Consider the following 72,089-nt stretch of genomic DNA (forward strand, 5'->3'; position numbering starts at 1 on the left):
ATACCAAAGAAAATCTAGAAACGGCTCTCATATCTTTGAACAACGTAAATGACAGAATAAAGTTCACATGGGACATTCAAACAGACTCCATTACCTTTCTGGATGTGAAGATCACTCTTAAAGACAATCAAATAATCACTGACATCTTCAGAAAACCCACCGATCGCAATAACACTTTACACTATTCCAGCTTTCATCAACCTTCTCTCAAACATCATTTACCCAGATCCCAATTACTCAGAGTGAAACGCATAACTTCAGATCCCATTACTACCCAAACTCGCATCAATGAAATGACAGAAAGGTTTCGTATGAGAGGATACCCCAATCAGATTTTGGAATCAGCTCAAGAATTCATTCAACCATTGAATCGACAAGAGATCCTCAACAAACCCAGACAAAAACCCAAAAGCGACCACATGGTCGTAGTTTCCAAGTTTTCTAACGTAAGCACCAGCTATAAAAACATTGTATTGAAACATTGGCCACTTTTACAGCTGGAGCCAGACTTCAAAGACATATTCAAGTCTTTACCACTGTTCGCCTACACCAGGGGAAAGAATATAGGCGAAATCCTCAAACAACCTAAAAAACCGGATCTTCAACATCGTGGAACGAAACCTTGCAATAACTGCAACAATTGCAACAACATAATACCTGGCACTGACATAACACATCCCATGAAAGGTTACAAAATCCATTTACAAGTAACGGCAACATGTGACACCAACAACTGCATTTATCTTCTCAAATGCCCGTGTGGCAAAACGTATGTCGGGAAGACTGAGAGAAAGATAAAAATCTGTTTAAATGAACACAAGTCGAACATTCGCACTGTCAATCAAAAGTCCACCATTGCTACTCATTTTCATGAAATGAAACACACAATTTCCCAGCTGAAATACATGATCCTGGAAGTTGTCAACAAAACAGAAGGAAGAGACAATAACAAACAATTACTTCAAAGGGAAAATCACTGGATATACAGACTTCAGTCCATGAGACCGTTTGGTCTTAACGAACGCATTGAATTTTCATGTTATCTGTAAAAACATTTATTGTTATCCCCTTTGGGGACCTATAGTTCTGGACACCCTCCTTGTTGTTTCACCTCAGTAACCTGTGCGATCAACACATTTGCGTTTACTTTTCTACATTTGTGTAGATATCCTTACTTTTTTTCTGTTATTTCACATTTTCGCATTTATTTTCCTATTTATTTATTCATTCTCTTCTTTATTGGTGTTAAGTCACTGCCTCATCCATTCCTTAATCAATTTTGTTTTCACCGTGGTGCTTTCCTCTACCCTTAGCTCAAACACCTTCCCCGTTAGTCTTTTCTCGCAGTCTATACCACGTGACTAACCTGAGCTTTCCTTCTAACCACTTCCGCGTTTCCCGCGGTAACCGCTTCATGGAGTTTACTAACCTGGCGTGTATCCACTTGCATTCTACCCGGTAAGCCTTTACGAGCATGAGTTTATTCCAACTAATCTCCGTAATGTACGTGCTTTCCAGCATGCCGATTTAGCATTTTTTAAACTGACTTCTTACTTAACAGGATGCACACTCGTCAGCCTTTCACTCGACTTTGGTTTTACTCTGCACTTAGTCACCAACATCACACGCGGTAATTCTTATTAATCTGGTCACCACATGACCTGTGTCACTTATTTTCTCTCAGCACAGACAACTAAGGTTTGATTATGTCGTTTTTTATAGATGCTCCCCGACGAAGGACTAAGGTCCGAAATGCATTGGAGCTACAAGTGTTTATGTGGATTACACTTACTGGATTTAAAATGTGATGTAACATTCATTTGAATTTGAATTTCATACTATGGATTAAAAACCTTTTTCGAACCTTTTTTCGGATTTGAACATTTCACCTTGGTTCTCTAAATAGCGAAGGCAAGAATCGCCTATTCAGTGTGCCCTAAGGGATGTTATCAGTTTCTGGATAACACTTTATACTTTATGGATTTACTCGTCCACGGGGCAGAGGACGACACCTGGGAGCACCTACCTCAACATACAAACTTAGTTTTTCTTAAAATATTCAACCAAAGCTGTGCACTGGTCTCTAAATCTTGACTATTGTAATGGTGCCATACGATAGCGATCTGTACCCCGACATTGCATGTGCGTGTGCTCCTCGTTTCACTATTGTAATGGTGCCATAAGCCAGCGACCCGTACCCCGACATTGCGCGCATGTGTGCACCTCGTTTCACTCTTGTAATGGTGCCATACGAGAGCGATCCGTACCCCGACATTGCGTGCACGTGTGCTCCTCGTTTCACTATTGTAATGGTGCCATAAGCGAGCAACCCGTACCCCAACATTGCGTGCGTGTGTGCACCTCGTTTCACTATTGTAATGGTGCCATACTCTGTAGTGTAGTTCCTACTTTCCCAATAGGCTCTGCGCATTGGAATAACATAAACAGCAGTGTAGACATAGTACTGAGGTCATCTAGGTCTCTACTGACTATGTTAAACTTAATTTAGGTTTGCGCCAGCTAGCTCAGAGGTTACTGGAAACTTTCTTGAATGAAATAGGAAGGGACAAGCTCCCCTTGCTCAGACAAGAAGGGATTCAGTTTCCGACAACCGCATAAACATGACAACTTTGCTCCCTCAGAATAAGAGTATATCTCTAGAGTCGTGTGAAAACAATAGACAGATATTTCACTCAGTCAGCAGTGCATACTTACTTTCACCAGAATGTAGAGAAATAGAGAGACGGGCGTTTTCAATAAAAGGTGATATTTATTGAGCAGTCTTCCTTCTCATGCAAGAGAAATGAATTGCCACAATTGCAATACTTAAAGTAAATTAAAGTGTGTACAGTAAAAGTAGTATTATGAAATAATACTGTAAATACAATTGATACGATTTCTTAGCCATATGATACTTTAAAATGGATAAAATATATACATACAGAAATATATTGACTAAAAGGCTCAACTGGTGCTTCTAACTACGCCTACCCCGGAGTACCTGACCTAAGCCTATTATGTGGGAAGGGACAAGTAAGTAGCGATGTTAAGTTAAGTTGGTTTAGATAATTTTGCCAAGAATCTGCATCAAGAATTCTCATAAGGCTTTAGTCAGCTCCGTACCTTGGTAATAGAATGTGGGAGGTCTGGTATCTCTTTCCTCAGGACTCGATATCCGAGCAACCTGCAAGGGTAGGCTGGAAACACCAGAGCTGGATTTTCTCGGCTGGAGAAAAAGACAGCGTCTCTCTCAGTGCGTCAAACAGTAGGGGCGGCTTCCGCGGGCACTCGCATCAGCTGGGCTCTCGGGAAAGTAGATGGCCGCTCTGCTCCAAACCACTGTGTGTTTGCTTAAGGCAACTGTTGGTATTTTATACCTGAAAGGTGCCGGGTTTGAGGTAAGGTTGGACATAAGACGTCACCAAGAACTAACAGTTCTTACAGGACTTCAGGAGTTCTTGTTCAAATCAAAACAAAAGCAGGGGGGGGGGGGTTCCGGGCTGCTGGAGGCTTGGTTTGCTTAAAGAACACGTTGTGCTTTCTAGGAGTCGATGGGAGTAGCCGTGCTGTGCTTTGGATTGCATGGGCTATTTCTGAATATAAATCTAATTCTTATGCCTTTGTCAGGACATTATTGATTATAACCTCACAAGAGCATAAATCGGAAATATCGAATTAGGGTCCTAGATAAGAACACGACAACGCGAGCCAACCGTGCCCCGACATTGCGTGCGTGTGTGCACCTCATTTCACTATTGTAATGGTGCCATACGCTAGCGAACCGTACCCCGACATTGCGTGCATGTGTGCATTTCGTTTCACTTTTGTAATGGTGCCATATGCAAAGTACCCGTACCCCGACATTGCGTGCGTGTGTGCGCCTCGTTTCACTATTGTAATGATGCCTGTTAGATTTGGGGGTCTCTGGTTGGCACAGGTAAGTACTTGTGACAAGCAGGGACCCTCTCCTCTAGTCAGGGCAAGGGACTTACTCTTTAAAATAACCCCTGCTCACCCTCTAGTTTGCGTGGTGCAAGCCGACAAGGCTAATCTCAGAGTGTCTATTGGTTAAGCATTTATGACCACATACAGTAATTCAAGAATACACCACAAATGGACACTAGTCTGGTTTTATATCAAAAATAGGTTGTTTTATATATATCTCAAGCAGGCTTAATACAAGACCCAGATAACGCTTCAAATCAGGCCACAATACTTTGTAGGAATTAAGAGTTCTTTGTGAAAATGCTTAATCTTGAGTTCTGTGCGATTCGCACACCTTCGGGCGATGAAAGGCACACAGAGTCCAACATTTGAAGCGAACGCTCGGGTCTGAGGCGTGCATCTTGTGGTGCGATTCGTACACAGTGCCTTAGGATCGTAGAGGTCGACACGAACTGGTGCGGGTGCATGTGAAGGCGAACCAGGGATGTTTTTTCGCCGGCTTTCTAATGGGAGTCCGGCTCGTGGTAGGAGTCAAGGTACAAGGCGCAGGAGCGTACTTTGGGGGGTGATGCTGACAATCCGGGTCTTCAGGCGTTCGCTGTACGAGGCGCTGTACGTGGCGTACCTTCACAGGATGATGTGGCGTTCGAGGAGCACTTTCCCAGTACGCAGCGGTGTTTGAGCCGTACCTTGGCAAGCGAGGATGCTGGTTCGTACAGGCGGTGCAGGGAGGCTGAGACGTGGTGGTTTACAGGGCGTACTCCACTTTGCTGTGCGAGTCGATCTGGAGCGGCAGGAGGCAGCGAGCAGTGTGGCCAAAAAGGGGGTGAAGCAAGGTGCGGTGCGGCCCGGTTTCAGGTACGGGGCGTGCTGCGGCTCGTAGAAGAGCGGAGACTCACGGTGTTGGCGGCAACAGAACGGGCTTCAAGTGGACAGGGCTCAATGAGGCGCACTTTGCTCACGGCTTTAGCGGCACCAGAAAATGGGCAATCCCAACAGCTTTCTGTGAAGGCAGGGTGGAGTCCAATAGTCCTGGGACTCTGCTCAGGGGGCAAGCTCAGTTCCAAGCCCTTGGAGATTGTTTGAAGCACAAGTTCTTCAAAGTCTCGTTCAGTCTTTTCCTCTCCTTTCTCAGCAAGGCACCCACTGCAGGCCAATCCCCCAGGTCAGGGGCAGTACTCCTCCTTCAGCTTCTCCAGGTCCTTCTAGTCGGGCAGAGGTTCTTCGTGGTTCAAGCAGGAACTGATTTTTTAGGAGCAGGGCTCCAATACTTATACTGAAAATCTTTTGTTCTTGCAGGCCAGGGGGCCTGAGTCTAGTTTCACCCAGTTTTGGAGCACTTTGTTTTGGAGACTTTGGCTTGTCTTTTCAGTATGCAGGGCAGAGACATCAGACGCTCTGCAGGAGGTGAAGCCAGCATTGTGGGGGCAGAGCACAGCCCTATTCAGCGTCAAGGGGCACTCCTTCCACCCTTCCTGGTGTAATCTCTCTATTCACCACCTGGCAGCCCCAGCTTGTGGCCTGGAATTCCCCAGCCCTGTCACACACAGAAACCAGACAGCAGATACACATCGTAGCAGAGGCAGGCTGAAATGGTTAGGCAAGCAAATACCAGCTTTCTAAAAGTGGTAGTTGCAAACACATGATATTAAAATAAACTTTACTAAAAGATGTATTTTATTATTCTGAGTTCAGGCATACTAAACTTAACTTTCTATCATGTTCCCTGAGTCTGTTAGGAATGTATGATGTAGCCTTACAATAGTGAAAAACGAAAATAGCTGTAATTCACTATTAGGATATTAGGATATGCCACACACAACAGAACTTGTCTTACCTTATGCTTACAATGCACCCTGCCCTTGGGCCTACCATAAGGGAAGGTTTAGGGCTGGCAAGTGTTTGCACTTGCCCAGCCAGCATGACAGTACCAGACTGCACGCAGGTTCTGCAATGGCAGACCTTAGACACATTTTACCAGGCTGCTTCTGTGGGTGGCACAACCAGTGCTGCAAGCCCACCAGCAGTATTTGTATTTACAAGCCCTGGCACTCCTGATGCACTTTACTGGGGTCTGACAGTAAACCAAATAAGCCAAGCCTGGAAACCAATCAGCATGTATACTTTTATATTGGGGGCACTTGCACTGTGGCACTGATTGGCAGTGGCAGCACTTGCACTGTGGCACTGATTGGCAGTGGCACCGTGCTCTGAGCAGCTAACACCAGCAAAACACATGAGGCAACAGCAACAAAAATGGAAAGGAGACCCACGCTAATGGTGCCAGGTCTAACACGTGTCCCCTCCAGCTGAAATGTGGGGAGAACTACCCTACCCCAGGGAGTTCTCATCACTAAGGCAAACAAACTGGACAGACCATCAGCATTGGCGTGGTCTGAACCAGGGCGATGTTCCACCATGAAATCCATACCCTGTAGGGAAATGGACCACCTCAACAGCTTTGGATTTTCACCCCTCATTTGCATCAACCAACTGAGGGGCCTGTGGTCTGTCTGAACCCAGCAGTGAGTCCCAAACAGGTAGGGCCTTTGCTTCTTCAGTGCCCAGACCACAGCAAAGGCCTCACGCTCAATTGCACTCCACCTCTGTTCACGTGGAAGTAACCTCCTACTGATGAAGACTACAGGTTGGTCCCAGCCCTCCTCAGTAATCTGTGAGAGAACAGCCACTACACCATGCTCTGAAGCATGTGTCTGCACAAGGAACTCTTTGGAGAAGTTGGGTGCCAGGAGCACGGGCGCCGTGCACATGGCAGTTTTCAGGGTGTCAAAAGTTTTCTGATGGGTGTCAGTCCAAATCACTTTCTTGGGCTGCTTCTTGGAAGTCAGCTCTGTAAAGGGTGCAACAATGTTGCCATACCCCTTGACAAACCTCCTGTAGTACCCAGTGAGTCCTCTGAAGGCCCTCACCTCTGTCTGGTTTTTGGGGGGTTCCCAAGCCAGGATGGTTTCAATCTCAGGTTGTAGGGGTGCCACCTGGCCACTCCCAACTTGGTGTCCCAAGTACACCACAGAACCCCGCCCGATCTGGCACTTACTCGCTTTGATCGTGAGGCCTGCCTTGCGCAGTGCCAACAACACTTCCTATAGGTGGAGTAGATGTTCTTCCCATGTGACACTGAACACTGCTATGTCATCCAGGTAGGCGGCACTGAATTCCTCCAGCCCAAACAACACCTGGTTGATCAACCTCTGGAAGGTGGCAGGGGCATTCTTCATCCCAAATGGCATAACCCAGAACTGGAAATGCCCATCTGGTGTGGAGAATGCTGACCTCTCTTTGGCCCCATCAGTCAAGGCAATCTGCCAGTACCCAGACGTTAAATCAAACATGCTGAGGTACCGTGCAGCCCCTAACCGATCAATGAGCTCTTCAGCTCTGGGGATGGGGTGCACGTCAGTCTTGGGGACTGAATTGACTCCTCTGTAGGCCACACAGAACCCGAGTTCGGGTGTGGCACCCGGTGCTGCAGCCTTCGGGACCAAGACCACTGGGCTGGCCCAAGGACTGCTGGAGGACTCAATCACCCGAAGAGCAAGCATCTTTGAGACCTCCTCTTTGATGCAGGCCCTGACCCTGTCAGTCACCCTGTAAGCCTTGTGCTTCACAGGTAAACTATCTCCTGTATCCACATCATAGACTCACCAATCAGTGATACTCGGAACCAGGGAAAACAGGTGAGAGAACTGTCCCAGCAACTGGCGGCAGTCATTCTGTTGTTCAGGGGTCAGGGTGGGTGAGAGGTTAACTCCATCCACTGACCCATCTCGCTCTGTGGCTACCAGGAGGTCAGGAAGAGACTCAGTCTCCTCCTCCATCCCATCATCTGTTGCCAAGAGCATGCCCACTTCGGACATCTCCAAGTGGGGCTTAAGGAGGTTGACATGCAGGACCCTCAAGGGGTTCCTGGGAGACTGCAAGTCCACCAAATAAGTGACAGGACTCTTGCGCTCCACAACCTCAAAGGGGCCTGTCCACTTATCCTGGAGCGCACAAGGCTCCACGGGGGCCAAGACCCACACCTTCTGTCCAGGCTGAAGCTCTACCAGAGGGGCCTTATGGTCATACCACCGCTTCATCTCCACCTGGCTGGCTCCCAGATTTGCCTCAGCAAGTTTCCGGAAATGCCTAGTCTGGTTCCTGAAGGTCAGCATGTAGCTATATACATTCTGGGGAGGTTTCCTGGGAGATTGCTTCCAACCTTCTTTAACCAGACTTAGATGTCTTCTCACTGGGTGGCCATACAGGAGCTCAAAGGGGCTGAACCCTTGAGACTTCTGTGGCACCTCAAGGTAAGCACAGAGCAGGCATGGCAAGAGAACGTCCCACTTACACCTCATGGGTTCTTCCAGACTCATAATCATGCCCTTCAGAGTTCGGTTGAATCTCTTAAACAACCCATTTCCTTGGGGTGGTAAGGTGTGGTGAACTTGTAGGTTACACCACACTCTTGCCAAAGGGATTTCATATACTTGGATATGAAATTGGTACCCTGGTCAGACACCACCTCTAGAGGGAATCCCACTCTGGAGAAAATTCCCATCAGTGCATGTCCCACTATGGGGGCCATCCCTGTCCTCAGAGGGATGGCTTCCGGGTACCTGGTGGCATGGTCCACCAGAACCAGGATAAACCTGTTACCCATGGCTGTCCTGGGGTCCAGTGGCCCCACAAAGTCAATTCCCACTCGCTGGAATGGTGTACTGACTACAGGGAATGGCTGGAGAGGAGCCTTCAGCTTCCTCCCACTCTTTCCATTTGCCTGGCAAGTCTGGCAGGTCCTACAGTAAGTATCTGAGTTCCTGTGCATTTGAGGCCAATAAAAGTGGGTGACAAGCCTTTCATAGGTCTTGTCCAGCCCCAAATACCCTGTCAATGGCACATCGTGAGCCAGCCCCAGTAGGAAGGCTCTGAATCTCTGGGGTACCCCCAGCGCACGGGCTGACCCAGGCTCAGCAACCTTAGGCTCTGAATACAGGAGGACATTTTCCCAATAAATGAAATGTGTTCCAGACTGATCACCGTTGGCCTGGTCTGTAGCCTGCTGCCATAGACCTGAGAGAAGTGCACTCTTACTGTGCCCTGCAGAATTCCTCCCTGGAGGGGCCTCCTTCTTGCTGCCAATGGGTCAGCTCAGGCGGGTCCCCCAGTTCAGCTATCTGTTCCCCTGTAGGCTCCAGGGCATCCCCCTCAAGGTCTGCTTCCTACTGGGCCGTGGGAACTTCAGGGGCCAGTTTCCCACGCCTCCTGTGCCTTCTCTCTAAGGCCAGTTCCTGGGCCTCTCCCTCAGGCTCCAGGACCTCTTGAGCACCCCTACTGAATTCCATTGACCGGGTGGTCATGCACACCCAGTCAGGCAGACCCACCATCCTTAGGTGAGTACTTTTCTCCACCTTCTCCCAAGGTGAACTCTCCAAGTCGTTCCCCAACAAACAGTCTACAGGCATGGTAGTTCTCACATCTACTTGAAGAGTACCAGAGACCGCCCCCACTCAAAGGGAACCTGAGCCATTGGACACTGACTCTCAGTGTTGTTGGCATTCACAACTCGGCTGAATGCATGTGGGATCACCTGCTCTTGAGACACCAGGTGATGCATGACAGCTGTCAAACTGACTCCTGTATCTCTTAGAGCTCCCACCTTCTTACCATTGATGGTCACCCACTGCCCATATTTCTTAGTGTTATTGGGCAGCTGGTTTTCAGCGACCAACTTACAGTCTCCTAAAGAGACAAGGGACATTTCTTCTGCACCCAACCCACTTTGGGCTTCCACCTCCCCCCCAAAGGCTACACTAGTCATTTTGCTACCCTTCAACTAACCATCCAGTGTCTGCAGAAAAAGGTCACATACTCAACATAGGTACTCCCAGGAATCTTTGTTCAACCTCTGAACCTCTGTTTGTACAATTCAGGAGTTAACCATACCTGGTCATCAAAGCCTCCTTCATGTGTGGGTAGGAATTATGAACTTCAGAGGGCAAATCTAGCAGTGTGTCCCGCCCCTCACTGAGGAACCGCCACCACAACCCCGCTCCCCAATCTCTCTCAGGGACCCGGTGGGAAGACATGGCTACCTCATATGCCTTGAACCACTGTCCTAGTTCATCATTTTTAAAGAATTCCTTGGCGACCTCCTTTGGGATGTACACCCTTGACTCTACCTGCACTGGCGGCGATGCGCTGCCACCAGAGGGAGTATTTTCCATACTTTTAGCTTTAAGCTCCATCTCCCTCAATTTCACTTCATGCTCCATTTGAATTCTTCTTACTTCCAGAGCCATCTTTTTGCTTTATAGCTCCAATTGTCTATTGATTTTAAGTTTTGCCAACTCTATCTCATATGCTCAGGTTTCTTTCCTGTCCGCTAGCTCCTCTGGTGACAGGAGTAGCTCTCTAATCTCTCCTCTTCCCATTCAACTCTTTCAATGTCAGAGACTTCAGATGCTGCCCTTTCTACAGAGTTTGGACCAGGAATGACTTCTGTAAAAATAGAGATTTCTCAGCAAATACAAATAGCAACAGTATGTGACTGCGTTATTGGTCTGAACTCACTACGTGGTGTTCAATAATCACTGTACATATATCATAAATGCAAATTCGAAATCCTAACCGCTGCCTCCAAAGTTAGATTTGGGGGTCTCTAGTTGGCACAGGTAAGTACTTGTGACAAGCAGGGACACTCTCTTCTAGTCAGCACAAGGGACTTAGGGCCAGATGTATCAAGATTCCGTTTTGCGAATTCTAAATAGCGATTTTTTGCGAATCGCTATTTAGAATTCGCAAAATGGAATGTATGTACAAAATCGCTATTTTTTAGCGATTCCTTATTATTCTTTATTTGCGAATTCGCATTTTGCGAATTTGCAAATAAAGAATAATTTCCAATGCATTCCTATGGGCCAGGAAGCCCATAGGAATGATAGTGCAATAATTCTCAAATTGCGAATTCTCAATTTGCTAATCGCAATTTGAGAATTATTTCAAGGGTGCAGGGGTGTCTCAAATACACCCTGCTGCACCCCTGAAATTTACATGTGGTCACATGCCACCCTCACAAATGCCAAATAGGGCATTTTGAAAAGAAATCGCAAATTACCACCAACAAGTTGGTGGTAATTTGCGATTTCTTAACACAAATTCGCAATCACAAAATGTTACATACATATCATTTACGAAATCGCAAAAATTGCGATTCCTTAAATGCTATGGCAAAATAAGGAATCGCAATTTTTTGCGATTCCTTAAATTGCGATTATTTCATACATACAACAAAATGCTAATAGGCCGTTTGCGAGTCGCAAAAGCCTTGAGGCATCTGGCCCTTACTCTTTAAAATAACCCCTGCTCACCCTCTAGGTTGTGTGGCACGAGCAGACAAGGCTAATCTCAGAGCGTCTATTGGATAAGCATTTATGACCACATACAGTAATTCAAGAATACACCACAAATGGACACCAGTCTGGTTTTATATCAAAAATAGGTTGTTTTATATATATATCTCAAGCAGGCTTAATACAAGACTCAGATAATGTTTCAAATCAGGCCACAATACTTTGTAGGAATTAAGAGTTCTTTGTGAAAATGCTTAATCTTGAGTTCTGTGCGATCCGCACCCCTTGGGGCGACTCTGGACGATGAAAGGCGAACAAACAGAGTCTAACAATTGAAGCGTCCGAGGCGTGCACCTTGTGGTGCGATTCGTACACAGTACCTTAGGATTGGAGAGGTCGACACGAACTGATGTGGGTGCAGGCAAAGGCAAACCAGGGATGTTTGTCGGCGGCTTTCTAATAGGAGTCCGGCTCATAGTAGCCGTCGAGGTACGAGGCGTAGGAGCGGGACTCCGGGGAGCTATGCGGACAATCTGGGGCTTCACGCATTCGCTGTACAAAGCGCTGTTCGTGGCGTACCTTCACAGGATGATGCCGCGTTCGAGGCGTACTTTAACAGTACGCAGCGGTGTTTGAGCCGTACCTTGGCAAGCGGGGTTGCCGCTTCGTACAGGGCGGTGCAGGGAGGCGGGTACGAAGCGGCGTATGGGCCGTACTCCACTTTGCCATGGAAGTCGATCTGGAGCGGCAGGAGGCAGCGAGCAGTGCGGCCAAAGAGGGGGGTGAAGCGAGGATGCGGTGCGGCCCAGTTCAGGTAGGGGCGTGCTGCGACGCGTAGAAGAATGGAGGCGCACGGTGCGGGCGGCAACAGCATGGGCTTCAAGCGGACAGGGCTCAATGAGGCACACTCTGCTCATGGCTTTACCAGCACCAGAAAACGGGTAATTCCAACAGCTTTCTGTGAAGGCAGGGTGGAGTCCAATAGTCCTGGTACTTCGCTTAGGGGGCAAGCTCAGCTCCAAGCCCTTGGACATTGTTTGAAGCACAAGTTCTGCAAAGTCTCTTTCAGTCTTTTCCTCTTCTTTCTCAGTAAGGCACCCACTGCAGGCCAATCCCCCACGTCAGGGACAGTACTCCTCCTTCAGCTTATCCAGGTTCTTCTAGTCAGGCAGAGGTTCTTTGTAGTTCAAGCATGATCTGATTTCTTAGGAGCAGGGCTCCTATACTTATACTGCAAATCTTTTGTTCTTGCGGGCCAGGGGGCCTGAGCCTGTTAGGAATGATTGATGTAACAATTCCAACAGCCCATTCTGGCCTATGAGAACAGGTAGCCTTACAAAAGTGAAAAACAAAATGGCTGTAATTCACTATTAGGACATGCCACACACATCAGGGTTAGTCCTATCTTATTCTTACAATGCACCCTGCCCTTGGACCTACCATAGGGGTGACTAATATGAAATTAAGGGAAGGTTTAGGGGCTGGCAAGTGTGTGCACTTGCACAGCCAGCATGACAGTACCAGACTGCACGCAGGTTCTGCAATGGCAGACCTTAGACACATTTTACCAGGCTGCTTCTGTGGGTGGGACAACCAGTGCTGCAAGCCCACCAGCAGTATTGGTATTTACAAGCCCTAGCACTCCTGGTGTACTTTACTGGGGTCTGACAGTAAACCAAATAAGCCAATCATGGAAACCAATCAACATGTATACTTTGAAATAGGGAGCACTTGCACTGTGGTGCTGATTGTCAGTGGCACCGTGCTCTGAGCAGCTAACACCAGCAAAACACATGAGGCAAAAGCAACAAAAATGGAAGGGAGACCTACGCCAATCGTGCCAGGTCTAACACTGCCTTACGCGAGCGACCCTTACCCCGACATTGCGTATGTGTGTACACCTCGTTTCACTATTGTAATGGTGCCATACGCGAGCAACCCGTAACCCGACATTGCTTGCGTGTGTGCGCCTCATTTCACTATTGTAATGGTGCCATACGTGAGCGAACCATACCCCAACATTGCGTGCGTGTGTGCGCATTGTATCACCAATATTATGGTGCCATATGCAAGCGAACCGTACCCTGACATTGCGTGCGTGTGTGCGCCTCGTTTCGCAAGTAAATAGGTGGCATACGCAACGTGAAATGCGCAGTACATGTGAGTGGAACCCAAAAAATACATAGGGGACAGCTAGGGGACGAGTGATAGGCCCAGAATGCAGGCTGGTTGTCATTTACACTGAGATTTGAGTGTGTGCTACAGGTGTTGAAGTTCTGTGATTCTGAACCCGTTCAATAAAGGTCGTCGTATCAAGACGCTGTTGGTATCAGCAGACCGCAAATGACGAGTGCGGTATGTACGAGTGTTTTCGTCATAATCGATTGATGGATACACTGTGTATTCGGGGATTTCGTTTGAACCTTCGGGTTCCATTTTGTGTATGGCAGCCATTTTGTGGCTGCCCTCACATAGGCCAATGACTACGGCCGAGCGAGTCTTTGGGACACGTACACCTTTAGCTGACTTCTGTGTGACCTGAACGAACTGACTCCATTGCCTGAAGCTGACCTTGTTGAGCCAGTTCCTTGTTCGGCACCTGGTCAGATAGAGATCAAAGAGCAGGACATTGCTGAGTTTATGGTACACGCACACACCCTTCTATCTTGCTTCTCATCTGTTTCTGTTCCTTCTTTTATGGCCTATTTATGGTTTGGGTTGAGGTCCTTTTATTATGGGTTTGTCCGGCCTGTCCGAGCAAGTATGTTGGATTTTGCCTTGTTATTTCTGGTGGGCTGGACAACTGAAAGTGGGCTTGTCGTTATGCGATACCTTTTGAAATGTCACTGCGTGATTGTACAGTTCGTAAGTAATTGATGCTAGCCAGGAATATGATTTTTAGCATAAAAGAATACGAAAATTGTACAGTCTCTGACGAACCACCCATGTTGTGCTTCGTAGACCTCTGTTCCTGGTTGCAGCCAATAAATTTGGTCTTTGACGTCACCGAGAACTATCCCGTGTCTCTGTTTGCCAAGACAGGAGAACTTGAAGACTTCGGGCGTTTCCCCTGGCGCCTCTCGGTTCTAAAACCTGGTTCTTCATTTGGCGCCCAACGTGCGGCGACTTCAGTGGTACCGGTCCAAGTCTGAAGATCGTGAGGAGCTTTGTGTGAAAATTCTGGAGGAAGGCCTGCCACTTCATCGACCCCTGTATGTCGTCGTGGTCCGAAAGTCTTTGCTGCGAGGTTCCTCGCTTTCCGACAGCTACGAAGGACTGCTGCCTTGACTGTCACCCTGTCTTGGAGCCGTTTAATGATTTGTAGAGCGAGACAATAGACGGGTCTTCTGGCGATGTCATCGATATTTCAGTTAAGTATGAGTGGAGCGTCTCCCAGTCCTTAGTTTTGTTTTGGGTATCCCCTTGGGATCTTTGATTTGGGACTTGCAAGCTCCAAAGCCGAGGGACTTGTGTATTCACAAGGTTATCGTATTCAATATTCCCTTGAAGTTTGAAGCTAGACTAGTGAGCGAAGATGCCTGGTCTTAGCAGACTTGGAAAGATATTTTGTTGTGGTTGTAATAGGGTATCCCGATTGGAGGACTAGTGTCCGGTGCCTCCGATTGGAACTCCGACCTATGAGCTCTAATTAAAACATGGCGTGGGCCCTCTCACCTATAATGAAGTATGGATTAGATATACTAGGAAGGATGGTGTCCTAAAGTGGTTCAATATGGTAGTTATGACACAGAGATTTTAGATAATTTAGAAGTTAAACTTTTCAAGAAGAAAGCCCGGCCGGCGATGTTTGACTCTTTCCGCCTCTGGAGAAAGGAAGCCAAACAGAAAGAAATTAAGTTAGCGAAGAGAAATAAAAGAGAGGAAGGTATCTCGATAACGCAATCTGCTATATTAGACCAGAGAGTAGACAGTGGATATAAGCACCAAGATATAGCACCAATCTCGTATCGACCAAAAGTAATAGTTATTTTACAAGTAAGTTCAGTGTGCCAAAAAACTAATGCCCTCTGTCCAAGGGCACCACACGTGAAACACAAGTCCAAAGTAATTATCACCAAGCTTTTGGTCACCACTCAAATGTAATACAGTCAATTCTGGTTTCTCAGAGTCCTGTTCCAAGTAAGAAGTCTTGATATTTACTCAATTCGTATTTATTTTCCTATATCAATTTGTCAAGAGAATCATCAGCCAACGCGTTTCATTCTGAACACCAGAACTTCTTCAGGGCTGGAATAATCAAACATATATAAAGACACATTTTTCACTTCTTGCGAAGCCTTTGATAGCCCTTACTGTTAAGGATACTCCGAATCCTATTCCTTGGACTGACGAATGTCAGAAGAGTTTTTCAGAATTGCGTGATGCATTGTGTTTGGCTCCTGTGTTGGGTACTCCCGACTACAGTAAGCCTTTTACACTCTATGTTCACAAGAGAGAGGGATGTGCATTGTCAGTTTTGACACAGCAGTTCGGTGACAAGCAACATCCCTGTGTGTATTTTTCATCGACTTTGGATCCTGTAGCTAGAGCTTTGCCGAGTTGTTTGAGAGCGACAGCAGCAGCGACTGTCTCTATTCAACAGTCTGCTGGATTGGTGATGGATAATATGTTGATTGTGATGGTTCCACAGGCAGTGGATACCTTGTTGAATAGGACAAAGACACAGCACTTAACTAGTGCTCGGTTGTCAGGTTACGAGTTGACACTCTTAGCGAGTCATGTGCATATAAAGAGATGCAACACGTTGAATCCAGCTACGTTGTTGCCGATTTCAGTTGAGACAGATGTTTCTGAACAGCATGATTGCTTTCTTAGGACAGAGGAAGAAACAAAAGGGAGAATAGACCTTAGGGACACTCCTCTTCCAGAGTGTGATGGTACCTTATGGGTTGAGGGTTCGTGCTTCAAGCTTCCAAATGGAGATACGACTGCGGCATATGCTGTTATGACTTTGCATACGATTGTTGAAGCTGCACGTATCCCACATAATTCAGCGCAAGCAGCAGAGTTGATTTCATTGACAAGAGCGTGTGTGTTGTCAAAAGTGAAACGAGTGACTGTGTATACTGATAGCCAGTATGCCTTTGGTGTGGCTCATAGTTTTGGATGTTTGTGGAAAGAGCGTGGGTTCCTGACTTCGCATGGAACTAAGATTCAGCATGGTCAGTTGGTGAATGAACTTCTTGAGTCACTTACTTTGCCGTTGCAAGTTGTGATTGTGAAATGCAGTGTGCATAAGAAGGTTACTTATGATGTTGGTTGTGGTAATGTGTTTGCAGATGAAGTTGCGAAAGAAACAGCGAGAGATATGATGAGTCGAATGTATGTTGTGGGTCTGGCGAGATGGGTTCCGGATAGAAGTATGTGTGAAGATACGATAGAGAGCGTGAAGTCCATTCAAGATGAAGCTACAGAGAAAGAGTTGAATGAATGGAGAGAACGCAAGGGTAAATTGGATCCAAAAGGTTGTTGGGTTGAGTTGTCAGAGCATCAGCGATGGTTGTTACCCGATGCGTATGTGCTTCCAGTGGTTACGATGGCGCATGGAATGTCTCATATCAGTGTGAAAGGGATTTGTAAGTTGTTAGCTCCAGTATGGCAAAATGCAGGAATTCCTAAGTGTGCAGAGAACTTGGTTAAGAATTGTATGGTTTGTCTGATGTACAATCCTGGTAATGTGTGTCAGGGCCTTATGTTGAAAGTGATTTGATGAAACGTAGGATGCAAAGTAATATTGCCTATAACACTGTACTCCTGAGACTGAAAGCCCCTCAGCAGCATTGATTTAAGGCTGCATGTGGCTGTGAGAGGGCACTTGCCTGCACAACACTGGAGTGGACCACACTGCTGCTGTCTCTGCATTCCCTGGACTCTGATGTTGCTGACCATGGAGAGGGCACCTGCATTCAGTGAGGAGGAAAACCAGACCCTGCTGGATGCCCTCCTACCAAACTACAGTAAGCGGTATGGGAGACCAGGGGAGCAGGTGAGTGAGGATTGCACTAGCTTTGACTGTGCACCTGTTGTGTGAGTGTCACTACAGCCATTGTGTATTTGTGGACAGACATGCAATGTGGTTTGAAGTGAGTGCCTGGTGTGTACATTGTGGTGTCTCCCAGGCAGAGCATGATGTAGTTAAAGTGTGTTCACTCCTTACTTGCATTGTGCTAACTGTGACATTCATTGCATACTGAATTATACATTCTGCTGTGCCACACCTTGCAGGTTTTATTGCCAAAATGTACTGAGGCGTAACAGTGTTCCCCCCAGAGTGACAGCTGAATGTACTCACTGATGTTTAAGGTTTTTAGTGACCTGCGGTGATGTTGTACAAATGCTGGGTTTGAACTCATGGACATTGAAGAGTGTGAATGTTCCTTGTCACCTGGGCAAGTATGTATGTGATGTTTTGCACCACAGCTGCATGTCGTATGCAGCAGCTGTAGCCATCTGATGTGACAAGTATGCAGTGGTGTGTGCATGACTTGCACAGTTAGCCCAACGCCTGTGGCACCTCTTTGTCAAGTGTGACATGTGCAAAGTGAGGGTTGTGTACACTGTTGACACTGACAGGCGAGTGATCAGTACCAAGGTGTGTATGTGTGTGTGTGTGTGTAAATGTGTTTGTATTTATATAGCGCACTTGTACCCTGAGGTCTCGTAGCGCTGTATTCATACCGCTGTGGAACCCTTCCTGGCTCTCCTGTTAAATGTCCACTCCTGGGTACCCCAAGGTGAAGCCAGGCATCCAAGCGCTGCTGGGGCTGTTGTGGAGATTAAGTAAGCTATTGCCTAGAGTCACAGAGTGGGACCCATGATTAGACTAGGCATCGAGGCGTGAATTATCAGGTCTGGGGAGATTGAGTCCAAGAGCTGCCGAGGCGGGAATTGAACTCTGGTCCCGGGCCAGACCTCTGCATCAGGGTCTGCCACTCTAACCATTGAGCCACGCTTCTCCACGTGTGTCTGCTGAGGGTTCTTAGGTGTAATGGGATATGTGACAGCATGTCATGTGCTGTCCAACACCCTACAGTTGCATGTGTTGTACAATGTGTGCCATGATCAGAGAGTGTGTTGCACCCCTTATAGCATCTGTGGCCTTTCAAAGACATGTAGTGCATTTGTGTTTACTCAGAGGCCACATTCACATGGACAATGATGCAAGTCCTGTCAGCATCCTATGCCCTGTTGACCTCATCAATGTAGTGCAAGTGTGTGTCTCAGGGACAAGGAGCAGGTTTAGTGATGTTGTTTCACTTTGTCTTCCTGACACGTAACTGCCTATGAGAAGGGGGAGATCTGGTTGGACGTTGTCAGGGCTGGCAGGTCTGTGGGGGGCCCTCACTGGCGGCTGAGCAACATCAGGAAGAGGTGGTAGGACATCCGCTGCTAGACCCGGCATATCGCCCGGCTCCAGCTGAAGCTGGAAGCTCCACGCCGGCATGGCAGAAGCCGTCACCTCAACCCCCACATGCTTCGGGTCCTTGAAGTGGTCTTTCCAGACCTCCATAGGCAGTTGCAGGAGAGACAGCAGCAAGGAGGGGATAGGTAGATGTCTGTTTGTAGTGTTGTGTGTCACATGCTACTTGAGGTGCTCTGAAGCCTGGAAACACTCCCACAGTTGCTGGGTCTGGTCAGACAGGCTATTTGGCATTGTAGTTTCAATTCCCCATATTCAGCTGATGCACTTTTCCATCACTTCCCCTCCTCCACATGTGTCCCCTGGTTTCTGTTTTTTTCATTTTGCACATGTACTTCTGGGGTGTAAGGTAATTAGACTGCACATTGCTTAGCGCATCATGTGGGAGGGAGGTCTGTGACATGTGTTGGTACCTTGCCTGTGCCATGACCTGTGCACTGTGTTTGGCCTTCATATTTGTTTGCACTAATCATGAGTCTCAACATAGGAGTTTAAGTTTTAAAATGCACACCCTAGCAGCATGCATGACACATGTTGCGTACTCAGACATGATGTACATCATTTGCAAGATATGCATAGTCACAAGACTGTTAATCATGAAACAGTCAGCAATTTCTAGACCCACGGATCTGTGTACCCACTACAGTCCCCTTCAACACCCTGGCCTCCTAATCATGTGTGTCATTCGACACTGTGCCCATTCTATGTGGGTTCAGCAAGGGTTTGGCTCAGTGGCATTGGTCCCTGGCATACTTTGTATTTATCATTTGTTAGCTACATGTGCACACTGTCCATGGATACAAGATTTGGCTTGTGCATACTCACACTGGGCAGTGCCTGTGTGCCTATTCAGAATAATCTGTTGCTGGTTGTTTGCGACTAATATGGATTGCCAGCCACACGAGGTGACCTTGGTTTACTTTTTTTAAAGTTGCTGCACAGTTTTTGATACCCTGATTCAGAGTTTTCACTTCTTGAGCTGTATCAATCACATTAAGGGAGTGATGGGGGTGTTGTGCAGGAGAGGTGTTATAGGCCAGCCTGTTTGGCCTTGTCTTTTGTGAGCTGTGGATGTAATTTGTGAGGTAGAGCTATCACCATGCACTTCCCCTGTGATGCTGGACAGTGCTGTCATTGGGGGATTTACAGGCTATGTTGTTTGCTTACAGAGATGATTGCTCCTCAAAGATGTTTGCAACATGTATGTAGTTGTGGTGCAACGCTGTTTTGTCTTAGTGTGCACACTATTGTGTTCACATTTCCCATGTGGTTAAGGGTGTGTCTACAATGCAGCAATAATTTTGATCTTCACAATTGCAGGCACATTAGCTTAAGCATTGTCCTGATTTGGGACATGTGGGCCACCTAACATGACAGCCTGTGTGTGTTATGTGCTAGCACCTGTATGATCTGGTGATAGATGCCCCTGTGAGGAGTGACACATTTGAAGTGATCGCACATTGATGAATGTACCTAGGCACTCCCAACACTTGGTGAGAGTTGTTAATGTTTGGAATGTGTTAATATGACAAATTGTGTAGGTTACACTTATGTGTGCGCATTATAGTTGTCTCACAAGGTAGTGAACACCACACAACATGTGACCTAGCTCTAGGACACCCCCGCGCCGCTCGGCCACCAGCTGCTGCGAGTGCCTCCCCTGCCTGACTGCCTCGCTGCTGCCTGCCGCCGCGTGACCACGCCCCCTGCCCCCGAGCGGCGTGGTCCGTGATCGGCTGACCTGCCCCTGCTGATTTTCGCCGTTTTCTGTCTGGTTTTTGTCGTTCCTTATTGCTTGTTTCTCTGTGATCGTATTTCCCTGCCCCTGCTGTTTTTTGCCGCTTTCTGTCTGGTTTTGTCGCTCCTTATTGCTTGTTTCTCTGTGATCGTATTTCCCTGCCCCTGCTGTTTTTCGCTGTTTTCTGTCTGGTTTTGTCGTTCCTTATTGCTTGTTTATTTGTAATTTGTTTTTCCCCCTGTTACCTGCCGCAGTTCACCCTCCCTCCCCGCTTCCCGCCACCGCCGCTAACCCCGCCCCTTTTGCCTTCTGTACCCTCCCCGCTCCCGCCTCCCAGCTGCTCCGCCCCCCCGCGCACTTGGCCATATATGGCGACCGTGCGGCGCAGGAGAGTGTGACCTAGCTCTAGGACACCCCCGCGCCGCACGGCCACCAGCTGCTGCGAGTGCCTCCCCTGCCTGACTGCCTCGCTGCTGCCTGCCGCCGCGTGACCACGCCCCCTGCCCCCGAGCGGCGTGGTCCGTGATCGGCTGACCTGCCCCTGCTGTTTTTCGCCGTTTTCTGTCTGGTTTTTGTCGTTCCTTATTGCTTGTTTCTCTGTGATCGTATTTCCCTGCCCCTGCTGTTTTTTGCCGTTTTCTGTCTGGTTTTGTCGTTCCTTATTGCTTGTTTATTTGTAATTTGTTTTTCCCCCTGTTACCTGCCGCCGTTCACCCTCCCTCCCCGCTTCCCGCCACCGCCGCTAACCCCGCCCCTTTTGCCTTCTGTACCCTCCCCGATCCCGCCTCCCAGCTGCTCTGCCCCCCCGCGTACTTCGCCATATATGGCGACCGTGCGGACGCGCAGCGGTCACGCGCAGCGGGTGCTCCGATTGTGCGCCGAAGGCGCGCCAAAGGTAAGCCCGTCTGCGCCCGTCCGCGACCGGACCGCGCCCAGCGCCAGGACCCCTGGCCCACGAAGACCCCGACCGACCCGCCTGACGTACACCGCCGCCACCCTCATCGCTCTCAACACCGGCCGATTCCCAGGATGCTACAGAGCCACTCCGAAGCACACCCACGGACCCTTCAGCTGCCACGCCTGCAAGTTCTCCTGCATCCAGACCTGCCTCGCACCAGCCAAGCCGAACACCAGCAGCACCCACCTCAAGTGCATCCTGCTCAACACCCGCTCCGTCCACAGACACGCCATCGAACTCTGGAACCTCCTCGACACCACAGCTCCTGACGTTGCCTTCCTCACGGAGACCTGGATGAACGCCTCTTCAGCTCCCGACATCGCCATCGCCATCCCAGAGGGCTACAAGATCACCCGGAGGGATCGCACCGCCAACCAGATGGGAGGAGGCATCGCCATCATCCACAGGAACACCATCCGTCTCACGACCAGCACCGACAACACCCTGACCACCGCCGAACACCTGCATTTCCAGATCCACACCGACCCGAAGACCACCCTCAGAGGCATCCTGATCTACCGACCTCCGGGACCACGCACCCAATTCAGCGAGGACATCGCCGACTTCGTCAGCCCGCATGCCCTCCCCTCCGCTGACTACATCCTCCTGGGGGACCTCAACTTCCACCTGGAGAACAACAACGACTGCAACACCAGCACTCTGCTCGACAACCTCGCCAATCTTGGACTCAAGCAACTGGTGTCCACCCCCACCCACCTCGCCGGACACACACTCGACGCAGTCTTCTCATCCAGCACAGACATCGACTTCAGCCACGCCACAGAGCTTCAATGGACGGACCACAGCTGCGTCCACTTCACCTTCAAAAGAACGACGACCCACCACTACCAGCAACAGGCTGCCCGCAGATGCTGGAACAAGATCACAGCCGACCAGCTCGCCACCTCACTGAGCCAGCACCCGCCTGCCAACTCAGCGAACCCCAGCCAGGCCGCAGTCAACCTCACAAAGTGGATCAGCAACTGCGCAGACGAGCTCGCCCCGCTGAGGATCCCGCCCAGCAGACCCGGCAGCAAGAAAGCCCCATGGTTCACCGACGAACTCAAGAGCTCCAAGAAGAACTGCCGAGCCCTCGAGAAAGTCTGGAGAAGGGAACCAACACCGGACAACATGACCACCTTCAAGCTTGCCACCCGAAAGCACCACCAGCTGATCCGCGCCGCCAAGAAAACTGCATTCAAGGATCGACTGGACAACAACGCACACAACTGCAAGGAACTCTTCAACATCGTGAAAGAGCTTTCCAACCCCAGCGCAGAAAACAACGACATCACCCCATCGCAAGACCTCTGCAACTCCCTCATCTCATACTTCCACAACAAGATGGCGGACATACACAACAGCTTCAACAACCAACCAACGCACACCAAGACCGACCAACCACCCCCCACCACCACCCTCCACGCCTGGACTCCGATCAGCACCGAAGACACCATCCGCACGATGAACTCCATCCACTCCGGATCGCCGACCGACCCCTGCCCTCACCACGTCTTCAACAAGGCCGACGCTGTCATCGCACCCCACCTGCGAGACATCATCAACACATCCCTCGACACCGCCACCTTCCCTGAGAGCTGGAAGCACGCCGAACTCAGCGCTCTTCTCAAGAAACCCACAGCGGACCCCACCGAACTCAAGAATTACCGCCCCATCTCGCTCCTCCCGTTTCCAGCCAAAGTCATCGAGAAGACCGTCAACAAGCAGCTGGCCGCCTTCCTTGAGACGAATGGATCCCTCGACCCCTCTCAGTCCGGCTTCCGAGCCAACCACAGCACTGAGACCGCCCTTATCGCCACCACCGATGACATCCGAGCCCTGATGGACCAGGGAGAAACAGCGGCCCTCATCCTCCTAGACCTCTCCGCGGCATTCGACACTGTCTGCCACCGCACCCTAGTACAGCGCCTCAGCAACGTCGGAATCCAGGAGAAGGCTCTGGAATGGATCATCTCCTTCCTCGACGGAAGAACACAGAGAGTCCGCCTACCACCGTACAAGTCAGAGGCCACCAAAGTCATCTGCGGCGTCCCTCAAGGATCCTCGCTGAGCCCCACCCTCTTCAATGTCTACATGAGCCCCCTCCCGGTCATCGCACGACAACACAACCTCAGCATAATCTCCTACGCCGACGACACCCAGCTGATCCTCTCCCTGACCAACGACCCCGCCGCTGCCAGAGCCAACCTGCACGAAGGGATGAAAGAGGTAGCCGAGTGGATGACGACCAGCCGCCTGAAACTGAACTCGGACAAGACGGAGGTCCTCATCCTGGGCTCCTCACCCTCCGCCTGGGACGACTCCTGGTGGCCCCCCGCCCTGGGTACCGCACCCAAACCGACAGACCACGCACAAAACCTGGGCTTCATCCTGGACTCCTCCCTCTCCATGACCAGACAAGTCAACAACGTCTCCTCGGCGTGCTTCAACATCCTACGCATGCTACGGAAGATCTTCTGGTGGATCCCCACCGAGACCAGGAAGACCGTCACCCAGGCCCTCGTCACTAGTCGTCTGGACTACGGCAACGCCCTCTACGCCGGTACCACCGCCAAGCTCCAGAAGAGACTCCAGCGGATCCAGAACGCCTCAGCCAGACTCATCCTCGACATCCCACGAACCAGCCACATCTCCGGACATCTGAGAGACCTACATTGGCTCCCCGTCAACAAAAGAATCACCTTCCGCCTCCTCACCCACGCACACAAAGCCCTACACGACCAAGGTCCGAGCTACCTCAACAACCGAATCAACTTCTACGCTCCCAAACGCCACCTCCGATCAGCCAACCACGCCCTCGCCGCCGTCCCCCGCATCCGAAGAGCGACTACAGGAGGAAGGTCCTTCTCCTACCTGGCCGCCAAGACCTGGAACTCCCTCCCGACCGACCTGCGCCTGACCCAAGACCACCTCTCCTTCAGGAAGAAGCTGAAGACATGGCTGTTCGAGCAGTAGCGGCACCCCCCTCCCCCCAGCGCCTTGAGACCCTACGGGTAAGTAGTGCGCTCTATAAATGTCTTGATTGATTGATTGATGTGCAATGTTTTTGAATAAGCAGGCAGGTTTTGAATGAGGCCATTGTTAGTGGATAATGGTGTGCCTTGACCTACATAGACATGTCCCCACAGTGGTCTTGAGTGCTTGAGACTCCTTTGCTGTCAATTGTACAGATTAATATGTGTCAATTCATCAAGACCTCCGTTGGACCATGTATATGGTATATGGTCCACACCATTTGTTTCTAACAGTGTTTCATCTTGAAGTGTGCAAGCTGTTTCAATCAATGTGTCTATGTTGTTTGTGTGCATTTCCTTGTGAGAGATCTTTCATGCAGGCACATACATGTTATGTTCACAAGATGGATAATTTGCACATGCAATACATGTTGAATATGTGAGGTATGCAGAGTCCCAAGATGCCAAGAAGTTATGACATTAGTTTTCACCAAACAGTACCTCCTAGGCTCTGGGTGTGGTGTAACCTTGGGGAGTGAGGTGTGTTAGTTTGCCCTGAGGGGCAACACAACTGTTTATTTATTTGTGAACTTGAGGTGGCATAACTTCATTGTATAAATCAGCTCTCATGTAAACATACAGAAGCTTCTCAGTGTGACTCTCATTCAAGGTGTGGCCTGGTCTGTTATTTGGATCCTTGTGTCCAAGTAGCATTGTGTCTATACCAACTGTGCAGTACTAGTCTTAAATATGTGCTGAGTTATGTGGCTGTTACTCATGATGCATGCCATGATTTGCAATGTGCCCAACTGATTTTGTGCTAATGTGTCAGATGTCTACAGGTGACTGTTGCATTTTTGTTTATTCTCCTTGCCAACAGCATCATCAACCGACACAGGAGGAGACATGAGCACGGACCAGGAGGAGGGACCCAGCCACAGTGCCACCAGTGCTGAGGAGTCGGAGGGAGCCATTGGCATGGAGGGTGAGGGGAGTCAGGCGGCTGGACCTTTGGAAGCTGACACTTCTTATCATGAGGATGGCTCGGCTTCTGACTCCCAGGAGGAGGGGAAATACCCAGCGACAGCATCTTCCATCACTGTGTCTGTCCCCACCTCCTCCAAACCCACCTCCACCCTCCCAGTTGCTAGTGTAACTTCTGTCCGTGCTGCCCCCATGTCTCCTTCGTCCCCGGTACTGCAGCCCCTGCCCCTGCCTCCCCTGCTGCCCTCAGTGCTGAGTCTGTGGACCTACTCCGGCAGATTCATGTTGGTCAGACATCAATGCTGACTTTCCTCCAGGGCCAGACTCAGATACTGACACAGTTGTTGTCATTCATGGAGGGCATGTCAGCTAACATGTCTGACCAACGTCCGATTCTATCGACATAGACTCCTTACTGATGGCAGCAGTTGCCCTCCTGCAGCAGTCCGTACTCCCATTCCTTCAGACCCATCCACATCCCCCTCTCCCATGCCTGTCCAAAGAACACGCAGACACACAAGATCCAACAGAGCCACCCAGCACTTCACCTCGGAAGTCTAGGTGCAGATTTCCAAGCACGCAATCTCAGGGGATGCAGGCACACCCACAGGGACTGGGGTCAGACGGCAGGCACGCAGCCACAGACAAAGTCGGCAAGAGTCACAGCACTCTACCTCCACTCCCATTGTGTCCCCGGGTGCAGATAGTGGCCTGGCTGAAATGGCATCAGTGTGCAGCGCTGAATATGTTTCCAGCTTTGGTGCTGCACAAGCCAATTAGGAGGACTCCTCCCCCCTGTACCCACAACACCTACCCTTGCCTCTACAGCCCCTGCGCTGCTGATCACTGACCAGATGATGCCCCCCATGGGTCCACTACCATTTAACTCCTTCATATGCAGGCAAGTTTGAGGTTGACAACACCTCTCCTGCGCAACATCCCGGCGTGGCGGAGGAGGGTTGTCAGGGGGCGGTGGCAGACCGTGTCGAACGCAGCCGAAAGGTCGAGCAGGATGAGGGCGGCGGTTTCTCCGTTGTCCAGCAGGGTCCGGATTTCGTCGCTGGCCGCGATGAGGGCGGTCTTGGTGCTGTGGTTCGCACAGAATCCGGACTGCGATGGGTCGAGGGATCCATTCGTCTCCAGGAAGGCACTGCTGGGAGTCATATACCCACCCCCATTGTATTGGCCAGTGCTGGGAGTCATATCCACCCACCCCTCCTATGTATGGGCACTGCTGGGAATCATATCCACACACCGCTTTTATGTCTGGGCACTGCTGGGAGTCCTGTGCACCCACCCATTTCATGTCTGGGAACTAATGGGAGTCATATCCACCCACCCCTCCTTTGTCTGGGCACGGCTGAGAGTCATATCCACCCCCCTCCTATGTCTGGGCACTGCTGGGAGTCCTGTGCACCCACCCCTCCTATGTCTGGGCACTGCTGGGAGTCACATCCACCGGCCACTATCATGTCTGGGCACTGCTGGAAGTCATATCCACCCACCCCTACTATGTCTGGGCACTGCTGGGAGTCATATCAAACCACCCCTCTCATGTCTGGGCATTGCTGGAAGTCCTGTGCACCTAATCCTCCTATGTCTGGGCACTGCTGGGAGTCATATTCACCCACCCCTCTCATGTCTTGACACTGCTGGGAGTCATATCCACCCACCCCTCCTATGTCTGGGCACTGCTGGGAGTCATATCCAATCACCCCTCTCATGTCTAGTCACTGCTGGGAGTCCTGTGCACCTAATTCTCATATGTCTGGGCACTGCTGGGAGTCATATCCACCCAACCCTCACATGCCTGGGCAGTGCTGGGAGTCTTATCCACCCACCCCCATTGTATTGGGCACTGCTGGGAGTCATATCCACCCACCCCTCTCATGTCTGGGCACTGCTGGGAGTCCTGTGCACCCACCCTCCTCTGTCTGGGCACTGCTGGGAGTCATATCCACCTACCCCTCTCATGTCTGAGCACTGATGGGAGCCCTGTGCACCCACCCCTCCTATGTCTGGGCGCTGCTGGGAGTCATATCCACCCACCCCTCCTATGTCTGGTCAGTGCTGGAAGTCATATCCACCCACCCCCTCCTATGTCAGGGCAGTGCTGGAAGTCATATCCACCCACCCCTCCTATGTCTGGGCACTGCTGGGAGTCATATCCACACACCCCTCCTATGTATGGGCACTGTTGGGAGTCATATCCACACACCCCTCTCATGTCTGGGCACTGCTGGGAGTCATATCTACCCACCCCTCTCATGCCTGGGCATTGTTATGAGTCATATCCACCCACCCCTATTGTATTGGGCAGTGCTGGGAGTCAAACCCACCCACCCCTCCTATATCTGGGCACTGCTGGGAGTCCTATCCACCCAGCCCTCCTATGTCTGGGCACTGCTGGGAGTCCTGTGCACCCACTGTCCTCATGTCTGGGCACTGCTGGGAGTCATATCCACCCAACCCTCCTGACTGGGCACTGCTGGTAGTCATATCCACCAACCTCTCTCATGTCTGGGCACCGCTGGGAGTCCTGTGCACCCACCCCTCCTTTGTTTGGGCACTGCTGGGAGTCATATCCATCTACCCCTCTCATGTCTGGGCACTGCTGGGAGTACTGTGCACCCACCCCTCCTATGTCTGGGCACTGCTGGTAGTCATATCCACCCACCCCTCCTATGTCTGGGCACTGCTGGAAGTCATATCCACCCACCCCACTCATGTCTGGACATTGCTGGGAGTCCTGTGCACCCAGCCCTCTCATGTCTGGGCACTACTGGGAGTCCTGTGCAACCACCCCTCTCATGTCTGGGCACTGTTGGGAGTCATATCCACCCACCCCTCCTATGTCTGGGCACTGCTGGGAGTCATATCCACCCACCCCACCTATGTCTGAGCACTGCTGGGAGTCATATCCACCCATCCCTCAGATGTGACGCACCGTACCCCAACATTAATGTCGTGTGTGTGGCTCGTATCACTATTGCAATGGTGATATACGCGAGCGTGTGACGCACCATACCCAAACATTAATGGCGTGTGTGTGGCTCGTATCACTATTGCAATGGTGATATACGCGAGCGTGTGACGCACCGTACAGGTACACTTCCGTTGTTGCGGTACGTTGTTCTCACTGTATGCACCGTCGTCGGTTTCTGTCCACCAGGTTGTAGGCGTACAGGACTGGAATGACACGGTCGATGGGGTTAATGGCATGTCTGTCGAGTACCGGGGTGCGGGTCGGGCCGGATCTGCTTTTATGGAGGTTTGCAGCTCCTGTAGCAATAGGGTCGTACAGAGTGTCGCCGACACGAATCGTACTTGCTGGGGAGAAAACTGCTGCCTGTTTATGTACGGAGGGCGCGTACAGCGTGACCCGGATATGTATCGTATGTATTTTTTGTCCATATGGTGTTTGGTACGATTCGTACGTGGATATTCTTTGAGTTAGGATCGTACTTGGTTGTACGTACGGCGAATTGTGGGGGATTTTACCGGATCAGAATTGACCTCATGGTTTAGGCCTCCCCCAGGGGAACTCCTGTCTCCAAGCTCTTCTTTTGGCACCAGAGCTGAGCTAGAGGGGATTTCCTCGACTAGATAATCTGTGAAGGTAGCTTGGTTGGGTTTGGTTACCCTGGGGTTCCCTCTGCATTTGGATTTCCGTGGCAGGGCGAGTAGTTGACCCCTTTTCCTTCTTGACCTCATAGCACTGACTGTACTGGGCTTCCTCTGGTCTGGGGATAGTGACTGGATGATCTGTGAGCTCTGTGTCGTTTTATTTCCTTTCTTTTTTTGTTTCTGCCAGCCCAGCCTACAATTAAGGTGGCCAGTGGATGGATGTATGCTTAAGGTCAAGTAAACCAGTGTGCAAAGGAGACAGTTGGCTGGTCGAGGTCTTCCTTGAGGCCTCCTTGAGCTGTCCTTAAGTCTGGTGTCCAGCCTCAGTGACAGTGTGGGCAAGTAGATGATTGTTGGCCTGTGTGCTTGGGCTTGGGCTCAGTTGAGGGAGACAGGGAGAAGTGGAGTGGCTGGGGTCGTGACTGGGGGGGTTTAAGTCAAAGACAGCTGCCTCTCAGGGCTGTCTGAGACCTGGCTCGACCCCCCCCACTTGCTCGACAAGAATCTCGGACCACCTTTATCCGCTCCTTCTCGCTCATGTGCAGGCTGCTATAGTGCATAATTCCCCCTCTGTGGGAAATCCGTGAGGATTCCGGGGAGCGCCTGCACCCTTGCAGTGTCACTGGAACTGCTGCTGCTACTAATAATCATGCTTCTATCCTCGAGGGTGCTCAAGGACTGCTGTAGTGTTATTCCCTGCCACTGGCCCCAGTGCAATGGCAATGGCAATAGCCAAGAAGGGCCTGGAGTCGAAGGTGAAGGGGAGGCAATGGCGATGCGCTGATGATGCCTAAGGCATTGCCGGGCATGAGCGCTGTACCACACAGAGTCCACAAGTCGCACCCGGCACTTGCCGAGACCACCGTGGGACCCCTGGGGCTCTGCACTTATCAGCTGGAACTAAGCTGCCTCACTTGGCCCAGGTGCCCCACAAGAGCAGTCCACCACACAAAGCACACAAAGCACAAGGCAGCAGCGCTGCCGAGCATTGTCCGCGCTTACCGAGATAAAGCAATGAGTCCAGGTTTCAACTCGCGGTGCATCAGTGGTTGCAGGCGCTTCAAGGCTTTCTCGTTGGGGGCTTCTTCTTTGGGGGCACAGCATAGTGGCAGAAGAGATGTAGCAGAAGAGATGCTCTGGTGCAGCTCGGTTTGGCTTGTTCGGCTCCTGAACTTGTGCTTGATTGCTCTTCCTTGATTGCAGCGAAACAATCATGCAGCAGGTAGGAGCATCATGGCTAGAGCTATCCTTTGGTCTTGAGATTTTACCACCTTTGGCACAAAATGTACCTACTGTGATGTGCCTTCCCTTTAGGACACAAGTGATACCCCATATTCATGCACTTTCTCTTAAGACTTCCACTGTTCTTAACTTAAGACTTTCACTGTTCTATTGAGTTGTCGATATGCAATCCAAGTATGGTGTTCCGACCAGGACCAATGTGGACTGGGGATATCCCTTGCCATAAGTGGGGTTTCGTACTATAGATATGTGTGCAATTTCTGATAGTAAACTTAGGGCCACCTTGTCTCCATGTACATTATAGGAAACATTGACAGTGGAGTGATTTGTGCATCTTTGATAATGCTATTGTTAAGAGCTATTTGTATATTGAGTTTACACAGATGTCTTACACCTATTTTGACTGTCTTTTCAGTATCAACTGAGCAACCAGACACACCCATACCAACAATGCTGGGGATGCAGTTGGCCAGAGTGCCTTCAGTCAAGAGACTGATACAGATGGAGGCAGTGTCAGTGTCCCAGAGGGTGAGGGGGACCCAGGAGGCCCATGATTCAACATCATCTTCCTCTGAGTCGACCTCCAGGAGCTATTCACTGCTGGTGGTGGACCACACAGGACCTGTGTTCACAACATCCTTGTCCGCCACCCCCAGTTCCATCTCCACCCACCCTGTTAGTCCCCAACAAGTTGTCTAGCTTCCCTTCAACAAAAGTGTTGGCGTCTACTTTGGTCTAGGCATCTCATCCCTTGCGCCTGTGAACCCAGCTGCCCTTATTGAGGAGGCCATTTACCTCCTTGGGACAGATCTTTGTTGGGAAGACTGCATTGCTGAATGCAATTCAGGGGGACTCCAACCAGATGAAGCAGATGCTGGACTACCTGGAAGGCATTCAAAGTGGTATGTCTGGACTACAGAGGTTGTTTCAGGCACTGGCCTCTTTACGAATGGCATCCATCCAACCACCCCAGCATTTCACCCACCTCTTGCCACTTCCTCATCCCCACCTACTGCAACATACACATTCAGCATACACCCACCAAAACACAGCACGTAGTCCAGGCATGTAAAACCCAACATATACTCACCACCTTCCCCATCAACAGCACAAACTTACCCACAGACCCCACAACAGCATACACAGCCCAGCCACACAACATACCCACCACATTCACAGCATGCAGCAAAACACAAACACAGTATCTCACCCAAACAAAGACACCTACAACACAGGCGCAACATACATCAGACCCACATACACCTGCACCAAGATCATGCACACCCAAACAAGGAACGTACACTCCCTCTACCTCCCAAAGCCCAAATCTTGGCATCCCACCTTCCAAGGCTCCCAAGGAAAGCCCTATGTTTGACCTTGCCCTTACCTCTGCTACCGCCACTCCCCTCACAAAGGCATCCCACCCCTCCCAATACTGCCTCCCAGCCCTCATGAATAACATCATTGAGGTGCCTAGTCTGCCCACTGGATGCCCCTTCCTTGCGAGGTTTGCCTGGCAGTGTCAGTAAGGGCAAGGTTTGAGGCACAGCATTGTGCTGTAGCCCATGGACATTTCATGGACTGGCCATTTGACTTTGTTTTGGATTTATTTAAATCCTTTCAGTAATCCATTTCACAGGTTGGAAGACATGAGTCCTGACATTACTTTGTATTTATTTGATATCCTTGTATATTTAGCGCTGTGTGAGTACAGTTTTGTTTGTTACATCTCTGATTGCTGATCCAGTTGAAGTGGTTATTATGATGTGACATTGGAGCCAGTGCTCAGTCAGCAATGACAAGAGTAAATGTTGGATAGATGACTATGTGTGTTGACATCCAGATGGGGCAGGCATTGCATTTGGTGACTTGTTATGTAGTAAGTATTTCATCTTGGCCTGGCTACTGTCAACATCTTTTGGCTTGCCCTTCTTCCTATGGTGTAGGTTGGGAATGTCTTACGTGTATTCTAGTTAGATATTTATGTACCCACACATGGAGGGTATAAACTTGGCATACATTTGCGTAGTTCTGCATGGACATGTGTCCAATTTGCTGAGTGTACCATACAGCTACTTCATCTAGATATGTGCCACATACTGTAAGTGCAGTGTGTGCTTTCATAAGCTGCGCTTACCCATTGTGCAACACACGCCTGGCGCTTGGATACTCTATTGATTGTCCCTGATATACTTCAGTTCCCAGGTCCAGTGCACATGGAGGTTCTCGGACATGTGCAAAATGTACTATGCCTCACTGCCCCAGGCTTTAAAAGTTCCCTCTGATAGGAGCATAGCTATACCACAGAGAGTATTTACATTGTGTCCATAGAACACTGTTCACACTTTCAATTTAGTTCCTTAAGTAGGAAACAGAGGTAAAGCAAACCTACTTAAGGAATACATACACACCTCGTTTTTGGACTATACATACCAGCATGCAGCTGGTTGTTCATCTTAATGCCACGCCCATTGGGGGCGTTTTCTACAACAATAAAAGGTTGGAGAAAAAAACGGAGGTTTCTCTTCTTGCTTTCCCCTGCGCACAATCCATGAAGAAGGGGCGTAAGCAGCCTTGAAACGCGTCGGATTGAGGGAGAATGATTTGAGGGGCAGCTCATGTGCTTCAGCAAGGCAGCAAACCGGATGGTGGGTGAAAGTGACAGTGTGCCCTGTCTAAGCTCGAGGGCTTTGCTTTTCCATATATATATATATATATATATATATATAATATATATTCATATATATTCATATATTACCTACTGGCGGTCGCCAGTAGGTAGTTATAGTTAGGACCTAGTTTCCATAGAAAATCCTCAACATTCTATTTGGAATAACTTTGGCCCTGGTGGATGAGTCTTTGCGAATTTCTCAAAGAAGATGGCTCGGTCCTCTGCGCTCCTTCCCTGAAAGTTTGGGGGGGATTGGTCAAGTGGGGGCTGAGATATAAGGGGGGTCCCAAAACGTGTTTTCTCCATGTTATTTTCCATAGGACCTTTAGACTCGGCTACAGGTCGAACGGTTGAATGGATTTATAAGAAATTTGGCAAAACTGTAGAGTTCGGTTCACAGATTACGCTTTTTTTGGAATGGTGTAAATCCGTTCAGTAGTTGTTGAGAAAATTAAAGTTAAAGTCAATTATATATCTATAGGCGCGCACGCGTGCGCGCACCCAAACGGCCGCGTGTGAGCGGAATTTTTTTTTGATGCGTGACGTCTGTTAACGTTCGATTCGAAGGAAATCAGGAAGTTTTGTCTGCCATTTTGTCACTGCGAGTAAATATATTGTTCATTTCAAAGCGTTGAAACATGGAAAGGGGAGAAGGTATAGATTGTCTTGCTGCGTAGGTTTTCTCGGGGTGTGCAGTAAGGCCCTTAAACGCGAAAAGATATAATTTTTTTTCCGAAAAAAAATACGGGGTGTGCGCACCCGGTCGCGCACACCTATTTACAAGAGTGTGAAAATGGAGATAAATCAGAAGTTTGACTGCTTAGATATAAGGTGGCTCTGAAAAGAGCCCTTGTGTTAATTGAGTGTTTTCTGCATTTATAAGTAAGTACCGATGCAGAGCCTGATGTTGCAGAGGAAGATTCTGTTTCCCTCATTCGTGAAATGAACACCGTCTCTCCTATAGACGTCTTGCATGTGGTATCGCAAGTTGTTGTGGTAAATAGAACCCATGCTATAATCTCTGAGGAACGCAGAAACAGATTTATTTACATGTCTCCTTGCTTTCTCAAATTGTGCACAATGTTGATTGGACCAATTCCATTTCTGTCTTTGGCATATATTGGAATATACCAAGGCAGATCAAGGAAAAAGTGTCATCAATTGTCGAAAGTTGTCTTTTAGAAGCATTTCCAGACCTACCCCAGTGATTGTGCCTAGATCGTTCCCACCACAGTGCACAATTATAAGGTCTGGTTCTGGGAGATGCATAAAAGTTTTCACCAATGGAATCAATTGGTGACATTTCAATCCTCTTTTGGCAATCCATGTTATGTGTACATTTGGTAAGCCGAGATTGCAAATTCGTCTGCTTACTGCATATTTTTCACTCCAGTGAATATAACTGTGTCCTATTAGCCAGACCTTCATTTTCAAGGGATTTGTAGTTGTCCTCTGATCGGTTCTGGAAGTGGAATGGGAGTTAGAAGTTGAAATTCTAAATAAAGAAAAAGGAAGAGGCTGGGTGTGGTTTAAAAAATAAAAATGATTGGTTGATTGTAAGAAGTGGAGATTGAACAGTACGTTGCATGTAAATGTTTATGTTAAACGAAAAGTACTATTGGGTGTGAAAAAACAAGACATGTAACAGAGCTGTGTATTGGCAGGTGTTTCTGGAGGGAAAATAGTCTTCTTAGTTTGTTGTAGAACGTTGAGACATGAACTTTTGACCTGTGCCTTCAGCAAGGTGCTGAATGAGGTGTAACCATGGAAACAGCCGGAGATGGCAGTTGGTGATGGGTTCACTCTTTGGTGCCTCTGCATCTGAGTCTGTTCTCTGGTGGCTGGCGGAGAACTGTTTGTTATTGTGGAGATGAAAGGGTGATAAGGAGAGAAATACGACATAGCGTCTGGCCTGTAGAAGCGTGGGAGCAGTGATTAACTCTGAGTGAAGCGGAACTGTGTCGGTGCTTGGTAACAGTAAAAAAAAAATGTTAACAGTGGTATAACTGTCTTTACGGTGCGCGACCTACTAAGAAAGAGTTCACGGGCCGTAATTGGCTTGCAGGTTCTAGTATCAGTAAGTGAGGTCGAGAAAAGAAAACATTCAGGACTTTATTTATGAAGGCCTTGCGCCACCGGTGCGTCACTTTTTCCCATTTTAAAAAATGAGGCACTGGCGGCGGAAGGTCTTTATAAATAAGGTCCTCAGTGTCTACAGTTAAGGTTATGTGGAACCCATGAATAGTTTTTCAATATGAAATCATTTCAGTTGAGATTATGGATTAAAAGAGAAACCGTGAATATTTGAAATGTTTATTTAGAAATGCACTGTTTTAAAGGCAAATCATTATGTAATATGAGTACAGAAATTGCAAAAAACACAGTAATTGGTATTGTCAGTAGTACATGGAATACAAACGCTATAGTTGAAGAAAAATGAATATAGTTGGAAAAAAACATTGTACACTGTTATAAGGAAGTATATTATATTTTAATAAATGGAAGAAGGTCTCTGGCCTTTCAGTTAAGGAACGATATATGAAAATGCAAGTGGTTATACATCATTACTTTATCAATCAGCTGTCTACATTCGAAGCACTATCAAGTTTGTGTTATGTTACTGTGTACGGGGAAAAAAAGGCGGCAAAAGCGACAAAATGGCGAGAGGTGCATGTATGTAATCTGTTGGATGGTGCGCAAATCAGTATTGAGGAGAACTACTGTATTGAGATATCTTTTGAAGGTTGCAGTATTGCATTTGAAATACAGCACAAGTAACAATGGAAATATTGTTGAAACAACATATTTTTCTGAAAAGTATTTAAAAAAAATAATTTTATAGAAAATTAAAGGAGCAGAGGCGTGTGAGGCGGAAATAAGCAGTTGAGATGCGAAATGGTGTTTACAGTTATAAAAAACTCGTTTAAAATTTACACATTAATTAGGGTACATGTAGCATATATTAGCGAGTTTTGCATCGAGTACGTTTGAAATAACCTTAGATAAGATATGCAATAGAATTGTTGAGATTAGACTGTAAAAAATATAAAGTTGAAAATCGAGTAGCTGAAGAAACAAATGTAGTCCATATAAAAGACCAAAATTTAAACAACACGAAATCATAATGTCCACTGTTAGTAAAGCCAATAGGTCGGTTCTTCAAAAGAAAATATGGAAAAGAACGTGAAGAATATAGGGAACCAAAAGGAAATGAGGACGTCAATGGCTTGTATAAGAGTTATTGAAGCTTTGTTTAGGCAAAATAGGTAGCTTCTGCTTGTTTCAGGAAATCAGTTTTATCATTTGGAGTGGAGGAGTGTGGCTCAATGCTTAGAGCGGCAGACCTTGATGCAGAACGCTGGCCAGGGACCAGGGTTCGATTCCCGCCTCGGCGGGTTCAGGCTTAAATTCCTCTGACCGGATATTCTCGCCTCAGTGCCGATTCTAAGCATGGGTCCCACACTGCAACTCTGGGCAATAGCTTGCTTAGTCTCCACAAAGGCCCCCGATGCACAAGGGATGCCTGGTTTCACCATGGGATGCCCAGGAGTGGACACCCCACAAGGAAAATCCAGGAGGGGTTCCCTTGTGGTAGGAGTACAAGCGCCGGGATGCCTCCGGGTCACTGTTCGCGCTATACAAATACGCCACATTTACATTTACATTTACATTTGAAAGTATGTCAGCTATCCAATGGAAAAGAGTAAAGCAGTACTCATGATCTGTTAAAATTGGAGCCTCTTTTATTATCAGAGGGCAGCTCGGTGGGTTTTCGATGTAGTTCTCTGTTAGGAAAGAGTTAACCGTCCATTGTGTAGGCAAAGTATGCAGCAAGTGCTTCTAACATGAAATCATTGTTATCATCTGAAAACATGTCAGCCACCCAATTGAGAAGATGAAAGGAGCATTCATGATCTGTCATTATTGGAGCGTCTTTTACCATCATAGGGCAGCTCGGTGGGTTTTCGATGTAGCTCTCTGTTAGGAAATCTTGCGCCGCTGCGAATATATTTTAATGACCCAGAACTCCTTGTATCGCTGCAAAGGCCATAAACCCTCCATTGTAACAAAGCTGTTCATGATCAAGTAACGGATTCATGAGGTGATTGTAATTCGGTTCAGGAGGTACCAAATTGCAGAGACATAAATCCAGGGCCCACGTGAAATCACAGCTCAGCAAATGAAATACAGGCTGCACACAGGTGAAATACGAATATCGAAATGATAATCGATATGAAGTATTCAAAGTTGAGAGTGGTAAGGTGCCGTAGTACAGAAGCATTCTCTGTCGAAATAGTTCTAAGTGGCCCGGCTCGTTTGCGAAGGCAGGAGGGACATCCATTTTGAATTTCCCAAGATGGTAAAGGAAACGGCGCAGCACTGCCGGTTGTATAGCAACTCCACAGAATTAGGTCGCCGGCTATGCAGTGGAGAGGAGCAGAATGACTGGATAAATTTTCTAGGAGTCTAGTCACTTATATATTGCTTAGTAGTTATCAAAAAAGTAGCTTTTCTTGAACTGGAGGATGCGTTAAAAAATAAGGGAGTGATTTGAGGGAGTTGTAAAGCAAGGTCAATTTTTTTTTACATCAATGCTGTTTTCTGTGAATGTTAGCTAAGTGAAAGATATGTGTGTGAGCAGATGCAACGTTCAGTTTTAAATGTGACAATGGCGCTCTTGTTCATGTCTTCCGATTCAAGGTCGGTATTCGCTGCCAAATACAAAGATCAAGAAACGCATGCGTGGGGTAGATAGTCTGCATTCTTAAAGGAAAGGAAATGAAGGGTTATTTTTACCGCGTTAACATTGTCGTTTAAAAAGTTACAGTGATTTTCATTATATGTTAAGAAAGTGTCACTGAGGAAGACTGAAAATAAATCCTTATAAATAACAGGGACTGGTGTATTTTAGAAAAGGTGTGTAACATTACATGAATTGTGAAAAAAAATAATGTAATTGAAAGTGTATGGTTTGAAAATGAAAAGTAGAGGGTTATAGTTCACATTTTGAAAGCAGTTCTAGAGGGTCAGATGCATGATAGATTTATAAAAAATAGAACATGTTTTTAAATAGTATTATGGAAAAAATATGTGCCTTTATGTACTATTTACATTATCTGCTTGTTGCCTATTCTTTGAGTTTTAGTAATCCTGTGTCTTATACGTTTTCCAGGGGCGGTTTGAGGTTCATGGTGGGTTTGGGCAGGGAGGGTAGGTTGGGGGTTTGTAATAGGGGGTCCGGGTGGGGTGGAGTGCGGAGTTTAGTGAAGAGTGAGGGGGGCGGGGGTTAGGGTGTTTGGTAATGGAGCAGAGTCAGAGGACGCCACATTTCTGTTATGGGGTGCCACGGAAATATGTATTTATTCTCAGAGGTGTATTATATAAAGGATATATATCAACATGATGGCTCTTGTCGTTTTGTGGTTCTGTGCATGTTTATAATGGTGGCCCTGTAGTTTGGACCTTATTACGACACACAGGGGAGCCACGTTGCACAGTTGGAGATCAGAGACTTAGGAAATAAAACTTTATAATTGTAAGGGCTCTAAGCGATACAAATCGCCCGTTCTCGGTGTAAAAAATATCACCGCTATTGGTGGTATTTTCTACGGTGTTAGTGCTCGAAGGAGAATAGTAACATATATGTGAAAGCAAATTCTGTAACAGGCTCAGCATTTCACATTATCGCGTGAAAACAAAAGTTGCTCTTACATAGCAATAAGTCTCTTATAATTAAGGGACGGAGTGTATATAGTGCTATTTAGTACTCTGCTATGTGATTGATGTCGAATATTTCATAAGAGGAGGCTTTAAAAGTTTTTCGATAAACTGGTTTTCTAGGGAAGTGGGTGGAGTGTTCCGTGTAAATTGCAGAATAGAAACTAGTAAGAACCAATTGGAAGTGTTGTTTTAAAGTCACATGACTGTACATGCGTGTCTCAAAGCCTGTACGCGATATGTGGGTGCGCGCACCCGGTCTCGCACTAAATGAAAGCAGCGAAAAAACATCTCATAATATGCTCTTGGAGCTCGTTTTGGTAGAAAGAGTTAGTTCTGAAAATAACTTTTTTTTTTTTTGGGAAACAAGTGTTATGATGCTTTCGATTTCTTAAAGTTGCTACTACATTTTTCAGTATGTAATACTATGAAAATGAAGTGAAGAAATTTATCTTTTCTTGGGGCATTTGTGACTTTCAATTTTGAGTTTAATAAGAACGAGGCTCTGCTCTCCATACAAAAGAATTTCTCCACACTCGTTGCATTTCATATGCACCTTCGCAAGATATGGTCTCAAGTCCATTTCAGCACTCGATGGAGATACAGGTCGTCCACCAGAAGATGTGCTGGCCACCTCTGATGGTAATAGCGTGGCCAGGGCTCTTGTCGATGCTTTTGCATAATGCTCAGGGTGCCTTCGTTTAACATGCCACTGCATGGTGTGTATAGAAAAGGAATATTTTTTATTTGGATTTCCCCTTGAGAGCTCCGAATTGCATATCGTGCAGGTTACTTTTGGCGCATTCACTTTCTTTTGATCTTCAGGATAAGTAAAAAATTGCCAAATGAAAGATTCCTTTTTTCTTCTTAACGGTGGTCGCTCATTTCCTTCAGATTCGGAAGATGAATGCGGAAGGGCAGCCATTTCAGCAAAGTTTTCCGGAAGATGCTAGACGTTGTTGTCTCTTGAGAGTAGAAAAGATTGTGAGGAAAGTGGGTGGAGTGCTTCGTGTAAATTCCAGAACAGAAACTACTAAGAACCAATTGCAAGTGTTGTTTTCAAGTCACATGACTTTACATGCGCTTCTCAGGACGTGTAGGCGGTGACACTATCTAGTTACGAACGTGATTTCATACTTAGGAACTAGCATTCAAAAAACCTAAGAAATTCACTGAAAAAACCATAGGTTTTACACACGTTATAGTTAGGAAGTAGCATTTAAAAAACCTATGAAATTCACTGAAAAAACCATAGGTTTGACACCAGTTATAGTTAGCTGGAAATTTTACTGACATAAAACCAATGAAATTCCACGTTATAGTTAGTTGGACTCACTATAACTTGCGCGTGTAATGCACTGCTGATGACATTACATATTACATCACTCATGAGCAGTTGAGTAAATATGTGTTAGTATATGTTTGAATAAGTAAGGTGTGTATAACTGTATAGTTGAGGAAATGGAGGTGTGATTGATTCTTTGCATGACTGACTAGGTGTGTGAGTAACTCCATGGATGTGTGACAGTCTGTGAGTGTCTGTTTACACTGAGTGTATCTAAGGTTATATTAGAGTCTGAAGATGTTCATTGTATTATCACATACATGATATCATCAGTGATGTAATCAGTAATGTCAAATGAGATGTCAGTGATGTCATCAGTGATGTCATTTGAGATGTCATCAGTGATGTCATCAGTGATGTCATTTGAGATGTCATCAGTGATGTCATCAGTGATGTCACTGACCATGTCATGAATGATGTAATATGTGACATCATTAGCAGTGGATTGCGGGTCCGCGATATATAGTCAGTGCAACTAACTATATATGGAATTTCAATGGTTTTGTGCGAATAAAATAAGGTTTTGTAAATGCTAATCCCTAACTATATATGGTCTATAACCTATGGTTTTTTCAGTGAATTTTCAAGGTTTTGTAAATGCAAATTCCTAACTATATATGGTCTATAACCTATGGTTTTTTCAGTGAATTTCATTGGTTTTTTTAAAAGCTAATATCTATAGCTGTAAAATATATTCTTTATTACGTGACATTTCACGTAGCCCGTGAGACGCCTCATGATGCATCGCATAACCGTGACGTATCATCTCTGCAGCGCAAACCAAACCCGTAACGTAAGCGCGCCAGAGCACGCTTAAAGATATATATATATTTTTTTAACCTTAATCCACACGTGCACATATCACAAACGTTCAAAAAACACAATATGTCGGACTCCCGTTACGCTGCCGGTTAGCTGCCCGGTTAACGTACCGGGAAGCACCTTTACTGCGAAAAATCCTTATTGATAAACATTGTCTGCGCCATCTTGCCTTTTTGTCCAATGCCACAATTTTGTCGTGCACGGCAGCCATTTTAGATGCCTTGACCAGACCCACTCTCTGCACGCCGTCGATTCTCAGCACGGCTCCCCACCCTCGCAAGCATCTCCCCCACGCACTGGTCACCCCCGCTCTCTCTCTCATGCATGGGCCATATACTTCCCCCATCTGCGCTGCTCTTCCCTGAGAATCACACCCTGTGCCCACCCGACACCTCCCTTTCACCCTATTCACTACCGCACCCTCTGACACTCCTCTTCCTCTGTGTCCGATTGTCCAGGCCGGACCCAGGCTATCACCTAGCCCTGCGGATGTAGTTTATGGCCCCAGCTGTAGAGAATCCAGACATACCAATCCTCCCGATTCAGGCATGAGACTACTGATTTCAGTGCTAGTCTCCCGCCTCCCGATTCATATGACCAAGCTTTTCATCAATAAAATAACAAAAGTAAAATGAACCACTGAAAAGTTTTATTAACAAGTCACATGACCTGTTATGCTTACGTTACGTGCTGCGCGCCGCGCCCCGGATCACTTCCGGGTGTGCTAATGCGGCGTGTCATATAACGCATTACGCGACAACGTAGGTCAAGAATATAGTCAAAATGTCTCCACCAACCAGCGTTCGGAACACAACCCCTTTCAGCAGTCCAAAAAGTTCTGTTAAATGACAATAGAGGGGACCGGCAACAAGAACCATCAGTCAAAGAGGGGAGGGCAAGTTCTTCTCTACCGGGTCATGTTGGGGCGCTACCGGAACTGATCGAATTGGTAGTCTACAGTGTTTCTGGATGTTTCAGACTGAAGCTGGCGTCAGCATGAGAGCACCACCATCTCGTGGCTCCGTCGTGGTCATTCCGCGAGCAATCATGGCAGCCGCTCCCCACCGGAAGCCTGCAGGAGTCGAGGGCCCCCAAGACTTTTGTAGAATCTTCACGGCTGAGGGGACGCTTTCGAGAATGGAGCCCAAGCCCTAGCAGGCAAGCGTCCGAGTTCCAAGGTGTCCCAGCGCCATTTTAGTGGACCAGGCCCAAATCCGAAGAGCCGTCCGCCATTTTAAGAGTCCTGTGGCAGCCGCCTATCGCTGCACTGCAAGAGTGGGCGCAACTCAACTACATGGTGAGCGACACGCTGTAGCCGCAAGAGCGGGCGCAACCCAGCTGGATGGCCGCCACCTTGGGAGGCCCATTCACGCCGCCTCCCCCACGCCCCCCCCGGGGCGCCCCACGCCGTTTTTCGGAGCAGCATTGTAGGATACCAAAACCAGTGCGGCAGTTTACTGGACATCACCTGGGTGCCATACACATCTCAGCGCGTTCTGCTGCCTTGGGACTATTCGCACAACAGACCGCTACTGACAAGGCCTCCCCCCGCACCACCGGGGACGCCCCACGCTGTTTTTCTGAGCTGCATTGTAGGAAACCAAAAACCAGTGCGGCACCCAGGTGACATCACCTGGGTGCCGTCCAGAACTCAGCACGTTGTGCTGCCTTGGGACTATTCGCACAAAAGACAGCTACTGACCATTGTTGCTTCTTTTTGCCAAAAAATGTTTAAATGTATTTACAGTTTTTGTTGCGTTCGATATATTTAAAAGTTAATAAAGTTTTAAAATCCTACTTTGTTGGAGTGCTATATATTTTTAAAAAATCGGGTGAATGGGGCCTTGAATCGGGTTATTGTCATGTGTGGGCTTTGCAAGTGTACTGCTACAGGATCGGACATTTCAAACTCAAATGCACGTTCTTTTTCTTACCTTTCCGAAGCATGGAGCGCAATAGCAGGCAGAGAAAGGGTGATGCAAGTGTTGAACACTGCCTGGCCTGGCAAGTTGCTGGCAGTGCCCCCCCCCCGCCCGCTCCTGAAAGAGGGCACACACACACCGCCGCCCCGAGTACTTCACAGATCTTTAAAAGACCATGCGCTTGTTAATGAGGCTTAAATGGTTTATCACCCCTTCTAGAGCCCCTGCATCGGCCCTCTGACGTTTCCTGGAAGAATTAGCACGTAACACAATACCAAGCCCTGTCAGCTGAAACCCCCGAGGAATCGTGGGGCATATTATCAAGGGGGTTTATCTCTGCTTTTTTGGCTTTAAAAGCCAAGAAAGCGGAGATAAAATTATCTCCCTATTACCAAGCTGTCGCTAACACCAGTTAGTGACAGCTAAAAGGAGATAGCGACCATCTTGGGCCCCGCTTTGCATGTCAGTGATATTTATCACTAATGACATGCAAAGTGGGCATGCCAAGATGTTAGCGACTGGAAACAGTCCCTAACATCGCTATCTCCTATTACCAACTGTTGGAGATATTCGCGCTAAGCGCGAATATCTCCAAAAGCTAACACCTGCCCTGAGCAGTTCTTAGCCATGTTATCCAATGGGAGGTGGATAACATGGCTAAGAGCATTTGCTCGATAATGCATGAATATCGCTGACTTTTCAGCGATATTCATGCATTGCGGCCGTTTTTTATCGCATTTGCGATAAACCTTGCTAATAGCAAGGTTTATCTGCGATAAAAATCACCGATGTGCGGCGATAATTTTTGTCTCTGAACAAGTTAGAGACAATAATTATCGCTAGTTGTTGGTAATATGACCCGGGTTTTTGCTTGCAGGAATCGGGAGGCGGGAGACTAGCACTGAAATCAGTAGTCTCACGCCTGAATCGGGATGGTTGGCATGTCTGGATTCTCTACAGCTGGGGCCATAAACTACATCCGCAGGGCTAGGTGATAGCCTGGGACCGGCCTGGACAATCGGACACAGAGGAAGAGGAGTGTCAGAGGGTGCGGTAGTGAATAGGGTGAAAGGGAGGTGTCGGGCGGGCACAGGGTGTGATTCTCAGGAAAGAGCAGCGCAGATGGGGGGAAGTTTATGGCCCATGCATGAGAGAGAGAGCGGGGGTGACCAGTGCGTGGGGGAGATGCTTGCGAGGGTGGGGAGCCGTGCTGAGAATCGACGGCGTGCAGAGAGTGGGTCTGGTCAAGTCATCTAAAATGGCTGCCGTGCACGACAAAATTGTGGCATTGGAAAAAAGGCAAGATGGTGCAGACAATGTTTATCAATAAGGATTCATTTATAACAAAATATTTTATCGCACTGACAAATTGGCGGTCAACACTTCCTGATTTCCATCGAATCGAACGTTAACAGAAGTCACGCAGCAAAAAAAAAAAAAAAGCTCACGCACAGCCGCTGGAAGACATGTATCAACATATATGAGCCTCCTCAGCCACCCTCAGAAAACATAAGGGATCAGGATACGTCTCCCGCACCCCCTTATACCTAGTAATTTAATTAAAACGAAACACAAAATGGCGAATTCCCGTTTCGCTACCAGTTTGCGGCCCAATTCGCGGCCCGGGAAGCGCTTCTACCGTGAAAAATCAATTTTTTTTTATTTTCCCCACGGGACCCTTTAATAACCCCAACATCATTCCTAGGGGGTCAAGAGGGGTATACCTTGCCCCCTTTCATTAAATTCCCCCTTCGTTTTCACCTCTTCTTCTCTCTCGATCCTACCGAGAGATAAGATGGCGGCCGCTCCGGACTGTTTAGAATGTTGACAGACACCGGAAAGCCAATCAGCTTCGCATCGCAAAGTTCCGTTTCGCGAAAAGTAAGCGGACCGGAGCGCAGCCCGGAGCGCTGTTACAGATATATATCTTGTTTTGAACGTTAATTTCTCAAAATCCACTGGAGCACATATATTGAGACCTAGCAAAGGCACATCGGGCTAACAGTCCCTACAATTTTGCCAAGTTTCGTGCAAATCCATTCAGCCGTTCGAGCTAAAAGTGAGGCCAAACGCCCTATGGAAATTAACATGGAAAAAACACGTTTTGGGACCCCCCTTTTTTCTCGGCCCACCCTTTACGAAACCCCCCCATATTTTCAGGGGCTGCTCAGAAACAAAATGTGCCATTTTCCTGTAAATTTCAGCCAATTCCGTCCACAAACGCCAAAGTTATTAGACATAGAATTTTCAAAAGTTCCATAGAGAAATAATCCTAACTATATATACCTACTGGCGATAGCCAGTAGGTAATATATATATATATATATATATATATATATATATATATATATATATATATATATATATTACCTACTGGCGGTCGCCAGTAGGTAGTTATAGTTAGGATTTTTTTCAATGTTAAATCTCAAAATTCTATTTGGAAAACCTTTGGCGCCGGTTGACGAATCTGCCTCAAAATTTCCTCAAAATGGCCTCGCGGCGTTCCGGTCCTTCCCTGAAAGTTTGGGGGGGATTCGTCAAGCGGGGGCCGAGATAAAAGGGGGGTCCCAAAACGCGTTTTCCCCATGTTAATTTCCATAGGGCGGTCGATTTCACTTTTAGCCCGAACGGCTGAATGGATTTCCACCAAACTTGGCAAAATTGTAGGGACTGGTAGCCCGATGTGCCTTTGCTATGTCTCAAGATATGTGCTCCAGTGGATTTTGAGTAATTAAGGTTCAAAAAAATATATATATCTATAGCCGCGCTCCGGTACGCGCACCGGTACGCGCACCGGGCGCTTACCGCGACTTGCGCGCAGAAAGCTGATTGGCTCTGGGGTGTCTGTAAACATTCTAAACAGTCCGGAGCGGCCGCCATCTTGTGTCTCGGTAGGATCGAGACACGAGAGGTGGCCAAAACAAAGAGGGAAATGACCATAAGGGGGCAGAGTAGACCCCCCTTGACCCCCTAGGTTTGATGTGGGGGCCATAAAAGGGCCCCGCGGAGCAAAAAAATAATTTAAAAAAAATTTGATTTTCGCGGGGTGAGCGCCCGGTACGCGCACCGGTACGCGCACCGGTAAGCGTACCGGGGAGCTTACCATGGGGAAAAAGAATGACAGTTTTAAAAGTAGCTGTTTAAAAAAAAAATGTTTTGTTGTTTTTTTTATACATACACATACATATATATAAATGCATATGCATATATATATATATGCATATATGTGTATATGTGTGCGTGTAGAGAGAGGTAGAGAGGTAGAGGTGTAGAGGTAGAGAGGTAGAGAGGTAGCGGTAGAGAGGTAGAGATTAGTAGAGAGAGAAGAAGAGAGAGGTAGAGAGGTAGAGAGTAGTGAGTGAGTAATAGAGAGTAGAGAGTGAGTAGTAGAGAGTAGTAGAGAGCAGTAGAGAGAGTAGCAGAGAGTGAGTAGTAGAGAGTAGTAGAGTGAATAGTAGAGTGAGTAGTAGAGAGTAGTAAAAGTAATTTACAATCGTTCGGAATATCGGTGTTTGGGCAGATATGATCCAGGGACCCCCAGTATGCAAGGGGAATTAGTCCCCCCTCTACAAACGCGCCAGTGGCCTGCATTGCAGAGAGGTGTAACAAGGGTGTGGCCTCATTACACTTCTCTGCAATGCAGCTCCCTCGCGCATACTGGAGGCTCCTGGTGGACCAGTTGACCCCAGGGACCCCCAGTATGCAAGGGGAATTAGTTCCCCCTCTGCAAACGCGGCAGTGGGCTGCGTTGCAGAGAGGTGTAACAAGGGGCATAGTCTCATTACACCTCTGCAATGCAGCCCCTGGCGCATACTGGAGGTTCCAGGTGGGCTAATTGGCCCCCAGGGGCCCCCAGTATGCAAGGGGAATTAGTTCCCCCTCTTCAAACATGCACGGGGGCTGCGTTGCAGAGAGGTGTAAAAAGGGTTGTGGCTTCATTACACCTCTCTGCAATGCAGTCCCCTGGCGCATACTGGAGATTCCTGGTGGGCTTTCAGGTCTTATATAGTTAGGAATTAGCATTAAAAAAACCTTTGAAATTCACTGAAAAAACCATAGGTTTCACACCAGTTATAGTTAGGAATTAGCATTTAAAAAACCTTTGAAATTCACTGAAAAAACCATAGGTTTCACACCAGTTATAGTTAGGAATTAGCATTTAAAAAACCTATTAAATTCACTGACAAAACCATAGATTTCACACCATTTATAGTTAGCTGGAAATTTTACTGACATAAAACCATTGAAATTCCCACGTTATAGTTAGTTGGACTCACTATAACTTGCGCGCCTGTAATGCACTGCTGATGACGTCACATATTACATCACTCATGACATGGTCAGTGACATCACTCATGACATCACTGATGACACCATCCTTGTGACAGAGTGACAGACCTAATTTCAGTGTAATGTAACACTTGAAACACATATTCAAAAATAGAAACAAACATTTTCAAAAAAATGGAGATACCCAAACCAGTAACAACAACCAATTCAGTAATTCCACCATCTATATACACATCCACTCATTCACCAACAGTTCTATATAGTCACTCATATATATACTCACTCATCATATGTAGTGATAAACCTATACATCCTGTTACACATCAGCAGTCATCCAAAAGTTACTCACACACATACTCACACATGCAAATAAACTATTGAACATCCATTTATTTGCATATACATTTATACACACACTACCACCTTACTTCTAAGGAAACTTACCCATACTTACTCTCCTAAACAATCACTTATAGAAACACATACTTATTTAAACAGGAACTTCTACAATCTCTCACTATATATACTATACTCACTTATATACATCAATACTCACATATACTAGATTAAAACATATGTCGTTACTAATGAAGACACTAGTGAGACAGTCATTCACTCACTAACACACACATATACACACTCATCCACCCATACAGTCCTGCACATATGCTGTCTTCAAAACACATACAAACAGTGAGTCAGTCACCAACCCCTGCAGCCACTTATACACAAAGAGAAACACTGATACAAACATTTAAATATTTAAACAATACTCGCTAATATATGTATTCACTAAGATACACGTAATAAGCCAGTTACCCAACCAATTTTTTTTAAAAAAAACATCCATTTACACACGTATTTAAACATTTATTCTTCCATCGACCTTAACAAATACATATATAAAACAAATTTATTTTTCAGAAAGACACACATTCACTGGATGGTGTCATCAGTGATGTCATGAGTGATGTCACTGACCATGTCATGAGTGATGTAATATGTGACGTCATCAGCAGTGCATTACAGGCGCGCAAGTTATAGTGAGTCCAACTAACTATAACGTGGGAATTTCAATGGTTTTATGTCAGTAAAATTTCCAGCTAACTATAAATGGTGTGAAATCTATGGTTTTGTCAGTGAATTTAATAGGTTTTTTAAATGCTAATTCCTAACTATAACTGGTGTGAAACCTATGGTTTTTTCAGTGAATATATATATATATATATATATATATATATATATATCGTAGCGCAATTGTTCCAAAAGAATGATGGCACTCCACTCGGGGAATTTCCAGGATTTTATTTCATCAACTGTGATCCCCTACGCGTTTCGAACTCAGTGTTCTTGATCACGGCAAATATTCAGACAATTAGTCCTTTTTCCATTTCACATTACATACACATGTGACATGCATTGCATTATGGGATTAGTAGTCAAATTAGAGACATTCAACTAACTTTATCCATTTGTTGTTTGGATAACGCGCTGTAACTTTGCGTTTTGATTACGCGCTGTTCATTCAAATCATGTTGTATTAATGGCGGCAAGTTTAGCATTTTAATCATGATTACTCGCATTGAAAATATAACTTCATTACGTTATATTGTTGTTTTAGTTTTAAGGCTGAGTGCCCTTGTTTCCCGTGCAATTTATGTCTGATTATTTAGTGTGCGTGTTAGTGAGCTTTTGGATCGCCTCCCAAGTTCTAAGTGACAGTGCAGTGCTACGCGCTCCCTGTGCGACTATGTGTTTGCAGTCTCTATCTTGTGAACAGAGTATTCTATATTGGGATTTGCGTACGTTGCGCTGAAACAATGCTGGGAGCGTTGGAGGTTCCTGGGCTGAGTGCCCTTGCCACCGCAATCATTTGCCACAGATGAATGGGACTGTGTGTTTCTATAAGTGCTGTGGGCGATGTCACTCTGTATGCGCACATGCAACAAATGTTACAGTTAGGATTCAATTCAGTTGTCCAGTCCAAATAATTTCTCCATCACCCCTCTCTGTGATCATAAATGGACATGTAGTTCAGCGTCTCCATTTAGTTCCAGGGGCTGCATGGTTTTGAATCTCATAATTAGTTTAGATTCAAGCCGTCTCAGTTTCAACTTTCTATCTCCACCCCGTTCATGTTGAGATACTATGGCCAGGCTTGAGTAGGTTATATCCAGCCATCTTTTTCCAGGATGGCTGACCATATGCTTTCTAGTGATTTGAGGGAGTTGTAAAGCAAGGTCAATTTTTTTTTACATCAATGCTGTTTTCTGTGAATGTTAGCTAAGTGAAAGATATGTGTGTGAGCAGATGCAACGTTCAGTTTTAAATGTGACAATGGCGCTCTTGTTCATGTCTTCCGATTCAAGGTCGGTATTCGCTGCCAAATACAAAGATCAAGAAACGCATGCGTGGGGTAGATAGTCTGCATTCTTAAAGGAAAGGAAATGAAGGGTTATTTTTACCGCGTTAACATTGTCGTTTAAAAAGTTACAGTGATTTTCATTATATGTTAAGAAAGTGTCACTGAGGAAGACTGAAAATAAATCCTTATAAATAACAGGGACTGGTGTATTTTAGAAAAGGTGTGTAACATTACATGAATTGTGAAAAAAAATAATGTAATTGAAAGTGTATGGTTTGAAAATGAAAAGTAGAGGGTTATAGTTCACATTTTGAAAGCAGTTCTAGAGGGTCAGATGCATGATAGATTTATAAAAAATAGAACATGTTTTTAAATAGTATTATGGAAAAAATATGTGCCTTTATGTACTATTTACATTATCTGCTTGTTGCCTATTCTTTGAGTTTTAGTAATCCTGTGTCTTATACGTTTTCCAGGGGCGGTTTGAGGTTCATGGTGGGTTTGGGCAGGGAGGGTAGGTTGGGGGTTTGTAATAGGGGGTCCGGGTGGGGTGGAGTGCGGAGTTTAGTGAAGAGTGAGGGGGGCGGGGGTTAGGGTGTTTGGTAATGGAGCAGAGTCAGAGGACGCCACATTTCTGTTATGGGGTGCCACGGAAATATGTATTTATTCTCAGAGGTGTATTATATAAAGGATATATATCAACATGATGGCTCTTGTCGTTTTGTGGTTCTGTGCATGTTTATAATGGTGGCCCTGTAGTTTGGACCTTATTACGACACACAGGGGAGCCACGTTGCACAGTTGGAGATCAGAGACTTAGGAAATAAAACTTTATAATTGTAAGGGCTCTAAGCGATACAAATCGCCCGTTCTCGGTGTAAAAAATATCACCGCTATTGGTGGTATTTTCTACGGTGTTAGTGCTCGAAGGAGAATAGTAACATATATGTGAAAGCAAATTCTGTAACAGGCTCAGCATTTCACATTATCGCGTGAAAACAAAAGTTGCTCTTACATAGCAATAAGTCTCTTATAATTAAGGGACGGAGTGTATATAGTGCTATTTAGTACTCTGCTATGTGATTGATGTCGAATATTTCATAAGAGGAGGCTTTAAAAGTTTTTCGATAAACTGGTTTTCTAGGGAAGTGGGTGGAGTGTTCCGTGTAAATTGCAGAATAGAAACTAGTAAGAACCAATTGGAAGTGTTGTTTTAAAGTCACATGACTGTACATGCGTGTCTCAAAGCCTGTACGCGATATGTGGGTGCGCGCACCCGGTCTCGCACTAAATGAAAGCGGCGAAAAAACATCTCATAATATGCTCTTGGAGCTCGTTTTGGTAGAAAGAGTTAGTTCTGAAAATAACTTTTTTTTTTTTTGGGAAACAAGTGTTATGATGCTTTCGATTTCTTAAAGTTGCTACTACATTTTTCAGTATGTAATACTATGAAAATGAAGTGAAGAAATTTATCTTTTCTTGGGGCATTTGTGACTTTCAATTTTGAGTTTAATAAGAACGAGGCTCTGCTCTCCATACAAAAGAATTTCTCCACACTCGTTGCATTTCATATGCACCTTCGCAAGATATGGTCTCAAGTCCATTTCAGCACTCGATGGAGATACAGGTCGTCCACCAGAAGATGTGCTGGCCACCTCTGATGGTAATAGCGTGGCCAGGGCTCTTGTCGATGCTTTTGCATAATGCTCAGGGTGCCTTCGTTTAACATGCCACTGCATGGTGTGTATAGAAAAGGAATATTTTTTATTTGGATTTCCCCTTGAGAGCTCCGAATTGCATATCGTGCAGGTTACTTTTGGCGCATTCACTTTCTTTTGATCTTCAGGATAAGTAAAAAATTGCCAAATGAAAGATTCCTTTTTTCTTCTTAACGGTGGTCGCTCATTTCCTTCAGATTCGGAAGATGAATGCGGAAGGGCAGCCATTTCAGCAAAGTTTTCCGGAAGATGCTAGACGTTGTTGTCTCTTGAGAGTAGAAAAGATTGTGAGGAAAGTGGGTGGAGTGCTTCGTGTAAATTCCAGAACAGAAACTACTAAGAACCAATTGCAAGTGTTGTTTTCAAGTCACATGACTTTACATGCGCTTCTCAGGACGTGTAGGCGGTGACACTATCTAGTTACGAACGTGATTTCATACTTAGGAACTAGCATTCAAAAAACCTAAGAAATTCACTGAAAAAACCATAGGTTTTACACACGTTATAGTTAGGAAGTAGCATTTAAAAAACCTATGAAATTCACTGAAAAAACCATAGGTTTGACACCAGTTATAGTTAGCTGGAAATTTTACTGACATAAAACCAATGAAATTCCACGTTATAGTTAGTTGGACTCACTATAACTTGCGCGTGTAATGCACTGCTGATGACATTACATATTACATCACTCATGAGCAGTTGAGTAAATATGTGTTAGTATATGTTTGAATAAGTAAGGTGTGTATAACTGTATAGTTGAGGAAATGGAGGTGTGATGGATTCTTTGCATGACTGACTAGGTGTGTGAGTAACTCCATGGATGTGTGACAGTCTGTGAGTGTCTGTTTACACTGAGTGTATCTAAGGTTATATTAGAGTCTGAAGATGTTCATTGTATTATCACATACATGATATCATCAGTGATGTAATCAGTAATGTCAAATGAGATGTCAGTGATGTCATCAGTGATGTCATTTGAGATGTCATCAGTGATGTCATCAGTGATGTCATTTGAGATGTCATCAGTGATGTCATCAGTGATGTCACTGACCATGTCATGAATGATGTAATATGTGACATCATTAGCAGTGGATTGCGGGTCCGCGATATATAGTCAGTGCAACTAACTATATATGGAATTTCAATGGTTTTGTGCGAATAAAATAAGGTTTTGTAAATGCTAATCCCTAACTATATATGGTCTATAACCTATGGTTTTTTCAGTGAATTTTCAAGGTTTTGTAAATGCAAATTCCTAACTATATATGGTCTATAACCTATGGTTTTTTCAGTGAATTTCATTGTTTTTTTTAAAAGCTAATATCTATAGCTGTAAAATATATTCTTTATTACGTGACATTTCACGTAGCCCGTGAGACGCCTCATGATGCATCGCATAACCGTGACGTATCATCTCTGCAGCGCAAACCAAACCCGTAACGTAAGCGCGCCAGAGCACGCTTAAAGATATATATATATTTTTTTAACCTTAATCCACACGTGCACATATCACAAACGTTCAAAAAACACAATATGTCGGACTCCCGTTACGCTGCCGGTTAGCTGCCCGGTTAACGTACCGGGAAGCACCTTTACTGCGAAAAATCCTTATTGATAAACATTGTCTGCGCCATCTTGCCTTTTTGTCCAATGCCACAATTTTGTCGTGCACGGCAGCCATTTTAGATGCCTTGACCAGACCCACTCTCTGCACGCCGTCGATTCTCAGCACGGCTCCCCACCCTCGCAAGCATCTCCCCCACGCACTGGTCACCCCCGCTCTCTCTCTCATGCATGGGCCATATACTTCCCCCATCTGCGCTGCTCTTCCCTGAGAATCACACCCTGTGCCCACCCGACACCTCCCTTTCACCCTATTCACTACCGCACCCTCTGACACTCCTCTTCCTCTGTGTCCGATTGTCCAGGCCGGACCCAGGCTATCACCTAGCCCTGCGGATGTAGTTTATGGCCCCAGCTGTAGAGAATCCAGACATACCAATCCTCCCGATTCAGGCATGAGACTACTGATTTCAGTGCTAGTCTCCCGCCTCCCGATTCATATGACCAAGCTTTTCATCAATAAAATAACAAAAGTAAAATGAACCACTGAAAAGTTTTATTAACAAGTCACATGACCTGTTATGCTTACGTTACGTGCTGCGCGCCGCGCCCCGGATCACTTCCGGGTGTGCTAATGCGGCGTGTCATATAACGCATTACGCGACAACGTAGGTCAAGAATATAGTCAAAATGTCTCCACCAACCAGCGTTCGGAACACAACCCCTTTCAGCAGTCCAAAAAGTTCTGTTAAATGACAATAGAGGGGACCGGCAACAAGAACCATCAGTCAAAGAGGGGAGGGCAAGTTCTTCTCTACCGGGTCATGTTGGGGCGCTACCGGAACTGATCGAATTGGTAGTCTACAGTGTTTCTGGATGTTTCAGACTGAAGCTGGCGTCAGCATGAGAGCACCACCATCTCGTGGCTCCGTCGTGGTCATTCCGCGAGCAATCATGGCAGCCGCTCCCCACCGGAAGCCTGCAGGAGTCGAGGGCCCCCAAGACTTTTGTAGAATCTTCACGGCTGAGGGGACGCTTTCGAGAATGGAGCCCAAGCCCTAGCAGGCAAGCGTCCGAGTTCCAAGGTGTCCCAGCGCCATTTTAGTGGACCAGGCCCAAATCCGAAGAGCCGTCCGCCATTTTAAGAGTCCTGTGGCAGCCGCCTATCGCTGCACTGCAAGAGTGGGCGCAACTCAACTACATGGTGAGCGACACGCTGTAGCCGCAAGAGCGGGCGCAACCCAGCTGGATGGCCGCCACCTTGGGAGGCCCATTCACGCCGCCTCCCCCACGCCCCCCCCGGGGCGCCCCACGCCGTTTTTCGGAGCAGCATTGTAGGATACCAAAACCAGTGCGGCAGTTTACTGGACATCACCTGGGTGCCATACACATCTCAGCGCGTTCTGCTGCCTTGGGACTATTCGCACAACAGACCGCTACTGACAAGGCCTCCCCCCGCACCACCGGGGACGCCCCACGCTGTTTTTCTGAGCTGCATTGTAGGAAACCAAAAACCAGTGCGGCACCCAGGTGACATCACCTGGGTGCCGTCCAGAACTCAGCACGTTGTGCTGCCTTGGGACTATTCGCACAAAAGACAGCTACTGACCATTGTTGCTTCTTTTTGCCAAAAAATGTTTAAATGTATTTACAGTTTTTGTTGCGTTCGATATATTTAAAAGTTAATAAAGTTTTAAAATCCTACTTTGTTGGAGTGCTATATATTTTTAAAAAATCGGGTGAATGGGGCCTTGAATCGGGTTATTGTCATGTGTGGGCTTTGCAAGTGTACTGCTACAGGATCGGACATTTCAAACTCAAATGCACGTTCTTTTTCTTACCTTTCCGAAGCATGGAGCGCAATAGCAGGCAGAGAAAGGGTGATGCAAGTGTTGAACACTGCCTGGCCTGGCAAGTTGCTGGCAGTGCCCCCCCCCCGCCCGCTCCTGAAAGAGGGCACACACACACCGCCGCCCCGAGTACTTCACAGATCTTTAAAAGACCATGCGCTTGTTAATGAGGCTTAAATGGTTTATCACCCCTTCTAGAGCCCCTGCATCGGCCCTCTGACGTTTCCTGGAAGAATTAGCACGTAACACAATACCAAGCCCTGTCAGCTGAAACCCCCGAGGAATCGTGGGGCATATTATCAAGGGGGTTTATCTCTGCTTTTTTGGCTTTAAAAGCCAAGAAAGCGGAGATAAAATTATCTCCCTATTACCAAGCTGTCGCTAACACCAGTTAGTGACAGCTAAAAGGAGATAGCGACCATCTTGGGCCCCGCTTTGCATGTCAGTGATATTTATCACTAATGACATGCAAAGTGGGCATGCCAAGATGTTAGCGACTGGAAACAGTCCCTAACATCGCTATCTCCTATTACCAACTGTTGGAGATATTCGCGCTAAGCGCGAATATCTCCAAAAGCTAACACCTGCCCTGAGCAGTTCTTAGCCATGTTATCCAATGGGAGGTGGATAACATGGCTAAGAGCATTTGCTCGATAATGCATGAATATCGCTGACTTTTCAGCGATATTCATGCATTGCGGCCGTTTTTTATCGCATTTGCGATAAACCTTGCTAATAGCAAGGTTTATCTGCGATAAAAATCACCGATGTGCGGCGATAATTTTTGTCTCTGAACAAGTTAGAGACAATAATTATCGCTAGTTGTTGGTAATATGACCCGGGTTTTTGCTTGCAGGAATCGGGAGGCGGGAGACTAGCACTGAAATCAGTAGTCTCACGCCTGAATCGGGATGGTTGGCATGTCTGGATTCTCTACAGCTGGGGCCATAAACTACATCCGCAGGGCTAGGTGATAGCCTGGGACCGGCCTGGACAATCGGACACAGAGGAAGAGGAGTGTCAGAGGGTGCGGTAGTGAATAGGGTGAAAGGGAGGTGTCGGGCGGGCACAGGGTGTGATTCTCAGGAAAGAGCAGCGCAGATGGGGGGAAGTTTATGGCCCATGCATGAGAGAGAGAGCGGGGGTGACCAGTGCGTGGGGGAGATGCTTGCGAGGGTGGGGAGCCGTGCTGAGAATCGACGGCGTGCAGAGAGTGGGTCTGGTCAAGTCATCTAAAATGGCTGCCGTGCACGACAAAATTGTGGCATTGGAAAAAAGGCAAGATGGTGCAGACAATGTTTATCAATAAGGATTCATTTATAACAAAATATTTTATCGCACTGACAAATTGGCGGTCAACACTTCCTGATTTCCATCGAATCGAACGTTAACAGAAGTCACGCAGCAAAAAAAAAAAAAAAGCTGACGCACAGCCGCTGGAAGACATGTATCAACATATATGAGCCTCCTCAGCCACCCTCAGAAAACATAAGGGATCAGGATACGTCTCCCGCACCCCCTTATACCTAGTAATTTAATTAAAACGAAACACAAAATGGCGAATTCCCGTTTCGCTACCAGTTTGCGGCCCAATTCGCGGCCCGGGAAGCGCTTCTACCGTGAAAAATCAATTTTTTTTTATTTTCCCCACGGGACCCTTTAATAACCCCAACATCATTCCTAGGGGGTCAAGAGGGGTATACCTTGCCCCCTTTCATTAAATTCCCCCTTCGTTTTCACCTCTTCTTCTCTCTCGATCCTACCGAGAGATAAGATGGCGGCCGCTCCGGACTGTTTAGAATGTTGACAGACACCGGAAAGCCAATCAGCTTCGCATCGCAAAGTTCCGTTTCGCGAAAAGTAAGCGGACCGGAGCGCAGCCCGGAGCGCTGTTACAGATATATATCTTGTTTTGAACGTTAATTTCTCAAAATCCACTGGAGCACATATATTGAGACCTAGCAAAGGCACATCGGGCTAACAGTCCCTACAATTTTGCCAAGTTTCGTGCAAATCCATTCAGCCGTTCGAGCTAAAAGTGAGGCCAAACGCCCTATGGAAATTAACATGGAAAAAACACGTTTTGGGACCCCCCTTTTTTCTCGGCCCACCCTTTACGAAACCCCCCCATATTTTCAGGGGCTGCTCAGAAACAAAATGTGCCATTTTCCTGTAAATTTCAGCCAATTCCGTCCACAAACGCCAAAGTTATTAGACATAGAATTTTCAAAAGTTCCATAGAGAAATAATCCTAACTATATATACCTACTGGCGATAGCCAGTAGGTAATATATATATATATATATATATATATATATATATATATATATATATATATATATATATATATTACCTACTGGCGGTCGCCAGTAGGTAGTTATAGTTAGGATTTTTTTCAATGTTAAATCTCAAAATTCTATTTGGAAAACCTTTGGCGCCGGTTGACGAATCTGCCTCAAAATTTCCTCAAAATGGCCTCGCGGCGTTCCGGTCCTTCCCTGAAAGTTTGGGGGGGATTCGTCAAGCGGGGGCCGAGATAAAAGGGGGGTCCCAAAACGCGTTTTCCCCATGTTAATTTCCATAGGGCGGTCGATTTCACTTTTAGCCCGAACGGCTGAATGGATTTCCACCAAACTTGGCAAAATTGTAGGGACTGGTAGCCCGATGTGCCTTTGCTATGTCTCAAGATATGTGCTCCAGTGGATTTTGAGTAATTAAGGTTCAAAAAAATATATATATCTATAGCCGCGCTCCGGTACGCGCACCGGTACGCGCACCGGGCGCTTACCGCGACTTGCGCGCAGAAAGCTGATTGGCTCTGGGGTGTCTGTAAACATTCTAAACAGTCCGGAGCGGCCGCCATCTTGTGTCTCGGTAGGATCGAGACACGAGAGGTGGCCAAAACAAAGAGGGAAATGACCATAAGGGGGCAGAGTAGACCCCCCTTGACCCCCTAGGTTTGATGTGGGGGCCATAAAAGGGCCCCGCGGAGCAAAAAAATAATTTAAAAAAAATTTGATTTTCGCGGGGTGAGCGCCCGGTACGCGCACCGGTACGCGCACCGGTAAGCGTACCGGGGAGCTTACCATGGGGAAAAAGAATGACAGTTTTAAAAGTAGCTGTTTAAAAAAAAAATGTTTTGTTGTTTTTTTTATACATACACATACATATATATAAATGCATATGCATATATATATATATGCATATATGTGTATATGTGTGCGTGTAGAGAGAGGTAGAGAGGTAGAGGTGTAGAGGTAGAGAGGTAGAGAGGTAGCGGTAGAGAGGTAGAGATTAGTAGAGAGAGAAGAAGAGAGAGGTAGAGAGGTAGAGAGTAGTGAGTGAGTAATAGAGAGTAGAGAGTGAGTAGTAGAGAGTAGTAGAGAGCAGTAGAGAGAGTAGCAGAGAGTGAGTAGTAGAGAGTAGTAGAGTGAATAGTAGAGTGAGTAGTAGAGAGTAGTAAAAGTAATTTACAATCGTTCGGAATATCGGTGTTTGGGCAGATATGATCCAGGGACCCCCAGTATGCAAGGGGAATTAGTCCCCCCTCTACAAACGCGCCAGTGGCCTGCATTGCAGAGAGGTGTAACAAGGGTGTGGCCTCATTACACTTCTCTGCAATGCAGCTCCCTCGCGCATACTGGAGGCTCCTGGTGGACCAGTTGACCCCAGGGACCCCCAGTATGCAAGGGGAATTAGTTCCCCCTCTGCAAACGCGGCAGTGGGCTGCGTTGCAGAGAGGTGTAACAAGGGGCATAGTCTCATTACACCTCTGCAATGCAGCCCCTGGCGCATACTGGAGGTTCCAGGTGGGCTAATTGGCCCCCAGGGGCCCCCAGTATGCAAGGGGAATTAGTTCCCCCTCTTCAAACATGCACGGGGGCTGCGTTGCAGAGAGGTGTAAAAAGGGTTGTGGCTTCATTACACCTCTCTGCAATGCAGTCCCCTGGCGCATACTGGAGATTCCTGGTGGGCTTTCAGGTCTTATATAGTTAGGAATTAGCATTAAAAAAACCTTTGAAATTCACTGAAAAAACCATAGGTTTCACACCAGTTATAGTTAGGAATTAGCATTTAAAAAACCTTTGAAATTCACTGAAAAAACCATAGGTTTCACACCAGTTATAGTTAGGAATTAGCATTTAAAAAACCTATTAAATTCACTGACAAAACCATAGATTTCACACCATTTATAGTTAGCTGGAAATTTTACTGACATAAAACCATTGAAATTCCCACGTTATAGTTAGTTGGACTCACTATAACTTGCGCGCCTGTAATGCACTGCTGATGACGTCACATATTACATCACTCATGACATGGTCAGTGACATCACTCATGACATCACTGATGACACCATCCTTGTGACAGAGTGACTGACCTAATTTCAGTGTAATGTAACACTTGAAACACATATTCAAAAATAGAAACAAACATTTTCAAAAAAATGGAGATACCCAAACCAGTAACAACAACCAATTCAGTAATTCCACCATCTATATACACATCCACTCATTCACCAACAGTTCTATATAGTCACTCATATATATACTCACTCATCATATGTAGTGATACACCTATACATCCTGTTACACATCAGCAGTCATCCAAAAGTTACTCACACACATACTCACACATGCAAATAAACTATTGAACATCCATTTATTTGCATATACATTTATACACACACTACCACCTTACTTCTAAGGAAACTTACCCATACTTACTCTCCTAAACAATCACTTATAGAAACACATACTTATTTAAACAGGAACTTCTACAATCTCTCACTATATATACTATACTCACTTATATACATCAATACTCACATATACTAGATTAAAACATATGTCGTTACTAATGAAGACACTAGTGAGACAGTCATTCACTCACTAACACACACATATACACACTCATCCACCCATACAGTCCTGCACATATGCTGTCTTCAAAACACATACAAACAGTGAGTCAGTCACCAACCCCTGCAGCCACTTATACACAAAGAGAAACACTGATACAAACATTTAAATATTTAAACAATACTCGCTAATATATGTATTCACTAAGATACACGTAATAAGCCAGTTACCCAACCAATTTTTTTTAAAAAAAACATCCATTTACACACGTATTTAAACATTTATTCTTCCATCGACCTTAACAAATACATATATAAAACAAATTTATTTTTCAGAAAGACACACATTCACTGGATGGTGTCATCAGTGATGTCATGAGTGATGTCACTGACCATGTCATGAGTGATGTAATATGTGACGTCATCAGCAGTGCATTACAGGCGCGCAAGTTATAGTGAGTCCAACTAACTATAACGTGGGAATTTCAATGGTTTTATGTCAGTAAAATTTCCAGCTAACTATAAATGGTGTGAAATCTATGGTTTTGTCAGTGAATTTAATAGGTTTTTTAAATGCTAATTCCTAACTATAACTGGTGTGAAACCTATGGTTTTTTCAGTGAATATATATATATATATATATATATATATATATATCGTAGCGCAATTGTTCCAAAAGAATGATGGCACTCCACTCGGGGAATTTCCAGGATTTTATTTCATCAACTGTGATCCCCTACGCGTTTCGAACTCAGTGTTCTTGATCACGGCAAATATTCAGACAATTAGTCCTTTTTCCATTTCACATTACATACACATGTGACATGCATTGCATTATGGGATTAGTAGTCAAATTAGAGACATTCAACTAACTTTATCCATTTGTTGTTTGGATAACGCGCTGTAACTTTGCGTTTTGATTACGCGCTGTTCATTCAAATCATGTTGTATTAATGGCGGCAAGTTTAGCATTTTAATCATGATTACTCGCATTGAAAATATAACTTCATTACGTTATATTGTTGTTTTAGTTTTAAGGCTGAGTGCCCTTGTTTCCCGTGCAATTTATGTCTGATTATTTAGTGTGCGTGTTAGTGAGCTTTTGGATCGCCTCCCAAGTTCTAAGTGACAGTGCAGTGCTACGCGCTCCCTGTGCGACTATGTGTTTGCAGTCTCTATCTTGTGAACAGAGTATTCTATATTGGGATTTGCGTACGTTGCGCTGAAACAATGCTGGGAGCGTTGGAGGTTCCTGGGCTGAGTGCCCTTGCCACCGCAATCATTTGCCACAGATGAATGGGACTGTGTGTTTCTATAAGTGCTGTGGGCGATGTCACTCTGTATGCGCACATGCAACAAATGTTACAGTTAGGATTCAATTCAGTTGTCCAGTCCAAATAATTTCTCCATCACCCCTCTCTGTGATCATAAATGGACATGTAGTTCAGCGTCTCCATTTAGTTCCAGGGGCTGCATGGTTTTGAATCTCATAATTAGTTTAGATTCAAGCCGTCTCAGTTTCAACTTTCTATCTCCACCCCGTTCATGTTGAGATACTATGGCCAGGCTTGAGTAGGTTATATCCAGCCATCTTTTTCCAGGATGGCTGACCATATGCTTTGCCATGGCATAGGAGAAGTCTTTGTTCTATATTGCACGGATGTGCTTGAGAATTTGTTTCTTTAGGGGACAGGTGGTACTCCCAATGTATCTTTTCCCACAGTCACGTTGCAGTATATATACAGCAAAGGAGTTTCACCACAGGTTATAGATTCTTTGACTTCAAAGTTCTTTCCGGATGGATAGGTTATATTCCTTAAGTTCTTCCGGATCTGACATGCCTTACATACTAGGCATTTAGTGAACCCTCTTCTTTTGAGTTCCAGCCAAGATGGATCTTTCCTGGTTTCAAAGTGGCTGTTTACGAGATGATCTGACAGGTTAAGAGCTCTTTTGTAGGTGATTGATGGTCCTTCTCCTATATCATTCCCTATCTCCCCATCCTTTTTCAGTAAATGCCAGTATTTTGTCATGATTTTTTGTATCTTGTGACTCTCCTTTGTATATCTGATTATCATCCTGGGTTGTTCGTCCATTGTTGTTTCTAATATTGTTTCTGAGCTGGGATTTATTTGTTCATCCGTGTTCTTTCTCTTGCCCTGTAGATTTTTCTTCATTTCCTTTTTTGGTATGAGAATTTAATCTCTGCTTTTTTCTCTTGCTGCTGTCTCTCCTCTGATAATGTCCGTGTGTTTGTATCCTCTCTGTTTGAAACGAGTTTTGGTTTCCTCAAATTTTTGTTCTATTTCACTCGCCTCAGAACAGTTTCTCTTCACTCGAAGTAGTTCTCCATAGGGTATGCTTTTTTTAAGTGTCTCTGGGTGGAAGCTTTGCGCGTGAAGTAGACTATTTGTGGCTGTTTTTGTGCGATGTACAGTGATTTCTAGTCTATTGTTCTTCACGTAGACTTTCGTGTCTAGAAATTCTATTTCTTTGGGACTTAAGTTGTATGTAAATTTTAGTCCCACAGTGTTGGTGTTTAAGACTTCAAAGAATGCACAGAATTATTGCTCTGTGCCCTTCCATAGGAGAAACAAATCAATAATGAAGCGTAGCCACAGTACTACGTTTGCCATATGTCGGTCGTTTTCTTCTCCCCAAGCCACGCACCTCTCCCACCACCCTTTCATGAGATTAGCGTAGCTTGGGGAGAAGGAAACTCCCATGGCCGTTCCGCAGCACTGCGCATACACCTTCCTGTTAAATAGAAAAACATTATTGCAGAGACACAATGTAATCATTTGTATTAGCATCCTTGAATGTTCATACTGGTTAATTGGCCGTTGTTGGAGAAAATATTGAATTGCTTTTAGGCCAGTTTCATGGTTGATCGAAGTGTATAACGATATTACATCAATCGTTATTAGTAAATAGGTTGGTTGCCATTCCGTGTTTAATAAGATCCGCAGGAAGTCTCCAGTGTCTTTTATGAAAGATGTCAGAGTTGGAACAATTGGAGCAATAAAGTTATCAACATAAGTTGATACATTTTCGTACAAGCTACCACAGCTTGAGTTTATTGGTCTCCCCGGTGGTTTATTTAATGTCTTATGTACTTTCGGAAGGAAGTATATGGTGGGTGTTCTAGGATTGTCCACCATTGGGAATCTTCTTTCCTGTTCTGTTATTAGGCCTTCTTCTTTCCAAGCTTCCAGTTTGTTTCTCAAGTCTAGTGTCAACTCTTTGGTGGGGTTCTTTTTGAGGACAGTGTAATTAGTTGTGTCTCCAAGTTGTCTCGTTGCCTCATCTATGTAATCTTGTTTTTCTAGGATGACGACGATGTTTCCACCCTTATCGGCAAGCTTGATCTAGATAGTATTATTTGACTTGATTGATTGTATTGCCAGCCGTTCTTTTTTTCTTAAGTTTTCAGGCCTGCCTTGATTGATATTTTTAAATTTGTCCAGTTCCCCTAATACTAAATCTTGGAAGATATCTATTTTGTTGCCCGGATATAGTGTAGGGCAAAATTTGGATTTGGCCTTGAATGGTGTCTTGGGTCTTTTGTTCATTTCTACATCCATTTCTTGTAAGACATTGTGTTACGCCAAGTTGTGTGCTTGAGGTTTCATTTGCCAGTTCATAAGCAGTTCGTAATTGTGGTATGTCTGTCATTTGGAACTGGACTTGATCCTCAACTTCTATCTTCCTCTGTGATTGCTGTTCCTTTTAGTTTGGGATATTTCTTGAAGTGTTTTTTTAATTTGAGTTTCCATATATATTTATATTGCCGTGATCAAGAACGCTGAGTTCGAAACGCGTAGGCGATCACAGTTGATTAAATAAATTCTGAAAATTCCCTGAGTGGAGTGCCAGAATTATTTTGGAACAATTACGCTACGATTATTGACGGGATACTGTCTTGATCCCGAAGATGGCACCAGTGCCATAGTGCTCCCCCTGCGACAAGACAAGTTGCGAGGAGATATATGTATGTATTAAAACAATTGTATGTTAAGTTTTTTTAACGTAAATTAATTATTTAATAATTTTCAGGGTATTTAAGTATTTTTAGGTATGTTTCAGTTAATTATATTTATTATTTCATTAATTTTAAATTTCTTTTACGACATTTAAAAAATATATATATTTTGACTAACTATATATTTTTTAACTATATTTTTGATTCAATATTTTTGTACTTACCTGTTTGTAGATAGTACTTCAATATTTTTGCATTCTATATTTTTCTTCGATATTTTGTCCATTCCATATTTGTGTATTCGATATTATGTCAGTGATCCGTTGTAGTCACTTCAATGTCACTTTGGCAACACTTGACTAATGGTAACCTGCATGAGTAGTGTTCAATGGTGGCACGAAAAACAAGTGTCAATGGGCAAAAGGATTGTAGCATCTTAGTCAGTGTACCAATCACAAGTCCTCATGGTTGTTGTAGTCAGTTAAATGTCAATTTAGCAACACTTGAGAAATGATAAGCTGCATGACTAGTGTAGATAAGTGGTGACATGGTAGACAAGTGAGAAAGGGCAAACGTTATGTTTAACAGGGATTAATAGGTGTGATATTGATGAGAAGGTGGTGTTGGTGTACACTAATTAACGCACACATCACTATCACTTTAAATAATTTGCAAATACATGTCAATTTGTGTACAGTGTGCCTGTGCATTACCAATGTTTTGCCTTGGAGGGCATCCAATGGATGTGTTTCGGATAATTGTTAAGAAACAATCCCAGATAGGGTTCCTGTGTACGTGCAATTTACTTAGGGACCTCACCTTCCATGCCTGTTCCATGGCCGGACATAATTTTGCAGAGGAGTCAAAGGCATCAGGAAGTTGTATGACTTACTGCTGACTTTCTCCGTGACGGACTCGGTTTTGTAGAGGTTTGAGGAGGTAGAGCAGCGGCAGGATGTGCTTGATGGGCTCCATGTTGCTAGAAGAAGAGAGGAGGTGAGTAGAGATGAGTTTCCGTCTTTTATCCCTCCATTTCTGCCATCTCAGATGTGGTAGTTGGACCACACGATCACGCCAGCTGTAAAGCAACTCGTAATTGGACAAGTGGTTTCAGTGGCGATCTGAGACACCAAAAGCCTCATAGGCCCACTCCACAGCTTCCGTAGTGGTGTCAGCAGTGATCTTTGGAAAGCCAATAGGCCCAACTCATAATTTGGCGGTCGAGCAGCCAAGGTCACAGAGCTCGGACCATCATCGTCAGGTACGCGGTCCACAGGACTGCCAAACTTGCAATAAGCCCCTACATTTGAGTCTCTGATAATGACAAAACTCACAGCTTCTGAGATTTCCATACCAGTGACGTTTTTCAAGATGAGCCTTCATTGTTTCATGATTGGAATTCAAAGTGATGTAGTCCTTCCATGACTAGTATATTAGTCAACAATGTGGAGAATACCCTTTCTGGTTAGTGTTAGGAAAAGAGTATTTTACCAGAAAGTAGCCACATTGTCAGGAGTAGGTGATTTGTGAAATGACTGACTCTGTTAGTGCACATAGACAATGTCAAGCTGCCATTATCTTCAACAATGTATTTCCTGGGTATGTTAGTGTGCACCTGCGTTTGAACTGATTCAAAACAAAAATGAAGCTTAGTAGCTGAGAACCCTTCATTGCTTGTGTTTCTTCAGTATTAGTACTTGTCAGGATTCTACCATCCTGCTACAAGGTGGTGCTTACAGGGGTCCGGAGAAGTCCCTCCTTTGCCGAAGTTCACAATAGAACACATCCAGAGATTCTTTAAGTCACTCTCCACTTTTCACCTTAGGTTTCCAAACATCTGTACTGCTGCATTATGGTTCATATAGTCATGATTGTGCTCATGCTTTACCTAGATCACATGCTAAAGTGGAAGATCTGTTTGGCCTATTGTTTTTATGTTCCTACAAATCTACTCAACCTTACATATGCAGCCATCTGCTCAGACCTGCATTGTGGTCCTACTTTTCATATTCCCCTCCTAATGCCCTGTGGCAGCTGTAGTCTTTCCATCTATGGGTTCCATGGCAGACTTCACTTTATTGGTGGACCCTTCATGCCTGTAGTTGGATGCGTACTCGCAAAAGGCGCTCTCTCTGCCCCTGCCCTGGCCTGCCAATTAGATGGGTCCCCGAGACCCCAGTGCTCAAGGTTCCCAAAGGTATCTTCTTACTCACAACTTTCTTCCGACTAAGACTCTGTATGAACCTGTTCTGACTTGCTTCTGAACTTGATGGATATTATTTCTAGTTTGGCTAGTATTTGTACATTCATTGCTACTTGATTCCTCATCAGATCTTTCTTCCATTATTCCTTTTTATTTGATATTATAACTCCCCTGTACTTAATTTCTCATGCTGTACCAATCTTTGTCCTGTTTTTCAGTTTCCTGATCTCTCTGCATAGTTTCAGTGTTGTTCTCCTTTATACTGCAGATCCCTTGCCCTGCATTCCAGAGTTCCTCGTTCACTTGCATACTATTACTCCCTGCCACTTTCCTCCTTTTCTTTTCCTAGTTTCCTGTGTTAGTCCCAGCTAGTTATATTGCTATTTTTACATTCTCAAATGCTGTCCCTATTCCATATGTGTTGGAGTCTTGTTTTGTCTATCCTCATCCCTCTATCGGTAATGTGTTACTTTGGCACAATTCCCATTTTTTTAGACTTTAGTCTTGCCTCTCCAAATTCGGTTTCCATACTCTGTTCCACTTCCACTGTTCCCTTTACCTTCTCTTGTGATTGTGTTCAAAAGCGTAGCCATCATTACTCAACGGTGCCCCTAAGGTCAGAGACTCACTTGTGGATCTTTCTTCCATAAGACCTACTGGTTCAAATAAGACTCTTTAAGAATATCTGTTATTTTCCGTATTGTGGTGTCTTTTCCACTACACACAGATTATTTTCCAAGAAGTAGACAAACTATCATTTATGGCATTCAATGTTTGATCTGTTTTGCACTTCCCTTTTTTGTGTTATTTTTATTAACATTGGTTTTCACACTGTGTTTTATGTTGTCCTACTTTTGTCCATTGCCAGAATTAACCCGGCCCCCTTTCTATTTCCAGGTTTCATGTATAACGTCTGATATACCCCCAGGGCTGGATTGGCCATTTATTCCATCAGGCATTACCCCACAGGCTTGAGTCATTGGAGCTCAGGGATCCTGCTGGTGAATATGCCAGTTTTCCCAGGGCCCCTCAAGTGAAGCAGGCTCAATGTGAGTTTTAGGATAAACAAAGAGAGAGAGAGAAATAGGGAGCAGAATGAGATCAGAGATGGGAAACGAATAGAGAGGAAATAGAAAGGATGGATGAAACAAGAGAGCAATACATTGAGGGATGATAAAGAGCAGTGTGAGCATTTTTGCCAGGGCTGCTTTTAGTTCCTAGTCTGACTCTCTTAGCCTCTAGTCCTGTGTTCTCATTACTGCACAACGATAAAGCACTCTCAAGTAGTTGGTCATGTCACAATCTCATCATTGGTCCTGACAGTAGGCTCTCTAGAGCCGTTTTCACTCCCCTTCTGAACATCAATCTTGTCACAATGGTAGAGGTATGATTTTCAAAAGTTTGCTCTTTAAAATACTTCCCAATGCACAGGTATCACTAGAGTAAATAAACTTCCAACATGTATGGATGTTAACCAGTAATGTTTATTTCCAGCACACAAAATAACACTGATACTGTTCTCACTAGGTTCTGGGGCAACTTGTGTAATTGGACATTTGCGCCTTGCCATTTCTAGTGGTTTATTTTCCTGTTCCTTTTTTGGCTGTGAGTGGTGCAGCACTACCTCATATAGGCGTCCAGGCAGGGCTCCAGACTCTTAGACGCTAACTGTCAATTTATGATGTTGCAATAGTCCAACTTCAGCTCCTCTTGCTTGCACAATTTGTCTTGTTTAGAGCCCTGAAGACCAAGCTTTCTACGAGAAAGGTGCAAACTGAAATCACAGCGAGCAATCCTAAAGTAGAATATTGGGCATCAGTGCTTCTAAACCGAAGACACACCCTATGGCCCACTTATAATGTGATTCAAGGTGCAGGACTTGGAAGAAAGCCAACCACCATGACTGCTAAGCCACATGTGATTTGACATTTGTGTGGGTGGGTGTCTCTACAGGTCTGCATGAATCTGCATGGTAATGTAACTGCTTATATGACTATGTGTGAGGTAGTGATATGCCCACCTGTGATATATTGATGGCCCTGGCATTATGGTGATAGATATTGGCAAACTGTGGTTATCCATGTCATAATGGTGCTCACTCCTGATACTATGATCACATTTCATAATGATGTTGTTTCTTGCCATATTGTGGGCATCCGTGTCATGACTCTGCTCACCCTTGATATCATGTTGACCATGTCATAATGGTGATAATTTCTGATATATTAAGTTGTGTTCATAATATGCCCATATCAGAATTTTTTTTCTTCAAAGTAGGCTAAAACTATTACAAAAAGGTCATGTCTCTTTTAAACCTATTTGACATAAAATCAACATTTTTAATTTTTGGCATTGTGTTTTTTAAAAACTTTGGTGACTTTTCAAGAGAGAGAACACTTTGCTCCTGGAGAAACTCAGGATAAGAGGATAGATTACTACACAATTTTTTTATTGGTAATTTCACTTTTGGGGAATGGATTTTCTTTTTTGTAATTTTTTTATAACATTGGGGCCGATTATGAGTGTGGCGGTCTTTGACTGCCGGACTCCCAGTGCGCAGTGGTGGCGGTCCTGCGGCCGCCTTATCCTGATGCACAATTTGGACTGCCATCACTGTGTTGGATGAGCCAGGAAACCGCCATTCCCTGGTGGTGGCCCAGAGGACAGCGGTATTCAATATGCAAGATGGGACCGCCTTGGTCCAGCGGGTATATTATGAGTTTTCCCACTGCCAGCCTTCTCATGACAGCGAGCCAGCCATGAAAAGGCTGGCGGTGTGGAAACAAAAGGGGCCCTACATGGCTGCCATGCCCAAGCCTCCATGGGGATGCATTCAAGGGGGGCCGAGCATGTGCCCCCCCATTTGCCTGCATCCAAAGCACCAGCACTGCACTCACTTCACAGTCCATGTCGTGCTGGAGCTGCTTTTGCGTTCCCATTGCAATGCTCATTTTCAGAACAGGACAATGGGAACGGCACAAGAAAAGCCCGCCAGACACAAGTTGGACTCGTAATCTGGCAGGCAGACCATGCACAGCCTTAGCGGTGCTGTGCAGACGCAAAGTCGCAATCAGGCCCATTATTTTTCTTTGGGAGTTGTCCTTTTCTTTGGATGTTGCCTACCCTGCTTGAGTTATTGGAGTACCGAAGATTATTGGTGACAGGTGGTTTGAAAAAATCACCAAGAGTTGAAGAAAGAAGACAACAACAGGTAAAAACTCCAAAATTCCTTTAATTAAAAAAAAGCCTATTTAGTTAGAAGGTGTTGTCAAAGCAAACAATACGATTTACAGGGTGTTAGTGTGTGTTAGAAGTGTAGGATATACGCAATATTGTCCAGGTAGTCTCATGCTCTCATCAATAGAAATTGATAGATTTTAGCCAATAGTCTGGCAGACATTTCTTAAGAAGGGTTAATCTACCTGACAATGATTGTACAATTCTCATCTCATAGAAACATTGTTCCTTCTTCAATATTTCCAAGAAATGATAAAGATTAGGGTGAGGTCTGCCAATTGATTTGTTGAAGAAATTGTACAACCCCTTTATACCATTGTTTGTCTTTGTACCTCCCTGTAAGCAGGTCGAGGAACAGTTCTACCAAGTAATGGGAAACCTTGGCTTCCTCCTGTGACCTGACCTGCTTAGATGGCAAATCCATGTGTCATCAAACTAATTGAACAGTGCTGCCAATTTATCCTCGTTTTGGGTAAAATAGTCCGATTCTATAAATAATGCGTAGAATTCATCCACACATTTAGGAAGAACAAACACAAAGTCTTTTTTTAACTCATACTGTAGTTTAATGTCTCACATAATCCTCCGCTAAGGATGCTTGTTGAATTTTTCTCCAATATGCCTGGGAAAAGGGAAAAAAAATCCTTGAATATGGATGTCAGGGTAGATTTTGGTAATAGTATTAGTCAGCATTATTCAAAGTCAGCTGAATATTTTTTAGGACTTTATTCATAGTTTGGATTTTTGTACAATGAGGATTGCTTGTTTGGGAGTAAGCTGTAATTTGATGGATTAGTTACATTATTTATGTTAGGATGAATAATGTAAATTTAGGTGAATGGATGGAGTGTTGACTTAAAAGTCACAATTATCATCCAAATGTCACTATTCTCACAAGTTGTGTGTATTGCAAAAATATCAGAATACTTTTGAGAGGGTTTTTGTTGTTATGCAAAGGAAAGTTAATTAGTGTAAGAAATTGTTAGTTCAGGTGGGATGTTAATCCTAGAATAGGTTTGGGGTATTACTCGTTGAGGATAACTTGCCTGTTTTTGCCTCTGTACCATCATTCTCCTCTAATTGGTTGTTGTAGGCTGTTGGGAATGGCCATTTCTGCAGGGCCATCCCGAAACATTTTGCCTTCAGCCTCTCCTTTTTGCTGAAATTATTCTTGTTGACGATATAACTCCCGGCACTTTACCTCTTTACCACTGCTAATCAGTGCTAAAGTGCATGTGCTCTATACTCTAAATATGATAAATGTGGGTTATCCACAATTGGCATATTTAGTTTGCCTATAAGTCCCCAGTAAAGTGAACTACAAGTGCCCAGGGCTTCTAAAATAAACGCTATTACTGGGCCTGCAGCACTCATTGTGCCAACCACTTCAGTAACCTTTTAAGAATGTCTCAGGCCTGCCACCGCAGAGCCTGTGGGTGCTGTTTTAAATTGCCACTTTGATCTGGCAATTTCACCTATTTGCCAGACCCAAACCTTCTCTTTTATTACATATGTCACCCCTAATGTAGAACCTAGGCAGCCCTTTGGGCACAGTGTAGTGTATTTAAAAGGTAGGACATGCACTTTTGAGATTTACATATCGTGGTAGTGAAAGACTCGATTACGTTTCTCAGTAACACAAGTCATATTTCTCTCTTAGGTCAACATGTGCACTACTTTGTACCATTATTTAAGTGTAGTTTCCCATTGGAACAATTTAGAGAAATTAAGTTTTATGTCTGTGGTCTAACCATTTAGAATCAAACTTATGGTGAATACAGGTTTTAAATTGTAAGTCTTAAAATGCAACTTTTAGAACGTTGGCACTTTTTTACTTCAACCATTCTGTGCCTTTGCCTGTCACTGAATACATGTCTGGATGGGGTAATAGCTAGGCTTTGTGCATTCCCTCCAGACAGTCACACAAAGGGAGCTGGGGTGTGACATTTGAATCTTGATTGCCCATCATCAGGCTGATGGGTTTCCTGAGGTAGATTGGGAGAGAGGGGCTAACACCTGATTATGGCGGTACCTGTCCTCACAAAAATAGTTACATACCCCACTGTATTGAGTCTAGCCAAAGGACAGGGAAGGCAGGGACATTGCAATCTTCAAAGGACTCTTTGAAGTCTTCTTCACTTCAAAGGCACATTTCAGTATAAGCACTGTACCCCTGACGCCACCAAATCAGAAATTTGATGGAACCAAGGACATTCTGCCTGGAAGAAGAGCTGCTGTGCTGCAGGAGGGGCTGCCACTTTTATAACTGCTTTGCTGTGTTGGCATGCTGCATGCTGATTGCTGTGCTGTTGAAGGGACTGCCACTTTGCTACCTGCTCTGCTGGCCTGCTGCTTCTTGCCTGGGACTGAGAGGAACAGGACTTACTCTCTAAATCCTTGAACGCAAGTTACTCCAAGGACTTGTCTCATATTTTCAGAAGTCTCAGGGTCACAAAAGATTTCTTGCAACTCTACTGGTGCTGATGGATTCTGTCTTTGGTGAAACCTACCCTTGCCATAGGTGCCCCATCTAGTCCTGGGCCTCAGAAGTGAGTTCTGCAGCTGTTTTCTGTAAAAATAAATATAGTGACACCTCCGCACCGGTTGGAACTGACGCAGTGCTGCCGACAGAGTGCAGATTCAACAATGACACGTGTCTCAACTGTGAGGTTCGACGACCTCACAGGTTTCTATCTTTCGATATTGACTGTGATTTTTGAAAATGACACAATGCCGATCCTTTGACACCCACTGCAAGGCTCAACTCTGATGCATCGACCAGAATGCGCGGATCAGAAACAATGCACTGAAGCCGTCTATGCCAACACTTGCTTCTTACATGGTCATTTTTCAGTGGACCTTGAGGAGGTTCTGTAGCCGACCTGCCCGCCATACTGCTTTGCCTGTAATTGGATTTTTCCCGGTTTAGTGTGACCTTTAAGTAATTTTTTTTGCGCTATTGACTTCTAAGCACTGTTTTTGGATATCATTTTTAAAAATTTATATCTCGACTTCTACTTATCGGACTTTTGTTTGTTTTGGTCTTGGTTTAATTAGTTAAATATTCTCTATTGTTCTAAGGTGTCGTGGAGTCTTTTGTGGTTTTTCACTTTGTTATTGTAATTAATGTTTGCACAAATACTTTATACTTTGCCTCTCTAGTTTAGCCTCACTGCTCTTTGCCAAGCTACCAGGGGGTAAGCACAGAAACCTCAATTTCTAACATAGTAATACTACAAGCTATTTATGAAACTGTTTTGAAACACCTCCCTTATTG

The sequence above is a fragment of the Lissotriton vulgaris genome, chromosome 5, assembly GCF_964263255.1.
Source record: "Lissotriton vulgaris chromosome 5, aLisVul1.2, whole genome shotgun sequence".
Classification (NCBI taxonomy): domain Eukaryota; kingdom Metazoa; phylum Chordata; class Amphibia; order Caudata; family Salamandridae; genus Lissotriton; species Lissotriton vulgaris.